Source organism: Podarcis bocagei (assembly GCF_964188305.1).
Source record: "Podarcis bocagei genome assembly, chromosome: 9".
Taxonomy (NCBI): domain Eukaryota; kingdom Metazoa; phylum Chordata; class Lepidosauria; order Squamata; family Lacertidae; genus Podarcis; species Podarcis bocagei.
This window is the reverse complement of record NC_138134.1, coordinates 56,827,213-56,899,301: the sequence shown is the minus strand read 5'-3', so window position 1 is coordinate 56,899,301 and position 72,089 is coordinate 56,827,213. Positions and strand designations below refer to the sequence as shown.

The following is a 72,089-nucleotide window of genomic DNA, read 5'->3' as shown; positions in this document are numbered from 1 at the left end:
GTAGGGGTCCCCCATCACACAATGAGCTGGCCCTCTCTGCAGCCCACCCAGATGGCGGTCACTGTTGTTCCTTTTAACAGATAGGAAGTGAGAGATATGAACTTGTCCAAGGCGATGTAGTGATTCCATGAGACTGACATTTCTACTCACTGGAACAAATTTCTATAAATGGTTTGCTCAAACTATGAGGTTTCCATTGCTCCCATTGGGAGAATATGGATCTCATTCATATGTGTGTGTGTGTGTGTGTGTGTGTGTGTGTGTGTGTGTGTGTGTGTAGGGTTGTATATATTTCATGGCAGTCAGCCTAAATTCTTTGCTCAGTTCCATCCCTATCTGTTCTAATTACATCCTTTGGACCACCAGAAACTATTCTTCTTCCTCTTTGTTTCTTAAAACAGTTCAAATACTCCCCCCAAATTTGTCATTATTTAGCCTTGCTATGCACATTTCCTCCCTTTCATCTTTCTGCATAAGTCAGGGGAGCCCATGGAGCCACCATAGAGATGCAAGCATTGATGAATAAATCCCATAGTGAGTGTGATTGATATGGCGAGATTGTGGTGGCTCAGAAGAAGCTGCCAAAACGAGACGAGAAATATTAAAGGGGTATTTGCTTACATTTTGCTCCCCTCTCTACCATCCAATTACGCTTCCCAGTTGTAGTTGTTTACGTTTTGGAAATGTTGACTGGAGCTGCTCACAGACTGAAAGGGAAAGCCAGCTTCAATATTGCAAGCATTTAGATGCTTTTGCAACACATGTGAGACAAATAATAAAAAAGCAAGTTAAAATACAGCTATTCCACAGGAAATGCTTTTTGCTAGTGAATGTGCTGGCCATGGTTTTCTTAGGGATAAGCAACTTTCTCCCATTCTATTGCATGATTGTTCCATTTTTCTGCCCTGCAGCCTGCTAGAGTTGGTGCCTTTGCTGGAAGAGTCATGTCCAGGGTATTGACATACATTTCATTGCGCACATATATAAGACATTAGTGATAATAGAGGAGTTTAATTACAGGAAGGAATAATGATTGTTAATTGTGGGTTGATTCAACAAATCTCTGATGCTGACAGACATCTCTGTCCATCTGATTGGGGTGAGGGACATTTGTGCCTCATCTAGAGTGCCCTCCTTGTATCTCCCGAAAGCCAAATACCCAAAACTAATTACTAAGAGTGCAATGACAACATCCAGCATACACATCTCTGTGCTTAAACCTTCCTTTGTTTGGTGTTATGGAAAAAATTGCAGCAACACTGAGAGAGGGAGGGAAGATGAACAAATTGCGATCAGCATTCTCAATGTTTCCAGAAAATTCAAAACATCAGCTCCTTAGCCTAGAGGCTGAAAATAAACGTTCCCTGTCAGCACAATCTTCCAGTTGGCATAATCTCCATTGACTTTAATGGGTCTTGTGCTAGCTAATGGAACCGCATGATGAACCATTGCCAGCTTATTTAATTGATCTGATCCTCTTTAATCTGGGTGAGCATTAAATTTACATTTTTCACAGAGCCGTTTGAAGTGTATGTGGGCATGCTTGCATTTGATCCTTCACAGGAGAGAAGAAGCCCGTTGCTTTTTTAAAATTGCAGCTCATTAGAGCTGCCTCTCTTCCTCCTCCTTTTTGCTGGAAAAACAAAGGGCTCTACACTTGTACAATGCGCACATTGTAGAAGGAGTCAGGATGCATGTGGAAGACGTTTGTGTGAATGGCTGTACAAGTGGTGACTATAAAAGTCAACAATGGACTGAGCTAAAATAAAATATGGGGTCCAAACTGTGAGTACTGCTGGCATGGGCTGAATGTTCCTATGTGTGATCCTGTGTGGTGTTCTCAAGACATGGACATCTGTTTAACATCTCACTGTCAACATCAAGCTACATGTTATGTGGAAGCTCTGTGATTGGAACTGTCCATATTTTCTTTCTTTCTTAAAATCAATTGGAGGGGGTTTGGTGCAGTGAGGAAGTGGTTCTAATCCTTCCCTCTCATACCAGTTTTGCCATGCAACTCATGCCTGCCCCCCTTGTTATTATGTGTAGAGAGGAAAACACCTGGATCCCAGGCAGGTCTGGGATTGGCTGGGGACCAGGAAGCTGATATAGTAGTACTATGCTGCACAGCAGGTGTGTGTATTGCATACCTGGCCAATTTTCCATTGCTTTCTTTCCTTTTGGCTTGATAGAAAGCTACAACCCCCTCTGTTAATTTGAAGAATTTCGTCCCTTGCTTAGTCAACAAAAAATGATTTGCCTTCAATCTTAGTTTGCCTGCACAAATGTTACTAGCTCACAAAAAGCTTGTAATTCATGGCACATCAGCAGCTTGAAGGGCCAGACTGGGACTACCTGATATTTCAGCATTGTTGAAACTCAGTTTTGGGCAGCAGGTGTCTACTTTTGATTGATTGATTGATTGATTGATTGATTGATATTTATTACGGCCATTGGCCCGTCACATGACAGTTTCCCACCAACATATATATACTTAAACCTCCAAATTTAAAACAGCCAAAAACTTACAGAAAACAGACAAGAACCAAAGCAAAATAAGCAAAAGACCAACAACATACATTACAATAAATTTGCAACATAAACATCGCCCTCTGCTCATAAGTTAATAAAAGACATCAGTGGTGGTATCACCTAGTTACATCCTAAAACATAGATCATGGTTTAAAAGGGCCGCACAGGAGTCCGTTTTTCTTCTTTAGGGATAGGACGCTGATCAAGAATCTGGCAACCGTGAGTGATCTTAGGGGGTCTTCATCATTTAGTAGATATCTCAGTTTGGCTTCATTCGAATCATCGGCGATTCCCTTTAGATATGGATCAAGAAACTTGCTCCTGGCCGATGAGTGAGAAGCACAATCAAAGATTATGTGATGCAACGATTCCGGTGCCCCACAATTACAATCACATAAGAGCGATATCTGTCCATTGGAAAATCTATTTTTCAGCACGTTCGATGGGAAGGTGTTGAATCTTGCCTTTATAAAGGCATATCTATGAGCCGAAGAAGTTAAGGAATTCAAATAATTTGGGAGCCTTAAGAGGGGTAATAAACCAAGGTTTTGAGGTGAGCAGGTACCATTGCCCAACACCATTTTCTGCTGCAAGTCCATCTCCTCTAGTTTACAGGTTACTGTTCTTTTAGCTGGAACTATGTCCTGCTCTAGTAATTTAGATGGGGAGATTCCCATTGCCGTAATTTTCAGTTGTAAATTTTTTACCCATGGGCTCTGGAAATCATCTCTCCACATACATTGTATCAAATACAAGTTTGGGAGATTGTGCCATAGAGATAACCAGTGACAGAGTATGTGCTTCCACAGGGCGTTTTCCAGGGATACAATATTAAGTTCCTTGCGTAACGCTGTATTACTTACACGGTTGGGCAGTTTCAATATCCCTCTTAAAAACTGATTTTGAATAAGCTCTAGGTGAGATAGGTTGACAAAAGTCCCCCAAGTTGAGATGGCATAGGCAATTGTCGGGATCACCTTGGCCTTGAACACTTTCAACGCCGATGGGATGTGGAGGGCTCCATCGGTGAAGAAGAATCGCAAGATCGCCAAGGAGATAGCTTTGGCTCTGTTTGTAACATAAGCTACATGGGCCTTCCATCTAAGGTTATGTTGTAACCAAACTCCCAAGTATTGGAATCTATAAACTTGTTCGATGACTCTCCCATCAATTCTCCAATTGTGGAGTTTTCGGCTCTTTGAGAAAACTAGAATCTTAGATTTTCCATAATTAATTGTAAGGGAATTTGTATTACAATATGATCCAAAAAAATTTAAGGCCCTCCTGAGACCTACTCTAGAAAAGGAAAGGATGACTGCGTCATCCGCATATAGTAACAAAGGGCAACGATAAAGTGCTAGGCGGGGTGCATGAATCCTTTCTTGAGCCTCTATTAGGGGAGTCCTCATGTCGCTTATGAACAAATTGAACAGGAATGGAGCCACTATACAACCCTGTCGGACACCTCTGTTAATGGGAATTGAATTGGTGAGATCGCCCTCCGGGGTGAGTCTCACTCTGGCCACTGAGTTCTCATGGAGTTTGATTATTAGCCAGAGAAGCCTTCTGTCGATGCCCCAGCGGGTGAGTTTTTCCCAGAGGATGCTCCTGGGGATACTATCGAATGCTGCCTTTAGGTCAATGAATGCCACACAGAGTTGGCCACCCTTTGGGGTGGAATATTTCCAGGCAAGATGCTGTAAAATTAGAATATGATTAATTGTTGACTGTTTTGGGCGAAATCCAGCTTGTTCGGGCCCAATTAATTTTTTCTCTTCGGCCCATTGGATAAGTCTGTTCAACAGGAAGCGGGCATACAGTTTCCCCACTATTGAGAGCAGACTGATATTTCTATAATTTCCTGGGTCGTCTGGTGAGCCCTTTTTGTGGATTGGAACGATAATAGCGTCCTTCCATACTTCCGGGATCATTCCAGAGTTGTTAACAGCATCGAAAATGGTCGCCAGGACTTTAGCCCACCAGTCCGCATGGTATTTTATAGCTTCTGCCTGGATCAGGTCTGGCCTAGGCGCTTTCCCTGTTTTGAGTTTAACGATCAAATCATGGATGTCCTCCGGATCGGTGGGGGGCCAGAGGGGAAGCTGTTCTTGAAATTCATCTCTTGTGTTAGCAATACAGTCAGTTGTGGCAAAATAATTTTTTAAGTAAGATTCCCAAACCGGGAATCTACTTTACAGAAGACAGTCCTCTATCCAAAGGACTCTTGTCTTTGAAGGGCTGGCTGGTCCACAGCCAGCTAAAGAGGCTGAAGAAGGGAGAGCAGGAGCCAGGTGTCACTAACAGGCTGCCCTCCAGATTTTATTGGACTCCAACTCCCATCAACCTCAGCTAGCATGGCCAATGATAGGGGATTATGGGATTTGTAGTCCTATGTCATCTGGAGGTCACCATAATGATTAGCTCAGTATTAAGCAGCTTGGTTAGGATTGTGACGTCCTGAAGTACAAGGCATAACTACAGTGGTTTTGGGGAGGAACACACAAAATGGCCTGTGGTAGCCTTTTAAAAACTTTTACAGTTACCACTTCCCCCATAGCTTATCCTTATTTTCATTCTTTGTCATTTTCTTCCTCATATATTTTCCATGTCTGTCCCTCAGCCTTTCCTTCTTAACCACCCTTTATTTTGTCTTTTACGTCTCAGTTAAAAGAAAAGAACACTCTGTTAACTCACCCTGTCTTCAAATGATAGACCGACAATAGGTGTGTGGAAGTGGTTGATTTCTATGTTTCAACAGCAACACTGTCTGCCTTTTGCTTCGACAGCCTTGTGGAGCCTTGTCTCATTTTTAGGCTGCAATCCTATGTGCTAGGGAGTAAACATGCTTAGATGCACATCTGCTGAAACTCTCTGATCCCCTTCGGTGATCCTGCTGCACAATTTGTTGCCATCATTATACATGTGTGTACTCAGATTTTCCATTTGACTTAACAAAACGTTAATCCTGTTTGTTGATACTGGTGAATTAAATTTCATGGTGTTGTCTTAAGCCCAGTTTGTTCATCTTTTTTGAATTGTTCTCTTAGTTTATGACATCTTTGCAGCCATAACCTGGCTGTTTTTGATTTTGGTCTTCTTATACCCAATGCCTGATTTCAATTGCGTAGTATAGGGGAAAGGTGTACGAGTAATAAAGTGGTGCTGTTAAAAGTTTTAGGGGTGCTGGAATGCACTTCCTTTAGAAAGCATGTGACAACTTTGTTATATCCAGACACAGTGAATTAGCTATACACTGCCCCCTTAGACATTCAATTCCAGCTTCTAAGTGCCCTTCTTTTTCTTACCCCTTGAACTAACCCTCCCAAAGCATACAGTTTAGTCCTATAGATTCCCAGCTGTATATGGAGGTGGCTCAAAACAGATTAGGATTATAACCCAGCTGTTGTGATGCCACCAACATCAACTGAAGAGTTACATCTCCATCACAGAAACTGATTCCAACAAATTCAGAACAAGAGGTGTGCACTGCGCCAACATCTTAGTCACCAAGAAATAGGGACAGGGGCTTCTGTCAATTTTGGGTTCACTCAGTTTTTCATGTTTCCAATCTTAAATTTGGTTCTCCACATTTCCACATGAGTTTGCATATATTTTTTAAAACGAAAACATGTCCTCATGAAAACCACCAGCATTTTAGTTCAAATTTCTCCTCGTATATCCATTTTTGATGCAACTTCCCCTGATATTTGGATCAATAATGCATTTTTGTATGTTCTTTCCACCTAAACAGAAGTTTTGTGCATATTTTACCCAATGCGTGTTCTCTCTCTCTCTCTCTGGTAAACATTGCTTTGCTGGGAAACTGCATTGCAAAATTTGGGAAAGTGCGAATTTTGAAAGACAGCTGCATTTCAGTTCCCATATTGTTTCAGGAGTGTGAATTAAGCATGTGTGCCTTTAAATGTGAACTAAACCAAATCCCCCCCATCCCCATTGTGAATAAAATTAAAGGGTTTTGTAGCATTAATTCATAACAAGGATAATTTTTCTACAATTACCTGTTTATATCCTTTTGCTGACTTGGCAAGAATGACATTTTGGGGAAAAGTTATTGAAATTATAAATTACACATTAGCATATAAAAACCTTTTCATTAGGGAATTTGATGTGGGTCACAATGCATGATCAGAAATAAATTCCAGCCATTTCTCGCTTGTAATGCAGAACTCATTATTTGTCTTTGGCTATGATAGGGTTTCCACATCTGCAGTGCTCAAATACACGGTGCCAAAACTTGCTGCAATGCCTCATTTGAGTAGCCTTACTAACTTTAGTGAAATGATTCTTATGTGTACAGTGGATATGTTTTGGCTTAAAGGCAGTGTGAAAACCAATATCTAGGCCCATATCTGGGCTTTGGACCATTCGTATGTTACTGGTTAAAGGTGTTCAGTTTTCATTTCCAAACAGAGTTGTCCATCTAACTTGGAATAACGTTAGCTGAAATAATTTTACCTTGAGTATGGAAAGACAACCAGTAGATCTAAAAAATTAAAACAAGCTTTCTTATACTATGAATGCTTTAGAATTTTAAAGAACACATTATAGCACAGTGATGGATGACTTCCAAACATGCTATGCCCCTTATCAAATTGGATTCTGGGTAGCTAAAACAAATTATTAACCCACTAAATCTCAAGAAGTAGGGCTGCCATATTTTCCCAGACATTACCAGGATTTCAAAGGTGGAATTGACATCTGGGGGGGAATTTCCAAAAGGTGGCACTTTGTCCTGGATCTTAGGCAGGTCAAAAAATTGCGTTCCTGAGGAAAGATCAATAATTTTGGCGGTTTCCTAAAAAAAAACCTCAACAGCCACTTTTGGTGTCCTGGTTTTTACTTTTTGAAATACAAGAAACCCACTAAAGTTCAAGATGGAACATGGCAACCTTAGCATACCCTCCAACATATTGGAAGGTAAAATTGGGATACACACTCCACACTATCTCCCTCCACCACCTGCCACCTTACATTCGCTGGCTGTCTCTCTGACTCCTCCTCTGCTGATGCTGCCACCACTGTGAAACCTCACCTGCAAGGCCTCCTTCTCCACCGCCGCAGCAAGGCCTCAGGGTCCTCCTCCATCACTGCAGTGCGCTAAAGCCTCCTCTGCCGCAAGACGTCCGCAGGGTCAGAAAAAGGTGCTACATTCAAGAAGCACTGAATCACAGCTGGAAAAGAAGAATTGGAGAACACTTAGAGTACACTCAGGATTCTTCCTCTGCAAGTTACAGGCTCAAAGTTGAGTCACCTGGTGTCACCTGACACCAGGTGATTGACAGGTGGATGGTTCCACCCACCTGTTAAAGTGGTCCACAGAGTAGTGGGGTGATTTCTGGAGCTTGCTGACAGATCCAGCCTCCACTTCTGCAGTAAGGTCTTGCTAGGCAGTGTGAAAACTAAAAGTGAAAGAGGTCTTTCCACCACCCGCCCCCAAAGGGACTGACAGACATAGTGAAATTCAATTTAGGATGTTGGCTTTGATTTTCAAACCTCAATTAAACATAATCCTCCAAAAACCCAAATAAATAATGCCATTTGATTGTACCACTAACATTCTCTGGACTGGCTGGGTTGTACAATTGCTTTCTTCTTACTGAAGAGAAAATTGACCAAAGATGTAAATGTGGTTGCTTGTGCTTAACTAGCTATTTCCAGTCCTATACATGGCTTTTTTTCTTCCAGAAACCAAACTAACATATGAATGAAGCCACTTGGATAGTTGCCTAGCTTTCGTCTGAAGTACCAATTAAGAATTGGCTCAGGCAGGAAGTGTAGGGCCTAGCCATGTCCATATTAAGTTGGTCTGCCATCTTAGAGCAACTTACAAGTCTTTCCGCACAGTCAAAGGACGTCTGGAGGGAAGAAATGAATTTAGGGCTGTGGTTTTGGTTATTGGAGGAGCGCAATTATAAACAATCTTAAGCAATTGATTGAGGTCTGCATCTGATGTAACATTTTCCACACTTAAAAAACGCAGCGGAGACTTAGCTTTGTACATCCAGTTCGCATCCCCATTGCCACAAGTACACAGAAACAAATGGCAGGCGATCAAAAGTGTTAGAGGGAAAATCACACACAAACAAGACATCTAAAGAGGGACAGCTTGTTGTACGCTCGTGCAAAAACAAAAGTGTCTGACAGATTGTTGAGCAAGTTGACGGAGGACATATTAGAGAGAAGGCGGGTTGCAATCATAGCTGGAAGCAAGAGCTACAGCAGGGGTGGCTAAGCCGTGGAACACAGCTCCCATCATTCCTGGCTATTGTCCAGGCAGGCAGGGACTGTTGGGAGTTAAGAGTCCAAAAATATCTGGGGGGCACAGCTGACATGGACTGGTTGGGCACAGAGGAATGGTGGGAGGAACCAGCTGGGGAACCACCAAGGAAGAAGGCTCAAAGTGGAGTGGGAGTGGCAGTGAAGAAGAAGAAGAAGAAGAAGAGTTTGGATTTGATATCCCTAAGGCGTCTCAAAGCGGCTAACAATCTCCTTTCCCTTCCTCCCCTACAACAAACACTCTGTGAGGTGAGTGAGGCTGAGAGAATTCAGAGAGAAGTGTGACTAGCCCAAGGTCACCCAGCAACTGCATGTGGAAGAGCAGGGACGCGAACCTGGTTCACCAGATTACAAGTCTACCGCTCTTAACCACTATACCACACTGGCTCTGTGGGACAATGATGAGAAGAGGAGAAGGGAGAAGAGGGAGAAGACTGGAAAGAGGAGGTATCGGGAGATGAAGGGGTAACAGGGCTTCGTGAGCTGGGAGAGTTTGTGCCAGAGAGAAGTTCGGAATCAGAGGCAGAAGCAAAAGCAGAGGTGGAAGGAGGTCAAGAGTCAGAGATGAGAAGAGTCTGGTGATGTGTCTCTCTCTCCTTGCTGTGACAAGCTCCACTCCCTGCTTGTCTACCAGAACCAGATGAGGCATGAAGTGGGAGGTGCAAATGCAGACACATAGGCACAGTCTCCAATTTCTTGGGGGGGGGGACGCTGGAGAGGAGGGGACTTAGGCAGCTGTGTGGAGGCGGGGACCTTCAGTCTCAGCAACTGATCCATGGAAGCAAGACCTACAAGGAAAGAATTCCTGTGTTCATCAGGCCTGAAGCTCCATCGATCTGGGCAGATCCTGTTCTAGCTAATAAAGAGTTAACTCCAATGTGCATGGTGTGAGTTACTGCTGGCTTGCTCCTGTCAACACCTTAGCCACCCCTGATTTACAGGACACATCACACTGGAGATGGAGGTACCATTTGTTTCAAAAAGAGCCAATAAACTAAAATCTTAAAAGAAGCCAGTGTACCTGCAGACTCACTGTGGCTAGGAATTCAATGCCCCAGACCTTCTTCGTACTAAAGATTAATGAGTGTACTTCTAAACCGAACACTGATGATGTTTCTGAGTTGCCGAACAATATCACAGAAATAACTGAGGTGGCTGGAGTTGCAAAGGACATTTCATTTCATCCTAAATGATGCCCAGCATGAAATGTAAGCGTTGTTGAACTGTTTAGAAATAGTAACTGTCTGCTCACAACATCCAGGATAGCCATATTTTATTTCAAGAAGGGCGACATTGTGTAAAAATAATAATAATTAGAATGTTAGTTTAAGGTAAGGCTGAGTGAAAATGGCATTCTAAAACTGGTCTCAACACTGGGTTAAGACTTTCTTGCTTGCCTGGGGATTTTGAAGATCTTACATTTGTATTTAGTCTGCTTTTTGGGCTTTGAAGCTGTTGTCTCTTGTTTTAATGTTTTTATGATGGATTCTGTTTTACATCTATCATATGTTGTTGATATTGTTGTTATTTGTTGTTGAATGTCATCCTATCCATTTGGATGAAAAGCAATTTTGGATTTTTTAAAGAAAATAAATAGAATGTCTTTGGCAAAAAAACTATTAGAATTATTTGCCATTAAAAAACAACAACACACATTCTTTCAAGAAGGACCAAATTCTCAAAAATGAATCAGTTGAAAGGAAGTGGAAAGGCATAGTTGGTGGAATTCTTAGTCCCTGGAGATTAAAACCAACACCACAAATAAAAATAAAATGTCCATTACACCTATGCAGGTTATTGCTGGGGCTGGGTGGTGATTACTTGAAAACTCATAGTGTTGAAAAGACATCTAGGGTTGAACAGACCTGTTGAAATATTAGCCATAAATATTAGGTCCATTGTTTTTAATGGGTCTACTCTGCATTGGACTAACGTTGGACAGAAGCCCTACTAAAATTCAAATGACTACCCTTCCCCTACACCCCAAAGGCCAGAGAATATGCTTTAATGTAATAATAATAAGGGCTGGACTACTTAAGGTTATTTCATAGGATAGAAAACAGACAGAAGAAAAGCATTAGGAGCTCACCCTGCTCCCTTTTTGATATGGCTCCCCTCAGCATGAGGCTACTGCTCTCTTGCCGTCATGTTCATAAAAGCTCTCCCCTTTGCTTGCTAGCACGTCCTTGGCTACGAAACACAGAAAATGTTTGGCTCCCCTGCTTCTTAATGGAGAACAAGGAACTAGAACAGGCTTTCTGTGTTTGCTTATAATACATTTCCAGTGCTCTGCCCTGTGGCTGACCTTTAAGCCTGCAGTCTTCATATGCATCACTCTCCTTCTGGCAAATGTCTTGGTAAGAAAGGATGGTCAGGTGGTTTGCTGGCTGAAGCCGACATTATTAATTGAACGCATAGAGAGAAGTGAAATGAGTTTTCATGGTGATGTCATTACACCTTTGCCCTGTAATCAATCTGTGCAGCTTCTTCCCCTCCCCTGGGCATGCTGAGCTCCACACACTGTTCTTCTTCCATGAGCAAAAGATCTGACTAGACTACTGAAAGGTTATCAGCAGCTAGTGGAGATGCAATCCTTAACTGATTTGGAAGCAGTTGTGATGACTGGCTCTAAGGATGGGATTAAGTTGCATCCTAAGAAATGCGGTGCACTCTTCCTCAAGCGAGGGAGCCCCACGTCTAACATGTAGAGTTTATTTTCAGCTATCAAAGGAAATATTCCTTATTCCTTCTGGTTAGTTTTCAGGATTCTCAGTCATTCAAACTTGAACCATTTTGAATGCTCTCATTTCATTTTACAATTTGGCCACTGTTCTTCCTCTCTAAACTATTAGATATAGTGAGTTGCTGTGAAAGTAGCTGAAGATGACAAGGTCTCTTGACTAGATTAGATTGGTGATTACACTTTATGACTTCACTTAGCTGAGTTGAGGCCTCACAGCAGCTCAGCCACGTCTGCATTGGGGCCCCATCCGCACACACAATCTAATATAAATATTGGTGTATATATAAGTGCTACCCAGCAATATTATATGCCCCTTTCAAACATAGCAGTTGTCATGCTATAACTGCTATTTCTTTACAGTCCCCCCCCTGCATGCTTCCATATGATGTCATTGTCAATCTGTCACTATCCTGGAATATTGTACTCATGAAGCCACGTGAACGCATTTCTATAGTTTTCACAATTGCAAGCATTTCCTCCTAATATAATGCATTTAGTATGTTATTTTCATTAATACATTAGTTTTTAAGTACACCTCTACCTAGTGTACGCATTTTTGTAAATTTTGGTTTCTTGGAGAATTGCATTGCAAAACTTGGAGAAGTGCATTTTCAAAGGATGTTGGTGCTTCAGTTCTCATATTGTTTCAGAAAGCGAATTTGATAAATTCAGCTTTAAATGTGAACTGAATTGAATCTCTTCCCATCCCTATGTAACAGCGAACTCAAGAGACTCCTACCAACTAACCTCCCTCACAGACAGAATACCCGGTATTAAATACCAACACACACAGACCTGTGTGAAATGGCTACCTTGCTCACAAACTCACGTTGTTTTCTGCCTTGCTTTTTTATATTAAATATATATATATATGAACCAAAAGTGTGGATTATAAATGTGTAAGTAAATAAAACAATGTTCATAACACCAACATTTGATTGGAGGAACAAGGGAATGGAAGGCTATCTACAGAACTTTTTTTAGTCCAACCACATCCTATCTTTGGCGTGAATGGGAAAAAGCTCACCCACCCTCCAAAGTAATGCACAAAAGGCCAGTGACATGCAACTGAGTGCTATGGACATTTCACTACAATATCTCCTCCCAAAGCATGAGAACAAACAGCAGTTATGTGCTATAAACAGTGTGCCTGTAAAGGCCTTCAGTCAAGAAGGTTTTATGGGATTTTTAGCTCTCATAATTGACCAAGGAAATATATTCACATGTCTTGTCCTGAAACACCTCCAAGATCAGATTGGCATGTGACTGGGCCTGATTCTATTTCAAAAGGCAATATATTAGTCCCCAGATAATTCCGCAGACACTCTGCAGGCTCCAATAGTATTAAATAAAGACACAAAAACACAAAACAGAAATCGGACCTAGGAAGCGGTTCTAGGAACTGGCATGACAGAAGAGTTGGCCGTGTGCCCATAACGGAAGCGGTTCCATAATGAGTGGCCACTTCTACATTATTATAAGAAGGATCTGAGAAAAGCCAAGAGATGGGCTGGATAAGACATCCATGCAATTATCATCTCTGGTACTTGGAGTTTACCCCAGAATAATCAGGCCTGTCTAGTAGAGATGGGTGCCTACAACCAAATCCTTGACTGTGGAACGTTGGCTCAGTACTGCAGCTTAATGAGCAACTGAACACTCCAACATGCTGCCAGAAACCAGAAAAAATGACTAATTCCAGCAGTGTGAATGATTTTCCATTTGAGCCTTGGCTCAGTGCACATACCCCTCCCCTCTGAGACAGACCCTCTGCATTCTGCAGAACCATTCCCACCCTCAAGTCCTCATTCTGTTGTGCATGACCTTCCAGGGGCTGCATCCCAGTGACAGGTGGTGCCAGAGAGAAAAGTGGGTGAGTCAATGGATGTATCTCACTATTTATGGGGTCCCTTTAAGGCTTATTTTCCAAGTTTCGGGTGTGTGTGTTCAGAAGGGATGGAACTGCCTTCAATATGAACCAATGTTCAGTTTCAGTAAGCCATGATTATCAATATAGGCCTATGCCTAGGCTGAAGGCTAGATGAGCAGAAAGGATCTTGGCTTGAAGGCACAGATAATTCTTCCTATCATACCGGCTTTGAGATAAACAGAGAAATAAACGCAGCAATGTCTTCCTTTGAAGCTGGGTGTCTGGGTGGTTGATAGTTCTCTGACAGCAACAGCAAAGGGGGGCCTGGACAAGTAAATTTTGTTTCTTCCTATTCTAATTAACAACAAATAAAAAGGAAAAGAGAATTTAATTATAAGATATATTTGAGCCTGTCCTGGAAAAATTTTTTTTGTTTAGTTGGGAATGAAATACCTTCTGATTTATACTTTTGAGTGCCCTTAGATATTAAATGTTTCTTGTTCAGATGTTTTTAGGCTACAATACCTTCCCTGAGGTCTCCCACCTCACTTGGCATTTTTGGCATCAAATGACACTTTTCAGCACCACTAAAAGGGCTTTAATTAACACCTGGCCTTTGGGAATTAATAAATCTATAAACCACCTGAGCCAATTCAATCTTCAAAGCCCTAAAAAGCTTGGAAGCCAAATACCTGTAAGAGTACCTTGTTCCATATATCTCTGAGATCATTTGGTAAGGTTCTCCTAGTGATGCTGTCAATGGACTCTACTTAGTTGATGGTGACATAAGAAATGGTCTTCCCTACAGTGGCACCCCAATTATAGAACTCCCTCCCTTTGGATATACAGTGGTACCTCGGGTTAAGAACTTAATTCGTTCTGGAGGTCTGTTCTTAACCTGAAACTGTTCTTAACCTGAGGTACCACTTTAGCTAATGGGGCCTCCCACTGCCGCCGCGTGATTTCTGTTCACATCCTGAAGCAAAGTTCTTAACCTGAGGTACTTTTTCTGGGTTAGCGGAGTCTGTAACCTGAAGCGTCTGTAACTCAAGGTACCACCGTACAATTGAAAACCTCAGTATTGTGTTTTGGCATCTTTTAAATACACGTTTATTCATTCAAGCCTTTAGTTGGGACATCAGGGTGTATCTGTTTTTATGTTTTTGAGATTGGCCACAGCTGATTACTTTATTGAAATTAATATGAATCTAATTTTATAATGTTTTATGGCATGGATGGTGCTTTCAGTCTGAGGACCGGATTCAAACCTGTCTGAACTTCTCGGGTCTGCTTTCAAATGAGGAGCACCGCTAGAGGCAAAAAGCAAAAGAGGGCGTGGCTAATTTTCAACTATGTTATATATTTTACATACATTTAGCTATTTCACATTTCATTTTGGAGAATTAGATGTAAATTCTGCAAAATGTACTTAAGATGCATAACATTCACATAAAATCTGCAAAAATCTAGGAAAGCCACAGTTAGTGCAGAAAGTGACTAGGTTGATAGATGACATCAAAGATTGACAGATGACATCAAATAATGTTGGAGGTTCCTTACAACTGCTTTAATATTTTAAAAAAATGTTTTATTGCTGGTTTCATGTTTCACATGAATGAAGGGCAGTTTAGAAGCATAACAGTAACAACCCATGAAATAAATGACTGCAAAATGGGCTAACACGTTACACATCCCATTCCTTGTATCACACCTATAGAATCAGTGGGGCCTGGGAAAAGAAATTTCAACCCAAACTAGACAACTGATCACTTCTCCTAGCTTTGGAAGTACACTGAGGCTAAAGGCAGGTGGTGGTGGAGAGAGAGCAAGTAACTCATTTATTTCCTCTTTTCCCCCCAGAAGTGCTAAGAGATGGGCATCTCATAACTAATTCCAGTTATAAAATTTCAATGTTCCAGATGAACGAGTTTAACCATTTCCTTCCGTCCTGTAATGGGAATTGGGGTTGCTTGTGCGTAAACTGCAAACTGCTCCAAGCTAGCCGTGTAGCTAAAACTTTCCCCGGTTGACAGCCCTTGAAACGCGACTGTCTTAGTCACTGGCAGAATCCGTCAGTGGGCGGGACCTAAATTTGCGCCAACATAGGAGTTGTTTGACTCCAAGTCTCCTCCTAGATTCCCTGCGTGGAAGCCTTCTGCGCAGCGTGGGCGTGCCAAGCGGAGGTCCTGTGCTCTCTCCGCTGATTTCACTGGAAGAATCTCTGAGCCTCCCCTCCGCCTTGCTCTCGGCTTCCCCTTTCTCCCTGGTGTCCCCTGGATTTCTTTCCCCCGTGGGAACCCTCTCTCTCTCCTTGCTAGTTCCCTCCCCTGCATCACTGGAGCGACTTTCCTCTCCTCTTCCCTCTGATGGCAGTTCCCTGACAGGTCCAAAGACTGTAAAGGAGAAACTCCGAATGTCTGAAATGTGCCCTTCCCTCCTATGAAGCACTGGTTACATAAGCTGTCGTGAGCAGAAAATACTTCAAAGCCAGAATAAAAGCTGAAAGCGGGAAAACATTTTGCAGCGAAGAATATACATTTATTTATTTTCAATCGGTGGTTTTAGGCCCATCTGTGGGCTTGACGCAAATTAATCTCAGTGGTCTACGTTTGGTCCCATTAGGGAGACTTTTACATCCCCAAACTCGAATACCCGATTTTGCAGAATTTGACACTTATCTGCTGCCTTGATGCCAAAGGAAAACAAACCTCTTAGGTGCATGGAAATTAAATCATCTCCTACCCCAGAGATGGTCATCTTCCCAGGTCAGGGTTATGTTAAGAACAAATGAGCAGGCTTGTGTTTCATTGCTTGGACCATAACTCTTACTACCCACACAACATACTGTACAGTATTTAATTATTATTATTATTTTAAAGAATGACAAAGGGTTATATATGTTACGCACAACTTTCCTTTAAAGTAATAATGCCACACACAGTGCTCCGTTTAGCAAACCATTAGCTAGAGAAATGTGTTGGATCTGAACATGGGTTGGTTTTGTTGTTGTCATTGTTTAAGATGCGCATCCCTTCAGAGGCCTTCGCCAAAACATACGGTTTGCATTCATTGTCATGAACGAACATTAGGAAAATGGTTTTGAACTTTCCAAACATAGCCAGTGAGGACAGTGAAACAGAGAGACACTGTGAATGAAAAGAAAAGGCTATCTGTCAGAGACTGGACTAAGGGAGAATGGAGGACGGATGGTTTTGATAGCAAGCTGATGTTTTGCAAAAGTTCACAATGTTTAAGAAGCCTGAAGGCACCAGAGGAAGAAAAAAATAGATTAAAAATAAAAAAGCAGGAAGGAAGCCACAGCTACATCACCAGGGCCACCATGAACATTTCCGGGCCTGTAAGAATTTGCAAGTTTTGCACAGCTCCCCTTAATTGGTTTAATCAGAATTTGTGTTTGATATTTTTGTATATTAATACCATACATATGAGAGTTCTGTGTTCAATGTTTGTTTTGCTCTTGGATAGCCCAATACAATCCAGTTGTAGAAACAGTGTCACAGTTAGACACACACACTTATTGGGATTCATAAGAGCTGAAACACTGGAGCAAGTAATCTCTCTATTGTGCTATGCTCAGATAGCTGCTACATCCAATCAGAATTAGTGGTGGCAGGCTGACGCCATGTCTGGGCATTTATCCTACCCTGCCTCTTCCAAATGGGTAAAGAGTGTCTGCCTTCCCAAATCTAAATCCACGAGTAATGAAATACTTGTGCACACACACACAAATATACGCATATACACCAAACTGGAAATCTGATGGAAGGGTTTGTGAGAGGTCATTGAAGATCCAGTCATCTGTTGTTGTTTTTAGCACCCCAGATGACTGTTGTTCCTGGTACTGAAAAGAGCAAGAAAAGTCTTCACATTTCTGTTGCAGGTGGGAATCAGTAGAAGTGTGGAGTTGGGGTACATAACATCTGAAGGGCACCAGCTTATGGAAGCCTGATGTACATCACCTCATAAAGAGGAGGCAAGGATTTCTATAATGAGCTAGCAGCTCCTGGTCTACTCTCTATAAGCCCAAATCTGATAGCATCAATTTCATTTTGCAAAAATAGTCCAACTCAGCTTTGTATTAGTACTTGCTTTTCAACACATTTTGGTTGTTAGAGTATGATATCTTTCAAGCCAAAAGGGACATAAATACTCCATTTCATTTCTGAGTTTCAAATGTATTTATACAAACAGATACATTTGTCTCTGTGCATGTGGTATATAAATTTTATGAAATAAATAATAAATAAAATGGGCAACATCACAATGTAACCCCACGGAATAGAGTTCAGGTTACTGTGTCTTAATGTGGATATTGTAGAGCTGGGAAAGTTTCTGAAAAAGGTAACTGGGTGATCAGAGGAATGCCATGAGGAATGATTGCAAAGGTCCATGACTCAACTCAGTGGCAAGGCACCCAGCATCTCCAAGTACGCCTGAGAGGGTACCTTGTTTGAAATCCTGGAGAGCCCCTCAATGTAGACAAACCTGAGCCAGGTGGACCAATGGTCTGACTTGGAATAAAGCAGCTTCCTATATTCCTAAGGTTGCCACATAACATGTTGTGGAGGAAGTGGACACAAAGAGAAGTTTTTCTACCTCTAATTCTATGAGGTCACGCAATGAAGAGTGCAGTTGTGCTCAGTTCCAACCTGTAGGCTTCTTTTAGGCATCTTGTTGGCCACTGTAAGAACAGAATGTTGGACTAGAAGGGTCTTTAGTTTGAATCATTAGGGTTCTCCTTATGTTCTTAAAATCCAGAAAGCCCTAGAGCAAACTCTCCTTTACATCAAAGGCAACCAGGATGACTGTACTGCTGTCATTGGAATTAAGGTTTACACTAGGATAGCTAAGAAAAATATCAAGCTTGATTTTATTATTTAGTTATGTCTTTCTTCCTGCCTGTTTGCTTCTTGATTAGACTGAAGACCTAGTAAAAATTCTTACTAATCAAGCTTTGTCTATTTTTCTACAAGGACCTGAATCTAAATACAAAGTTCTCTTTAGTTACCTCTGAGATTTACAGTTGAAAAGTTTGATGGACATTTACTGCCTAAGAAAATGCCCAACTAAATGCCAAAAAATACTTCCGCTCGTTCAGCACAATCATATTATAATTCACTACATGTCACACTGTAATTCACTAGCAGAGCATTGTCACAGGAACACAGGAAGTTCATTATACCAAGTATACCACTGGTCCATCTACACCAGTGGTGCATTAGCTACACTAAATGGCAGTGGCATCCCAGGATTTCAGGAGTTTTTCCAAGTCATAATAGGAAATTGGATTGTGAGTGAAGGATTGAAAGGATGCAAGCAAAACATGTCAGTCACTGAGCTATGATCCATTCTAACTGAGGCAGGGCTGGCTCAAGACATTTTGTTGCCTGAAGCAGAAAAATTGCCTCCTCCCAGTTCCATTCCCAGTATGAAAGCTCAGCAGACCATTGAATCTTCATCCTCCGCTGCACCCTGAGGACAGTGGCTTACACACACACAGCATTCCCTTCAATAGTTGCTGCCTGAGGCACCTGCCTCACTCTGCCTCATGGTAAAGCCAGTTCTGAAATGAGGGCTTATTCACATTACCTCTTAAGCAAGGACTGGGGAACCTTCTTCATCTTGATGTCCACATTACCTCCTTGCATAGGTTTCCCCAGTGGGGCTCATTAGTTGAATCCCTCCCAACAGACCTAACTTGACAGGTTAATTAATTTCAGTGAGTATCCTCTAAAATTGAATGCCACCCATTTTGGCAGTTCAAGGGCACATTCCAGCCAGGCAAAAGTAGTCAAGGAGAGAGTGGCTAGTGGGAGGGAACATAGCCTGGAGACAGTCCCAAGGGCCAAATAGATAGGAGTGGAGGGCTGCATCATCCCCTTGGGCCTGAGGTTCCCTGCCTCCTTCCTAAACCATGGTTTGTTTTCATCTCAAGTCAGCTGCTCAAAAGAATGAACATGTTAGATTAAAAAAGAGAGAGCTTAGCTTAGCCTAGCATTATTTCTCCCTCTAACACTAGCCAGCTGTGTGGCTCACAAAAGGAGCAAGATGCTGGCAGGATTTCTCCTAAAAAATAGAGGTATAATAAAAGTTTAGGAAACCTATAATTCACTTCTAGGTAGGTACTCATGATTGCTATAAAAACGGCTACATCAGCCCAATAGGTACATCCCTTTTCAGCCTCACCCAATTTCATCTTCAAAAATACTTTATTGGCCATAATTAATTGATAGCTTTGAATGGATGAGCCGGTCTTGGATTCACCCTCCCCAACCCCCTCTACTCACTATGATTCAAAGACAGTTATAAACACTTGCAATCACCACAGATCATGTTTTACCAGGAATGTCAACTTCTACATCATTCATATTTACTAACCAAATTCTTGTTTGAAAGACACGGGACTCTTCCAGATGACCCATTTATTGAGCATTCAGCTTGATTTGTTTGCAGGGAGGTAATAAAGCAATGAACATTCATCCTAATTTTCTTGATGGGTGATTACGCATCTTTGTGTTAAACATTCATTCATTCCATGCTTTTCAATGCAAAAGGTCAGTTTCTTTTTTAAAAGGAGGATTTGTTCCACTAGGCTGACAGAGCGCTTTAATCCATTTTAATTGCGCAAACTGAAATCTCCCTGCATGCTTGAATTCGTCCTGCAAAAGACTGGCAGTCTAGAGGTGCTCATGGATGTACTCTGTCTAATCAACACTGTATACGCCTATGAATACCTGAGTAAAAAAACAAAACAACCTCAACTAACTCATGAGAAGCGGCTGTAAGTGATGCTAGGTTGGTTCCAACGGCTGAAGAAGCAAGCCAACGTTCATTTTTTTAATTAAAAAGCATGTACATCTCAAATCTGACACATTAAAACATCTTGAAAACATTACGTTCATATATTATACCATGTCTTTGTTATTCCAGAACTCAATAAAGAGCATCCACTTTGCCTCAAAGACTGTCATCCTTCCTTTACCCACACATAATTAGTCAGTTTATCCATTGCAGTATATTCATATTTTCCCACCAATTTCCAGCATGATGCATGAAGAACTTTGCATAGTGCTATGGGAAGGGTCTTGCATGTGGAAGGTCCCAGGTTCACCCTCCGGTGTCTTCAGGTAGGGCTGGGATAGAACACTGCCTGAAGCCCCAGGGAGCCACTAGCCAGTCAGTGTAGACAATGCTCAGTTCAACAACAACAACAACCATTTTTTGCTGCTGCTGTCTTCTTCTTCTTCTTCTTCTTCTTCTTCTTCTTCTTCTTCTTCTTCTTCTTCTTCTTCTTTTTCCTCCTCCTCCTCCTCCTCTTCATCTTCATCTTCCTCCCCCTCTTCCTCTTCTTCCTCTTCTCCTTCTCTCCCAGAACTTAGGGGCCATAGAGGGAGAGAAGAGGGTGAAGAAGTTGTACTGCTCAATTAAAAGACTTTGTGCTTGTAGAAGGATACTGTCCAATAGGACCCATTTTAGATTCAAACCAATGGTATAGTTCCTTTTTGAGAGAATAACAGCCCAAACCTTTGTTGCTATTGGAGATGACTGCTTCCGAATACCAGAGGGGCTGTCACATACAGTAGAAGAAGGCGGAGGCCCAGAGGCAAAGACTGGATCCAATGGGCTTATGTTATACTAGGGTAGATGTTGGTGGAACTTCAGGAGAAACTTACTAGCAGTTAGAGCAACCCGATGATTGAAGCAATTACTAACTAAGAGAGTGGTGGATTCTTCATTTCTGGCTGCAGGGACCAGATAGCCAGATTCCCTAGCACCACATTTCCTGCACTGAGTGGCAAATTGGACTAGATAGCCTAGAATGCTCAACAATTTTATAAGCAGTGCATGTGATTCCTGTATAAGACTCACTTTTCCGAAGTAGAGGGTTCTGCAGTCACCTGTTGTATTCTGCAATTGCAGCATTCAGTTTGAAATGCCATACACCTCTTCTCTCCGTGTGCTGCTTTGGAACACTTGCCCTTGGCAAAGGATACTTAACAGAACACAAATTGGAAAAAATAGAAATTAACATTTCCCTCTTCTGAGGCTGAGGTAATGAGGGGAAATGTGAAATTCACGAAAATTCAATTTCCTGGGGGAAGCAAGCGACATCTGCATTAGCAAGAAATATAGCTTCATTAATTACTTTGGCTAGCTGTGGTCTTTTCAAGCAGGGTGCTTCCAAATGGGGGTTTATTGTGGGATTGGTGCTCCTCGTGCCTGCAAGCTTTTTGCAGCATCCGCAGGATGCTATTGACATCAAAATGCCAGCATGTGTCCCCTCCCCTGAATTTAATCAGGATTTATCCTTCATGCAGGAAAGCTGTGCTGTTCAATGAGGGCAGTATCATACCACTTTCAACAGTCATGGCTCCCCCCCCCCATTTAATCATGGGAACTGTAGTATGCTAAGGCTTCTGAGAGTTGTTAGGAAAGTACTATCTCCCTTACCTCTTGAGAGTCCCATGGACTGCAAGAAGATCAAACCTATCCATTCTTAAGGAAATCAGTCCTGAGTGCTCACTGGAAGGACAGATCCTGAAGCTGAGACTCCAATACTTTGGCCACCCCATGAGAAGAGAAGACTCCCTGGAAAAGACCCTGATGTTGAGAAAGATTGAGGGCACAAGGAGAAGGGGACGACAGAGGACGAGATGGTTGGACAGTGTTCTTGAAGCTACCAGCATGAGTTTGACCAAACTACGGGAGGCAGTGGAAGACAGGAGTGCCTGGCGTGCTCTGGTCCATGGGGTCACGAAGAGTCGGACACTACTAAATGACTAAACAACAACATCTCCCTTACAAAGCTGCAATTCTCATATTGGTTTCATAATCAATCTCTCTTCCCCTGGAACTCTAGCACTTTTGGGGAAACACTTTTGGGGAAAGAACTCTCAGCATCCTTAACAAATTTCCAGGAGTTGGCTGTTGAAAATGGTATGATATGGTTTAAATGTATAGTTCAGATGGGCCCTCTGATAAGGTGTGGGGTGGAGTGTGGGAACCTTATTGCCGATGTTCCATTTGTGGTATCTGAATTACCTGTTTGTGATACCAAGCCCCCACACGTCTTAGTTTGACATGGCTGTGCTTCCCTGTGCCTCTTTCAGAGCATTCTCTGAGGGAGCAGTACCCTGAGATTTTGGATGTGACTTATCTCTGGCTGCAGCCAATTGCAACAGCGCACTTGAAAAGCTGTGCGAATACTCACAAGATGATGGGTCAAGTGCCATACATTGTGGACTTTTGATCCGAGTGTCAACTTTGGGTTTGACAGCTAATATGCTGCATTCCACGAGGATTCTTTGCAGATGTTGCTGTGGTGTTTATGACATAATATCTCTTCCCACCGCAGTCAGATAACTGAAAGTGACCATCAATAAAGAAGGAAAGGAAAGCACTCGCATGTGTTATTTCATGGGGGAAGTAAGTCAAGCATCACATGTGCGAGAAACTTGGCCAAATAACACACATTAAACCTGACTGTGTCTCGGTGTTTCCCCAGGAGGCTTCGTGTACAGATGTTACTAGGGCATTTACAATATGCGCGCACACACAAAAATTATCCCTTCTCTGTGAACTAAATCGAAGTTGGGCCATGGAGACCCCAACTCAAGATCTCTGTGGCACAGGTTCCTCGAGCAATTTTTATAGACACTTCCTAAACGCTTTATGAGCTATGAAAACAGTTGGGAGAAACTGTGCAGCCACATAAAGGTCACATGCTAAGTATGTTGCTGGAAAACAACCGGGAAGGATTGGGGAACTGGAGTTCACAATGACAAATGTTGCGGGCCTAAGGCAACATTTCCTGCTGTAGTTCTTAACATCTGTGTTATACTCTGCAATACTCCTACACACACACACACACACACACACACACACACTCATGCAGAGCTGTGGAGTACGCATTTCAGTCACCAAACACGTGTCTTAATTCACATTCTTTAAATTCAGGGCTATAAATCATAAAGCTTGGGAAGAAAAAGAACCTGGATCACTGGGGTCTGAATTTCCACCCCCACCCCTTCTGTTTCTGGTCTAGATTACAGACATGTTGTTGCTAAAAACAATTCTTCTTTTCTTTTCTTCTTTTCTTTCTCCCCCCCCCCTTTCCTTTTTTTTTTTAAAGCCATTTGCTGAATTAGCTGATTTATGTCTTGCAATTTCCGTAAATGCCATCAGATATAATTCTCTCAAATGGCTGGGGTTTTGCTGCCTTGTTTTGCATTGCACACAAGGACTCCTTGAAGCAGACATCAGAGAGCGAAGACGTGGCCTAACAGCCTGTAGCGCCTCCCATGCAAAATGTGCTGCCTGAGATCAAATGTTAACTGAAGTGATAGAGTTAATTACAGTGCCGAAAGAACCCAATCCTGCAAGGTGTTGAGCTTTGCCAGTGAGGTGCTGAGTGTTTGGGTTCTCATTGAGGTTTGTGGGAGATGAAAGTGCTTAGCACCTTGATGTGGAATTGTATTGAATCTAGATTTGCAACCCACTCCCAGAAAGCTGTGTTACCATGTCATTGCAAAACAGATTCTTAGTTTCGGCATCATCCTGATGAAAGCATATGGGGTAAACCTCATGGGGGAAACCCTTTACCTCTGCTGTTGTTTAAAACCACAGTTTTCCTCTCAGTGATTCTTCACCCCCACTTTACTCAAACTTCTGCCATTGTTTAAAACAGTCACTCATTTTCCTTTCAGTGTTCCTCCCTTCTCACTATACTCAAACGTCTCGCTCTTCCATTGCTCAGCTGCCTTATGTGAGAGCAATAATGGATGTTGAGCCCTCAAATATTCCATAGTATTTTCCTCAAAGCTCTGCTGTTGGTTAAAACCACCATCTTCCTCTCAGTTCCCTTTATCCCTGATTTACTCAAATTTCCACCATTGTTTTAAACCACTGCTTTCCCCCTCTTAGTGCTTTTCCCATCTTGCTCCTATGCCATGGCTACTGCTGTTTTCACATTTGCTCCCCTCCCACACAATGAAAATCAAGGATTGTGATATGGCACTACAAATACTTCAATGGTGGCTGTGTGATGACATTCTTACATTTTTATTATATATAGAGAAAATATAAAATTGACTCGTGGGGATCTGTTAACATAGATGGCTCTGTGGGAGCCAGAATGGTGAACCTAAAGATGTCATTGTCACATTCCACAGCACTTCTGTAGATAACCTGCCTGAGCCAGACCCCCTTGAAAGATTTGCCTATGCTTATTAAGTTGTTTTAACACCTCTCAAAATCCCCCCCCCAAAAAGAAGCACCCTCACATTGATTGTAAGCTCCTTGGGTCAGAGACCTGCCATTTTCTTTTAACTTTTTGCTAGCTATAGCAGCAAAAGGAGAGAAAGAAAAGGAGGCGCAAGAGCACAGTAGACAACTACATGGGTCCCCGGTTTGCAAATAATTCCAATTTGACTTGCATTGTATTGTCTGTTGATTCCGAGAATGGTGCAACTCACCCTGAATGATCTTTCTCTGAAAATGCAGTTGTGATGCTCCCTCCCCAAAGTACCCATCTGGATAAAGTCTAACATACTGAAGCATCTATCAGCTTTCTTCAGACATCAATAATGATGCAAAGGGAGCAGGAGAGAGTTATACATATAGATGTATTGTTTGGAAGCTATTACACAGGAAGTGTCAAATCCAGGCAAGACTGGTTTCCTCCAAGCGTTCAATATTCAAGCCATGCCAAGAAATGTGGTTATATGATACACCTGTCCAAAAAAGCAGCCCTCTCTGCACAGCTGCAGCATCACTAGCCACCAAGACGGCTTTTGATGGTATCAAGTGGGAATAGGCTTCATGTGCGCAAATGGATTCAATTGGACTTGCTTTTCATTGATTCAGCTACGATTCCGCACACAAATCCATCTGTCAGCAAACAATGAGAGATAGTTGATAAATGCTGCTTGGAGGGGCAGCGGTTGCCTGCTGTATCGTGATGCTGTATTTATCTTGGCCTTTGTGAACATAACTCAGGCGATTTGAAAAGCAGCAAATGTAACAGAGATGGAGACAAATGCAATGGGATTTCAGAGATCTGAGTGAGCTCTTTTCGAAAAGCCACAGGCTTCGTCCCAGTACTCTCAATGTTGTCTGGAATATTTCTTTGTCATCTTAATGGGAGGGAACACACTTAGCCAAGGGGATTTGGTCACTAACCTATCTTCCATAGGCACTTGAGGGTTGCCAGGTTCAAATCCACTTGGTAGCTCTGGTCTCTAGCCTGGAAGCACAATCCCATCAGCAGGTTTGGGGGGAGAATTGAGGTTTCGTTTGCATTTTCATTCATGCTTCTTGAAACAACATGCATGCCAAAAGGCAGCTATACTTCAACACAGATACTTCTCTGATTTTTGTGATACCATTCTCCAGCCAAAAATAAAATAAAATGTGTGTTTAGTGGCATAGAGACAGGGGTGTAAAAAGGCATCATTTCCCATTTACACTTGTATTCCTCACATGCAGCGCTGTTTCTCTTCCTCTGAAGTTTGCCTTCTGTCAAAAACCATATTGTTTCTCTCACTGTCTGCTGTATTGAAATTACATAAATTATGTTGTCCACCCCATTTGCATTTCATTGCAAAGGAAACACAATGCAAATAGGGGAAACCATGCAAATTAGCTGATTATCACTTAGGTAATGATTGCCCATGTTTATTAATCCTTTTACGAGGTTCCCTTTGCCCAGAATGCTCCCCCACCCCATACAAATATATCCATGGGCCTCCTTTTTAGCATGTGTCCCAGGCTTGGTTTATTTTGTGGGTTGCACAGTTAGCAATATCTCTAATAAATTTTGACGGAGAGTTTCCGTTGTTGTTTTTCACATGGTGCCATTGCCTTTGGAAGTCCTTTTGGAGAAGAGGAGCAAGGAAACATGTTTGGGTGAGATCCTACTGCATAGCAAACCACCTTCTGGCAAGTGTTAAAATTAATTTCTCTAGAGTTAGATGAAATTAATAACATTTGTTTGCCTTTGCCTCTATCTATAAACATTTCTGCTGCTTGAATACCCTTTCTGCTGGAAAGTGACATGCATATGGATGATTTATGAGGAATCAAATTGTTTCGTAAGGGTAAAAGGAAAAACAAAGTAGATTGTTTCACAGTTCAGCATTCCTTGAAACTTAAATTTCAGGCTTGGTGTTACTTCCATTAAAGTTGGCAGGAGTTTTGCCATCGACTTCAGTGGAGTGGAGCAAATGTTCTTGAAGTCCTGGCCAGATGGTGAAAATAGTTGTGGGCCTGGATTCAAAGGACTGTGTGGGGAGTCCCATATATGCAATAGGGATGCTGAGGCCCCCTGACCACAACGCTCCCAAACCTGAAAAGCTTGTCTTGAAACACAAGGGATTTTCAAGAACAGCGTCCAACATGGTGCAAAGAGCTGCGGTTGGACAACAGCCTCCAGGGAAGCTTTTGTACACATGTGGAAGCATTTGTGCATGGCTATGGGGCTGTTTGGATCCTGGCCTGATGCTCTTCATTTATACCTTGGAGTCAAGAGGCTTTCTGTTTGTGTTAGTTTCTTTTCCATCAAGAGGTGCAAAGTGTGGAGAGAAAGGGGGAGAAGATCGCAGCTCCAATTCCCATCCATATGCAAAAAGTTACTTGTTCTTCTAACTCCTCATCCTGATGGCAACTGAAAATCTATACCTGATCCCCATCCCTGATCCACAGTCCAGAGCTTTTGTTCACAGCTAAATCATTCAGATAAATGGAGAAAGTATCTTGCCCATCTGGATATTCAAAGGAATGCTTGCATAGATTTGACTTCACTGTAATGAATAAGGTGTTATTTGCATGCAGGGAAACTTTTGCTGCATCCAGACAGAATGCTAAACCATGATTTAGTGCAAGAAGAATAAGTCATAGTGAATCCTGGGCTGGCACAGCTGTGAAAAAGGAATTTAAAGCTTTCCATTCTGATATATATTAACTGAAGTTTAGTGTGTCATCTGAACCCATAACTGCAGTTAATCTTAATTATGGTGAGTAGAAACAAGGCAACTCAATAAATTGTCATTTGCATATTGTAATGAATATAGGGGTTGCTCGTGCGTAAGTTGCCGCCACTCCTGGCTATATTGCCTTGTTAAACCTTTTCTGTCTGGACAGCCCTTCATTTCGTGGCTGCCTCAGTCGCTAGCAGAATCCGTCAGTGGGAGTTTCTTAAACCTTTTCCAGCATAAAAGCTGTTTGATGCCAAGTCTCCTCCTACTCTCCCTGCGCGGAAGTCTTCTGCGCAGGGAGGGTGTGGGTAGCGGAGGACCCGTGCTCTCCCCGCTGGTGTCTGGCGAGGAGTCCTGGAGCCCTCTCGCCAATTCCCCCATCTGCCCCCCTTTGTCCCTGGTGTTGTGCTGATTACCTTCCCCAGCTGATGAGCTGCCTCTCTCCCTGCTGGGTCCCTCTCCAGCATCACTTGGGAGCCTTCCCTCCGCCTCTGGCTCCGATGTCAGTTCCCTGACACATATCTTCACTAATCAAAGCTACAGTATAGTTTGATAGGCTTGTCATATGTCCAGATTTTCCAATGACAGAATTAGCACCTGGGGGGAATTTTGGGAATTCAGCAAAATGTCCAGATTTTTACTTGAAATATGGCAACCCTAAGTTTGGAAGCATTCTGAAATGTCCCATGTCCACTCAGTGCCATTCCAATTTTATTTGGGTTCAAGTCTTATTTGTTAAATCTGAAGTTCTGTTTCACCCACATTGACTCTAATGCTGGAACTAAAAACAGGGATGTCTTTCCCTTGCTTTTCATGTAAGTGAATGAAATGTGCAGGCAGAAGTGCCCCTCCAGAGTGAATTCAACCTTCTTATTACATTTTATCAAGATTCACATGGGACGCAGGTAGCGCTGTGGTCTAAACCACAGAGCCTAGGGCTTGCTGATCAGAAGGTTGGCTGTTCGAATTCCCGCGACGGGGTGAGCTCCCATTGCTCGGTCCCTGCTCCTGCCAACCTAGCAGTTCGAAAGCACTTCAAAGTGCAAGTAGATAAATATGTACTGCTCCAGCGGGAAGGTAAACGGCGTTTCCATGCGCTGCTCTGGTTTCGCCAGAAGCGGCTTAGTCATGCTGGCCACATGACCCATAAGCTGTCTGCGGACAAACGCTGGCTCCCTCGGCCAGTAAAGTGAGATGAGCAGCGCAACCCCAGAGTCATCCACGACTGGACCCAACTGTCAGGGGTCAAGATTCACATTGTTTGGGTGGGTTTTTGTTTCGTTTTTAGAAGCATAACAATAACATATAACTCAGTATGACTTCCTAGCATCAGTTTGTGTTTGAGAAGTTGATACCTCCCATGGCTGGGAAAAAACACAACATGGTTGCAGTTATAATGTTTGCTAGCTCTCCTAGCCCAGTATTCTGTTCTCACAGTGGCCAGCCAGATGCCTAGAAGAAGTCTACAAGCCCAGAAGGGCATTCTCCATGTCCCTGCACTTTCTTGCAACTGGCATTCTGAAGCACACTATCTCCAGCACCCAAAACATTAATTTGCACAGCCATGGATTTTAGGAGGATCAAAAATGCAATAAAGTCCCAGTTTGATCATGAAGTCATCTCTGAAGGAGGAAGAAAACCACACATCTGGTGACAACAATGACTTCAGAGTCATGTGAGAGACTCCAAATATGGGGGGGGGGGGGAGGGAAATGGCATTCTGCATAGAGTAATAACTGGAATTGGCTCACACATTTTTCATTTCCATGCATTTGTTATTTGTTGTTGATGCATGCAATGAGGGAAAGTTCCTTTGGAGCTCTCTGCAGTAGTGAGCTGTCTTTCTGGGTGACACAATTTTCCTTTTACACAGAGCAGAAGGACAGACCCACACCTTTCAAAATGAGGCATCCCTCCCAGTTTTTTCCCCGGCCCTGGAATAACAAGGGATCTGTTCTTCACCCCATATGTTGTGTCAGCCTGGAGTTTATTCAAAGGCCACCAAGCCTGTGGGAGGATCTAATATCTTGAATGAATTTGGACCATCTCCTAAGTGCGTTTCATTCTCTGAATGAACAGGGCTGGTTATATAATCCTCAAATACTCTTCTAAAGCAATAGAGTTAGGGTTGGGTTTTTTTCGTAAGCTGGGGTGCAGATGCAATTTTTTAAAAATCAGGAAATTCAGGGATTAGTTATCATAACTTGAAAACAGAGGAATTTACCCCAGTTGCTGGAAACCACAGGAGGGGAGAAAGCTGTTCCTTATGAACTTTTGGGCACTGTGAGACCAGAATGCTGGACTGTGTGGGCTATGTGCCTTGTCAGGGGACTGCCATCGAAAAAGGGGGGGCCACAAGAATACAGGGAGCCTCCAACGTTGCTGAGAAGTTGCTCTTCGTCAGGCGGTGGAGAGAGCCACGCCTCCAGTGAAGCAGAGGGGGAAAGGAGGGGTGAGGCGAGGGAAAGGCTCACAGATGCTACTGTGATCCCAGGCGCCTCACTTAGCCAGGCTGGTCAGGAAACAGACATGCCACTTCCGTCGCCCAGTTTTCGCAGAGGGGTGAAATGGAAGGAGAGGAGGCGGAGATTTGGGGTGGCCAAGTTCTTATGCTGGGGGAAAAACCGGGAGGGGGCACTCCCGGAATCTGCAAGTGACTGAGACAGACATGAACTTTGGGTTTCTGCACTGTACATAGTTTGCACTAAAGAAAACCTGTAAAAGACAGGTCAGAGTCCTGGGAACCACCTGCAAACCTGACAGTTCTGATCCAATAAGCTCTTTTTATGTAGTTCTGAACAGTTAGCAGTCCTTCTCCCCCTCCTCCACTTTGCTTGTAGAGCCCTGCTCAGCTATTAGTTTTAGATCAGCAGAACTGGCCCTGCTAAAGGGGCCACATAATCAGTGGCGTAGCGTGGGGGGTGCAGGGGGCCCGGCCGCACCGGGCGCAACATCTGGGGGTTAGGGTTAGGGGGCGCAAATCCACGGGTTACGGGGCGCAAATTACTTGCCTTGCCCCGGGTGCTGACAACCCACGCTATGCCACTGCACATAATACCTGTTCCACATTTGTAAGAACTTAATTGCATTGTATGGCAGCACCAGCATTTGGAAACTCTCTGCCTATTGAGATCAAGCAGGTGCCTTCACTGTACTTTTTGTTGTTGTTGTTGTTGTTGTTTTGGTGCGTGAGAAAAACATTCTTGTTTAGACAAGACAACCTGATGATTAAATAGTCAAGGTAAGTTGTAAGTTTTGTACTGCTGTGAATTTCTCTCTCTTTTTTGGTTTTATCTTTTAGTAAACCGCTTTGAGGGTTCCCCCCCTTTATACATCCAAGCAGCGTATAAATTTTATGAAATAAATAAAATTAACTATGCATATAGGAACGCTTCCTTAAAGAAACATGAGCTTTGAGAGAAGTTATAATGGTTTCATTCTCACTGTGCAGCTGGAGGACTCCCACAGAAATCATTGGATCAGAATATAATTATATATATTTTGTGCTACTCTGAATTTTGTGGTATAGTTTTGAGTTCAAAAAATGTCCTAAAATGTGTTAATATGTATTTTTAGGATCAAATGTGATTGGAAATGTGTATATTAAAATAAAATACATGTATATTAAGATGAAATACTTGTTCAACTATGCAATATGTGATAAAATAAATACATTTCAATCAATTTTTAAAATCTCAGATTAATCTGGAAACAGTATGATGATGATGAGGATGGATGAAGTGGTCTTGATTTGTGAGTAGGCGTATGTGAAATAAACTGATCCATACATCCCTAGTTGAAAGATCCCAGTGGAGTAAATCTAATACGGTTCCAGCCTCATCCTCTGTATGGCAATGCTAATTGAAGTTAAACAGGTAATGCTTTAGAAAGAACTGAGATTCAAATGTATTAGATAATTTTTTTATTTTTAAAAATAAAGAACCTTAATAGTATCTCATGAGCGTAAATGTAGTTTAAAGCACACTTGCTGAGGCGATTCCCAAAATAAACACCCGAAAACGATGAAAGATGTCCTGAATCTGGTAAAATATTGTGCAATCTCTATAAGAATCCCCAATGAGTGGAAATTCTGTCATCCCAGCTGCTGCTAAAGTCTTTTAAAATAATGGAAAAGAAGGATTTATCGGTGGGTGACTGCTTTGTGGATTTGGTTCTGGAATATAAGCAGTTGGCTGAGATCAATGATGGAAATCTATGAGCATTCATGGTACAGATGTTCCAGGTACAGACTGATCGCATTGTGATTTTTCGCTGCCTACCTTTGAGACTGTCCATAGTCGGAGTGAGTCCATTAAAAGCTATATCCATCACTGCAAACACTCAAGGGTAAGTCTGAATAAAACGGCAGGAAGGAAATGCTTCAGATTAACATTTTGGCGGAATGCCTCACGAAGAAGGCATTAGCTGAAATATTAGTCTATAGGATTTCCTTCCTCTAGTTGTTCTCAATACGCCAAGGACCCATTGCTAAAAGAGTTGGGATATGTTGGTTTAGGATCACTGGGTTTTGGGGCAGAAGAGTGTGATAGCCTGGGCATTTGTTGCTGCATACCAAAATACAACGAAGCCAGTTCTGATAAATTGTTCTTGAACATTAATGTGATAAATGGCACAGTGTTTTAACATGCATCACTGTCTACAAGATATAACAACAGCAACAACAACCCAACATCACACATACACAATGCATGCCGGGCCCTCTCAAACTTGGGGGCATCTAGGTGCCTCTGCATCCCATTATAGTAAGGGATACTGTTTTCAGGTGACCAGTGTGCCTGCTCAGTCTGTTGTTGAGGTAATGTCAGCTGATGAGTAGCTTCAAGGCCCCTAGTCTTCCTTCTTACGGTTTCTTTGTCTAAGCTGGACTTGGACCAGGCAGTCCTTCAAAGAGAGGAAGGCCCCATGTAAAGTCTATGTGCTCTGTGTGTGCATTAGATGATGTCTGCAGATTTAAATCAGGATGAATGAGATTAATTCTAATTCAGGAGTTCCAGCTGAACTAGGCTGGGGACTGGACATGAGAAGCTGGTATTTATGTAATGAACTTATGAAATTATTTCACACAAGAAGTCTGAAAACATTGACCCTGGAGTAAGCACACCAGCTTCAGAGGTCTACTCTGGACAAAATGGTTTCAGGAATGCTTCTGATGCGTGTGATTTCTATAATAAGAAAAATACTTTCAGAATTCCAGTTTGTATTATATGAAGCACTCATAGCATTTGTGCGCCATAAAATGTAAGCTATATCATGTGAAGGATGACATCCAACAATAACAAACAAAAGATCCTCATTCCAGGATTGTGGTTCCATGAATGCCTAAATATATCTGCTGACATTAAGGATTTTCTACACTTCTACCCCACATACAGCACACGTTATCTGAGGAAAACCATATTTAAGAACTCTTTAATCCTACAAGCTAGGGGTTGTGTCCAATATCAGTAGACACATTGAAATTAATGGACATGACCAATTTAGGTCCATTCATTTCAAAGGGTCTGCACTGAGTAAAACTTAGTTGAATTTATTGGTATCCGTCTGTCTTGAGAGAAAATGGAGTGCACCTCTCGGGATGAAGTCAAAGTGCTGCATTAGCATCACCAAAGTGACTTCCCTGGGGTGCAAGCCTGGTTGGTGTGTATGGAAGTCCTGGGCTGCCCAGACGACAAGACCCTCCTCTCAGCCTCACTGATGCGGTCCAAAGAAAAGCAGAGCAATATGATTGACACCAGGTTGGCTGCAGGAATTGCCTAAGGAGGCATACAAGGCACCATCCAACAATCTTAGGGATTCCACTCCCGATTTGTGTAGGATTTACTTCTTTTTCTTCTCTTGAAGATATCCCACAAAGCAGTAGAAGTTTAGGATCAGTGTTTTCCTTCTCCTAGATGGGCTACCTTCCCAGGTTGATGAGCCCCATCTGCCCATCACTTCCCTCTACATGACATGCAGAAACTGCCTTCTTGACTGTTGGACCTGCTGCTGGTCTTGGCCACTCAATGTACCAGAGCTTGCAGAAGTTGTTGGGCTCCATCAGTCCTATACAGCATGGCCAATGGTCAGGGGTGGAGGGCCAGCAATATCTAGAGCAACCTTTCTCAACCTGGGATCCCCAGATGTTGTTTAATTACAACTCCCATCACCCCTAGCTAGCAAGGCCAGAGCTCAGGGATGATGGGAGTTGTAGTCCAACAACATCTGGGGACCCACAGGTTGAGAACCACTGATCTAGAGGTCATAGGTTCCCATCTCTGTTGTGGTATTCAGCAAAATCTGCATGCTGTGAAAGCAATTTTTAACAGACTTCATCAGGCAAACAGCATACAGTAGTAAATTGTATTTGACAACCTATGAACTTTCATATTTGAAACACACATATTTGAAATTTGCCACAAGAAATGTCAACTATAGGCACTTCAAACATTTTAATTCTCCAACCTTAACTGAAATAACTCATATTTTTCAGGTACACATTTCACATTCAAATTGTAAATTTGAATTCAAAATTCCTCATCCAAAGTTTAGATTTTGAAATTGGGGGCAGGGGTTCACTGAAATGTCACATATTTGTGATTATTTATGTTGTCTCTGTCAACACCATTGTGTGATCAGTTGATTACTACCAACAGATTCAGCAAAACCATGTTTTGCTTGGGGAAGAAAATGAGGTCAGAAGCGTATATAACTTATGAAATCAGTGCAAATGCTATTTTTAGGTTTTTTACCATTTAAATAATCAGCTTAAATAAATGGGAACAAGTACCCTATTGCTTTTGAAACATTGTCTGCTTGTTCTGAAGATGTCGGAAAACAAGCACAGGGCGCCTGTATGTTTAAAGTTAGCCAGCATTGTGGATTGACAGATGTGATGCCTGCATCCGCTTGCAGCTGGGATGGATTCCTCACAAGTGTAGAAATATCAGATGAGGATAATCTTTCAGTGAACTATTAATTATTTGGTTAGTTTCCAGTATCTTGAACTGCAACAGCTCATTCTGTTCTGAACTCACTTAATTTATTCTTGCCAGGATGCACTTAGGTGATGTATTTGCTAGTTTGATACATTCTGGGTAACATTAGCACTTCCTTAAAATGTGTTAACAGGTGCACAGGTGAAAAGTTGAACAGCTTAAAGGGCTCAAGTGGTGCAAGGAAAGGTGACGGATATTTTAGGTGTGCTCCAGGAAAATGTTTACATGCTCCTTCTGAGCTGTACAAATCTCTGAGTGCTGCAGATGCTTGCTCTTTGGACAAAGAAGGGCAGCAAAAGGTCAATTTGCTGCTGCCATTGGGTGTTTCTCTCCATCTTTCCTCTCCTTCAGAGCTAGCCAACTTTATGGAGCTGTCTTCTGAACTCTGCACTGAATTTTTCCACATGGTTTGCTCCTGAATCCCACTTCGTATTGCAAGGTTATGCAATGGGAACGAAAATTCACATGGAGGCTTATTGCTTTGTTGTTGTTGTTGTTTAGTCGTTTAGTTGTGTCCAACTCTTCATGACCCCATGGACCAGAGCACGCCAGGCACATCTGTCTTCCACTGCCTCCCGCAGTTTGGTCAAACTCATGCTGGTAGCTTCGAGAACACTATCCAACCATTTTGTCCTCTGTAGTTTCTTTCTTTGTGCCCTCAATCTTTCCCAACATCAGGGTCTTTTCCAGGGAGTCTTCTCTTCTCATGAGGTGGCCAAAGTATTGGAGCCTCAGCTTCACGATCTGTCCTTCCAGTGAGCACTCAGGGCTGATTTCCTTAAGAATGGATAGGTTTGATCTTCTTGCAGTCCAGGGAACTCTCAAGAGTCTCCTCCAGCACCATAATTCAAAAGCATCAATTCTTCGGCGATCAGTCTTCTTTATGGTCCAGCTTTCACTTCCATACATCACTACTGGGAAAACCATAGCTTTTACTATACGGACCTTTGTTGGCAAGGTGATGTCTCTATTTTTTAAGATGCTGTCTAGGTTTGTCCTTATTGCTTTAGTATACATTTAATGAAAGTTAGTGGTGCTGTCTTTGCTTGATGTTTCACCTGCAAAGAGGCCTTCTCTTTCCTTTAGCATTATGGACACATTTCTTTTTCGATAGGGAGATTTCCTCAAGATCTTATGCTGCTGTTGTTTGACACATTCAGTAAAGCGATTTTTTTGACTAAGCGGCACTAGCAGATGCTTCTCATTTGCTCCCGCTGTAGAGAGGCATGCAGATCGCCCCAACGCAAATGCCAGAACAGTTCAAATCTGGAAAGTTACTACTTTTCTGTCAGAGGCAGACTGACCAAGAGAAGACTTCCTGAACCTCAAGAAAAGTTTGTCAGGAACAGGCTGTCTGACCCATGAAAGCCTGAGGCAAATGCCATCTTTGATTTCATATCCGAAACAACTTTACAACCTCGTAGCAGAGTCCAAGAACAATATATTTTCTCAAGCCTCCTTCTGTCACTTCTCTGATCCTTCTGCAACAAGTGTAATAGGAAATACGCCTCCCCCCCCCCCAGCCCTACCACCCCAATATCAGCAACGCACGCACTTGCCTAGCCAGGCAAATTCAAAGTGACATCTTATTTTTCATTTTTATTGTTTGCATGTGGTAGTCTCATTCTGAAGCTTAGAATGCATCCTTTCTGAAGTCGCAGAGGTATCCCATCTCAGGCGATCTTTTATTACCATTAATACTTCTCTGCCCACAATACTTGAGTCTCGGGACAGTTCCGTAATATATTAATTAATGGTGCGCTAGGATGTGACATTTCTGGCGTACATCACCGGTTCACTACACTCCCTAATTTTGTGTAAATCTTGGTGTTTTATAACTGCAGAGAATTAAATCTGCTATCAAAACAGACTTCCCTTTATCCTGGGAGTGTCATAAAATTTTAAGGCCTTTATTATTTAGTGCGCTATATATGTCAGGAACAATTTTCTGGGTTTTTTTCTTTCATTACCCTTGAGCAACCCCGCCCCCACCTCAAACTTTGCAGGATGCATGTAGCCCCCTGAGAGATCTCTACATTGCCCAAATTAACTTATGTGGTGTCACAAATTGTTCTAGAAAGCCCCCCCCCCCTTTGGCATGCTACATATAATATATTTTTGCATGCGATTCTGGTGGGTGATTGGCTATTTAATAGTCGGAGTTCTTTATTTCTCCTATAATATTCTATTAACGTACACATCTAATTTCACCACAGTAATTTTCACAGACGTTATCCAGTTTCTCTTTTCTGCTAGTCTGGCCAGCTGGGAATGCCTTTCTGTTTCGTTACATTAATTTACTCAGCTTACTGTAATAATGTATGAAGGCAAAATATGCAGAGAAGACAAGCTTCTGCTGTGGTTTGAGTGGACAAAATGTCTACTCAGATGAATAATCCATTACCATAGCTGCTGTTTTCCTAGTTTCAAGCATAGCTACAGTTCAGAAAAGATCATTTGGGACGAAAGAAGAGAATCCTGTTGCATTGGACCACAAACATATCCCCACAGTGACCAATCAAGGTGCCCATGGGAATCCAACTGGCAGGACATGAGTGTACTAGCTCTCTTTCACTGTTGTTCCCTGGAAGCTGGTGTTTGGAGACATGCCTCCTATGATATTGGAGGCACTATGCAGCTATCTGGATGTATAGGGTGTTAGGGAAGGGGTAGTACCTATCAGGTGCAAGTTGGCACGAAGAGGCAGAGGCAGTTGTCAGTGAAGTTAACTCTTTATTCAAGCAAGGAAATGGCATACAAATCAGCAACACTTCCCAGTCGGTCTTGACCCTATAGAGCTGTTGCCAGGACTGAAGGTCCCTGCCTTCCATCCTTTCCCAGGCTCCTGGATGTTTCCCAAGCAGTCTCAAACTACGTCTGCACAACTCTGGTCTCTGGCCACTGTGGTGTAGTGGTTAAGAGCGGTAGACTCGTAATCTGGGGAACCGGGTTCGCGTCTCTGCTCCTCTGCATGCAGCTGCTGGGTGACCTTGGGCCAGTCACACTTCTTTGAAGTCTCTCAGCCCCACTCACCTCACAGAGTGTTTGTTGTGGGGGAGGAAGGGAAAGGAGAATGTTAGCCGCTTTGAGACTCCTTCGGGTAGTGATAAAGCGGGATATCAAATTCAAACTCTTCTTCTTCTTCTTCTTCTTCTTCTTCTTCTTCTTCTTCTTCTCCTCCTCCTTCTCCTCCTCCTCCTCCTCCTCCTCCTCCTCCTCCTCCTCCTCTCGTCATTATCCTGCACATTCTTGGAGACCAGGGGGGACAGCAGGAGAGGGAGACTTCCAGGATTCTTCAGCATCCTCTTGACCTGACCCCCCCCTCCTCTGCTTCAGCCTCAGGGTCTGAACGGCTCCCTATCACTGGCTCTCCCTCCTCACTAAACCCTGTTGCCCTTTCAGCATCCAGCCACTCCTCCCAATCTGCTTCCTCCCAATCTGCTCGACCTCTCCTCAGTCAGAACCAATTCCCTGGCTCTGAGCCTTCCTTCCCTGGGGTTTGTGGGTTCCCTGGATAGCGCTTCCCACCATTCCTCGTCGTCCAGCCAGTCCCTGACAGTACCTCTCATGGGGAACGTGTTGCGCTCCTTCTGGGGTAGTTTGTCCACCTCTGGTCCCCACCCTGCACTCACTCTCACCTGTGGCTTCCAGAAGCCATCAGGATGTGACAGCAGACACACCCTGGGAAAGGATCTCAACTGGTCTGCTAAACCAGGTGAGGGCATCTGATGGGTCTTAGACCCTCAGTGAGTTAGGGACTTCCCCTGTATGTGAAGACAGACTCTGGCACACTGAGCAGACAAGATGGGGCTTGTCAACCTGGGAAGGTCGTACATCTTAGAGAAGGAAAACTGTGGTCCTAAAATTCTGCTGCCTTGTGGGATATCTTCAGGAGAAAAACAAGCTAAGGATTAAACCCTAGACAAAACCAGAGTGGAATCCCTAAGATTGTTGGATGGAAATCCCTGCAGCCAAGCTGGTGTCAATCATATTGCACTGATTTCCTTTGGACCATATTAGCGAGGCCAAGAGGGGGCTTTTGTTGTCTTGCCAGCCCAGGACCTCCATACACATTGCCTAGGCATGCACCCTGAGGAAATCACTTCACTAACACAGTGATTTGACTCCATTGTCTCTCTGGGCAGAAAGGTGCCAAGAACAATGCAGCTGTCATAGCTAGTAGCCATTGATAATCTTATCTTCTGTGAATTTAACTGATCCCCTTTCAAAGCTAATCAAGTTGGTGACCATGTCTTCATCTTGTGGCAGCAAATGCCATATCAGCTGTGTGACTCTCACACCAGTCAACCTTTTCCAGCTGTACAATATCATTTTTTGAGATAGATTCAGGCAGTGCTTTTCCATATTGAGTTTTCTTGAAATAGGGTGGGAGATAACAGGACCAATTCTTATTTTCTTATATTTTCTTGGTAAATCCACAGTCCCCGTCAAGTCCCTATTCTGCTTTTAAAAAGAGGAAGAAGCAGTGTGTGCACTCATCTTCAGAGTTACCATTAATCAGATTACTGATCTGATTACCTTCATATCTAAAGGTTATGCCTCTGAGAGTGGGTGGGCAGATGAGTCTATTGAATATGTCTGTGGACTGAATTTAAACACAACTAATATATCCAAAATCACAAAATATCATTGAAGTGTCCTGGTCCAGTGGAACATATTCCATGCATTGAAAACAACTTTTCAAAAAGTATTGTTGAATGTGAGAAATGCATAGATGTTAAGATAAATATAACTTCATTTCATAGTTATTGGCCAGCTATCAAGACTGCGTCATTATCTGCTTTCAGCACTTTAACTTTATGAAGGCAGGAATCCAATGTTTACAGGGGAGGAGCTGTCTCTTGGGAATGAAGCGGCTAATATTCTTGGCCATTTAATACATTTCAATGCTTATGGTCACATGCAAAGCACTTACCCTGAGCGATTTATGGTATGTAAAGCCAAAATAAGGGTTATCAGCTTCCTTTTAACTAACCAATTGATTGAGCAAAGCAGAAAATCACCAAAGCTTCATTGTTAGTGCTTATAGAAGGGAAATAAATTGTAAGTTTCTTTGGCTACCTCTACTAACCCCTTTCGGACTTTAACTACCCAAACCAGTCCTTACACTGTATGTGAATAACAAGACTTCTGACAATTTCTCTCCCCCACCTCCAAACAAAGTATGTTTTTACATAAGGTTTTTGTAGGACAAGAAGTTAAATAGTTTGTGAGAAAATAATTTTAGGAATAAACCCCAATTTCACTGCTTGAGTAGCTACCCGCAAATAAAAAAAAAGTGTACAGAGCTAAATGCATCCAGATATACCTATCCTACGATTCCCCCTAACTAAGCCTGAACTTATCAATTTGCATCTGTCAGCTCATCTTCTGGGTCCCTTTCTGGCCTTCTCTCAGCTCCTTCCTTGGTTCATCTTTGCTCTTTAACAGTTTACAGTGTTCCAACTCTCTTAAAGATTTCAGTTCTTTCTTGCTTTTGCAGCTCTTCAACTCTTCATATCTCTGCCTCCATAGTTTCTCTTCTCTTCAACTAGCTACCCTATTTTCCAACTCAACTATGGGCTGTGTTCAGTGCTGTGCCAGCACGGTTCCTCTGATATAGCTGGACTTCTTCCCCACCTCCCTCTATGCACCCCAAAATCTGCTTTGCAGGATCCCCCAAACAGAAGGTTATCCAGCTTATCTACAGAAATCTGGCCGCACATTTTTAAAAAATCTACTAATTAGTAGTCATAATTAGTGTTGGGTGTTGGGTCTCCATGCCAGAATACCTGCGTTGTTTCAGAACACACTATAGCATGTTTAGAATATTTCCTGGTACTCTCTAGCCCCATCTATTGGGAATATTTCATAGCTTTGATCTAACTTGGACGCATTCCAGGTTCCGGCTTTTAATACGTGAAAGGAAGGCTCTAGGATACATAATGTTTTTTTAAAAGCCCTGCAGTGGGACTGACACTATGGTACTTTTAAAAGGTGGAATTAAAATTATGTGGACATATGACAGGTTCTCTTGAAATATTAATCATGTAGCATTACCCTCCAAATTCTGAAATCTACAATCAGTTTCGGCTAACAATATTACATGAATTCAAGAAATCTGTGTCCTCCCCCTTAATGCTTCATTAGATTTTAGGTCTTATATTTTTCCTTTTGGATGGCATGAGAAAACTGCTAACCTCACTGTGGAAATAAACCAATGCTTATTTCCACAGTTCATGGTTTTCTCTTCTATAGAACGCTGCTCTCTATTTCAGTAGATAAGCATAAATCTGTGTGGGCAGATTTGGAGGGCTGGATCCAAAGAATATGAGTAGAAGGAAACTAGCCATGGGCACTATTCTGCAAATGCTTGAACTAGGGTTTACACATTCATTCATATCGTTACAGGTCACCTCAATCTCAGCTCAGAAGTAGCAGCAAGAGATTCCGGGGGTCTTGGCACCTAACCAGACTTGTGTTTCCATTGGAAAATCAAGGCACAGTGGAGACTGGTGTCTTTAAGAAATACAGTTTATTTTACACCTTCCATGAAGCCTTTCATGGAGAGAGTGCAGAACATCACACCCCAGGTGTCTCTCTCATGGTTCCTCTCATAGCTTCAGCAATCTTGGGTCAAAAACAACAGCCAGTCATGACCTCTGGTCTCTTGGTGCAACCTCACCCAGCCAACATGCATAGAATTCTGCCTACTTCCTGCACCAGAAATCCCTGCTCCCAAAATCTGTTGTAAAATGACACTCTCTTTCCCTGAGGTGACACCATGCCCCCCTGTTACCCTGACAACGTCCCTCTGTGCCTGACAGAGCCTTCTGCCTGGTAGATGACTTCCACTGAGGGGCTAATGGGTGGCCATCAGCACCATTGTTTCTTCAATGTCTCACCATCACCATGAGGAAGTCAGCCGATGTATTCCCAGCTCTTCCTAAACTCAGGAATTTATGATTTTGCTCAAATTCTGACCCTTCACTGAATGTAGAGATTATGGAAAGACCTGGCACCCAGGAACTGATCACTGCAAATCCATAACAACACAATTGTGGTGCCCTCTTGGCCTTTTTGTATGGCCCTTGAAACTTTCCTCAAACCTTACCTCTCAATGGCCCTGCTCCACGCCCTGAGTGTTTTTGCCTGGTTGGGATTTCTCTTTGTACTCTGATAATGCCTCTTGCTTGCTTGGCGTAGGATAGAGAGGGTTGTGTAAGTACGTGTAGAAAATGTTTTTCTTATGCAGTGCTGCAGTGCTAAGTGTAAAATAGCCCTTCTGCAGACGGAAGACACATTTTTGTGTGTGAAAAGTACATCTTTAGATCCAACCCAAAATACTTAATCAATCTTGGTGTGCAGTGAATGAACACAGAACTAGTTGTAATTATCATCATCATTATTCTACAATGAGCACACGGCAGTTGATTATTGCTGGTGTCTGCTGGAGAAGAAATTAAAACATTACTGAGAAAAGCCCATGTATATAAATGCTCTTTCATGCTCTTGCAAGCATCTTTGTTGAGCCTATTATCTATTCTGGGCAGCATTTCAGAAGATCTGATGTAAACCTTCTAAAGGTATAGGCAGCCATTTATTTTAAAAATAATAATTAAGCACAGATATTTCAACAAATTTTAGGCCAGTTTTGGGGGGAAGTGATTGGGAAGGTATCTGTTTTGCTTCCCTTCAGAGTTCTTGGACCATTCCTAAATACGGCAGAGTTGGCGTGCCTCTTTGCTTAAGAACTTCTAGCCAACCCTACACAAAACAAAATAATTGCTGCATCCAAAGAGTTCAAAGGGATGTAGTTCAGCCAAGTTGTAAGCTGCATAAAGGGCTAAAGCCCTCTTACCTACCAACAGGGTACCAATCTGGACAGGGGGCCTCCCATGGCAGCTGTTTCCTTTTGAAAGGCATTCACACAGTTACCTAATTATGACAATCACTACATTGTGTGAATTGTGTCTTGGCTAGATTTCTTTGGGTTCAGTCATTCTTTCTGAGGGTGCAGAGCTACACAGGCTTCGTGAATGGAAGGGGAGGATTTGCTGAAGGAATAAGAGATAGGTGGTCTCAGTTAGTTCCTTATCAAATCTAGTGGAACCCTAAATTTTGCACACATGCAGAAATGCATGCAGAAATTGCACCCATGCATCTAAGCTCTGTAACCAGAGCTCAGTGTGCAATGCTCAACAGGCAACAAGGAAAAACATGTTGAGAAGAAACATTATAAACAGCATGGAAGAGTTCTGGAGAAGGCATAGCCTTTGGTATGTATCACCAGTAGGGATATGGCTTGTTCTGGCACCACAATTGTAGCAGCACATTGACAAAAATTGGGAACCAGTGGAGTGCTGGAAGACATCCACTTGGATGGAGCAGAATAGAGTTTTAAATTACTTCAGTTGATGTGGACATTCCCAGTCTTCCTATAAGGCTATTTTATTTTTTTAAGGTGCCTGTCTTCTTCATTTAATATCCAAGTGAAGAGAAAATCACATGATCCCTCTAAACACAACACACCATTGTTTTTCTAGTGATGCTTAAGAAGTTTGAACAGGCAGGCGCAGCTTGATGAGCAAAGGTCCCACACACTCTTACCCACAAACATTCTTGCTTTGAAGTCAATGGCATTACTCATGGGCAAACCATTCGCTGAAGAATGTGAACTCTTCTCGTGGCAATCAGCAAGGGGGCCTTTGCTTTATCCTAAGTGAAAGGTAGGAGAGAGCAGCAATAATTATGGATCTGACAGATCACAAACATATATATATGTTTTCATTATTTGCAGATGGTGAAAGTTTTTTGAGTTGGGCACAAGTTGGTAACAAATAATGGGATCTTGGTAACTGAACAGTCCTGTGTCTATCTATTGCTTACTAACAGAGAGCATCCTCTGAACCAACCTTTAAGATCCAGTGGGCACATTTGGAATTTTGAGACAGTGCTGTGCATAGGGATGTGGGAAGAATTTGACTGAGCTCACATTGAAAGGTAAAATTATGCAATTCACAGTTCCTAAAACAACACACAAACCGGAACACATCCATACTTCAAAATTCACAGATCTCCAGATTTTGCAATGCCGGTCAATAAGCATGTGCAAAAATGCATTTGCTTGGGTAAAAATGAAAAGAACATTCAAAAACGCATTGTATCAGGGAAAGTTGCTATGCAAAAATGTATACCTCGGGGAAAATTGCATACAAACATGGATATATTAGAAGAAATTTGAACTAAAATGCTGATGAATTTTCACCAGGACTTCTTTTTTTAAAAAAACAAACTAACTAATGCGGAAATATGGAAAACTGAAATGAATAGTCCCCCCCCCCCAATTGAGAGAAACAAACATTGGAAGACTCATCCAAACCTAGCTGTGGGTGACCTTCATAAAATAGCTGCTGTGGGAGGTGTGGCAAGTAAGGATGGGTGTCCAATCCTGGAATCCACTGAAAGGTGGACCTGTCTGAGGAAGCATATTCAATGTAGGAGATGCTCAGCCAGTGCAGACAAGACCAGAAGAGACACCACAGGAGGTACTTGCAGGCCCACCATGTTGGCCGGCACCCTGTGATACCATCTCTGTTTCATACTCAGTGAAGTCTAGCCATCCTACTCTTCCTCTATAGGACTCAAGAGGAAGGCTTTTAAAACATTTCTGTTCACCCAGGGATTTGATGTCTGAAATATATTGTTCCCAGCAACCCTGAATTTATTTTAGTTGTGAGGGTATGTGGCTGTTTTTAACTATTATTGCTGTTTTTAATGGGTTGTTTTTTTAAAATAAAAATGTTCTCATTGGCTTAACAATCAATCCAACTTTCTAAGGAACTCTTGGGAATTGTGGTTCCGTGAGGGGAAGAGGGATCTGCTAACAACTCTTAAGGAAGCACAGTTCCCAGGATGCATTGGGGGAAGCCATGACAGTAAAGTGCATGGTGCATCTGGTGCAGTTGTGACGACATATAAGGATGGTCCAGACAACCTCATTGTCACCCCAAACATTCTACCTCATTCAGTTCACCTTGAATCTGCACCATCTAAAAGAACAAAAGAACTAATTATATATAAGCTGGCCTTTCTTTTTTTCTTTCTTCCTTCCTTCTTTTCTTTTCTTTTCTTTTCTCTTTTCTTTTCTTTACAAGAAAAGCCATTAGGAGTCAAAGCTTCAAACTTTATCCAATTTACCATGTATCTGGAGGCTTAACCAAACCTATTATTGCATGAAAGAATGGAGAAAATTGAGAACAGGGGGCTTTGTAGATTGTTAACAAAACATGACCCATGTACACACAATTTACAGATTGCCAAATGCCAGTAAGAATTCTTTTTGTGTTTTTTAGTGTCTAATTAACTGTGTCAGGAGTTCAAAAACAATTAGGAATTCAAAAGGACAAGGGGAGAAAGGAAAAAGAGGGCATTGCCTAATTCCTCAGTACATAAATATTTCCATGTTATGCTGCAGGACTTCATCAAACTTAAAAGAGAACCATCAAGGTAGTTTTCACAATGTTTTAAAATCTTTCCCATTCCAAAGCTCTCTTGCTGTGTCTAATCAGCCTCCGCAAGCTTGATGTCGAAACCTGTTTCCTTCTGACATTTTAAATGGTATGCTTGATTTTCCATGCCATTACAATGCATTTGGTGTGAAACCCCTGTAGACTCATAGCAGTGAAGCCTCTGGCATCAATTGGCTGAGCTGCCATGAGGCCACAGAATGTTCACAAGCAGTACAAGTGCTCAAAGAACAAAGCAGTCAACAATGAAATGTTGACAATTCAGCTTCCGGTAGAAAGGGAGACTTTCTGTTTGTCTCCTTCACATGGACCCTATGGACGCACGAGCTGTGTGGGAAAGGCTAAGGACTGGAAAACTGGCTAAGAGGTGATGCCAGCAATAGAAGATCTAAATGGCAGAAGTCCTAGAGAAGAAGGCGCCTGAAAGAAATGGTCATAGTAAGCAGAGGGGTGAGTTAATGAGTGACAGGTTACAGAAATAGGAATGACATGATCCAGCACATTCACACTAAATAGCCAGCATTCTAAAGACTTTGCTGCATATTACATTAAGCTGAAATATCTTAACCTAAGTGAATTTTCTGAAAATCCAAACACTTTGTAAGGAGAACCTGGTGTCTAGAGCTTTAGCAAGTAAAATTAAATCTAAAATGGGCCTCATACCTAGAATTCACTTGCTGGGTTATGAGTTTCCAGCCACAATTCTAAACATACATTTACTAGAGATACATTCAAGCAAACATGCATATCCCTGCACTGTTAAAAAGTCCTCACTCAATTGCCTTGGAAGGAAAACAGCACTGGCAAACTCTTTTGCCTAGCATTGGATAATGTGATATTGGGAGACAGTGAGTTGTCTGCTGCCTGTATCCCCTACTAGTCTCTGTGCCTGTCCGATGCATATGTGATAGCTCATGGATCACCCAGCACCATAAAGCTGCAGAAGATGTACCAACGGTCTGACTCACTATAAGGCAGCAGCCTATGTCCCTCAGAGGAAGGCCTCTGCTGTGAAAACTCTGTGCCATGTTCCAGACTGTCACATCCCAGACATTGCAGGATATAGGATGTTTCACGGGGCAATGTCCAACAGTCTTTTCTGCATATAGTCCATCACATTTGTTCTAGCTCTAATTCATAGCTGCATGGGATTATTTGCCAAGTGGGATTGTAGTGCAGCATTATGAAGAATTAAGATTGCAGCAGGCCTAAAAATCCAGTAAGAAAAATATATATCGGAAGCAGCAAGGGTTTCATTTTTTGCTGCATTTGTTTTTCCAAATGAAGAAGACAGAGCAGTTCAAACAGCTGCTGTTAAGCTATTCCATTTCCTTTCCGTATACATTTCTGCAAAATCACAAATCATCTCTGCTGGGAGGATTTAAATTGCCACTTAATGTCTTTATTGAAGCTGGATAATATGGTATCTTGCCTTTCTTTGCCTTTCTTTGGCAGCCGTGCAGTACCCAACATGACATCAGATTAAAGAACTGGAAGTGGCTCACAGAGCATTGCTTCCGCTCTGGATAAAATCACTCTTTCTGCAATATTCATCAAGGACTCCATCTACTTCCCATTTTGGATTACAAAAGGGTCCTGCTTTTACTAATGACTAAGCCCAAATACCCAGTGGCCACGATAGGATCGCACCTGGGCCAAAGGTTCAACATTTACATTTTGTTAGGAAGTATAGATCATTTTTCATGAAATGATTTTTTTTAGACCCTGTTTGCATCAACATATGAAAAATTTGAACCCTGTGATCAGGATGCCATGCAGTGGATGTGCAGCTTCAGTTATTGAATAGATTTGATGTAAAATGTCTGATGTGTTAATTCCAGATTTGGCTCATGGGCTGCAGGATACAATCTAAATTGATGGCTTATGCACAGGATTATTAATGGGGGGAAATCATCTGTGAGGTTTTGGGGGAATTTCATCCTAGACTGCTGAGACCAGCTAAAGTTAGTTGTGTGACTAATTGGAAATTAGACAAGTGAAATGTGTGGGGGAAATCAACAAAAGTGCCTCCCCAGTGCCACAAAATATTACAGTGTTTTACAATATTCCTATCTAGGATGCTCAGAGAACTTGTTCTTTTCTGATTTCAATACTAAATTACCTTATCTGCACCTCCCTTGTGAACAGATGAGAATGTAGTTCGGATTTTGCACATCTACCAAATATCTGCCATGTTTATCATTTTTGGGAGGGAAGAAAGAAGGGGGAAATGGATTTGTGATTGATAGGCCCTTCTTGAAGAGGCTTTTCAAGGAAGAGGAAGTGGAGGATGAATCCAGCTTTCAAGGGTTGGTTATACAAGTTTCTCTGAGACATGTAGTTAGATTCTAAGAACCTGGTTAGAAGAACATGATTCTGAAATCCCATAAGACCCAAGATACACAATTCTTCTATATTCCTCTATTTAGTTTTCCGCAAAAATGTGGTGGCTGATTAGGCCTACAACTCAATGAAGTAAATCAAAGACAATGAGTTCTATACAATATTATTAAGCCTCATGCCAGGACGTATTAGAGTCAATTAAATTTGCCTCCTTTAATGTATTCTGACTACCTTTGGACAAGCCAGAGCATTTGATGAAAGTATAATTACAGCCTTTGATAACTGTAGTTGATGTTTCAATACTTTCTGGAAGTTGTCCAATTCCTTGCTCAGCCAAATAGAGAACTCTTGCCACTGAGAACTTTCCAACAAATGAGAAAAGGATAGGCTTGACTTCATTATAAGTTGCTTGAGAAGTTTCTCTCATGAAACAGGATGTTATGTTTTCTTTCAAGAAAACAGGTATGGGTCATATGACCCATATGACTAAAGGACCAAACATCTTAGGCTTAATCCACTCCAGTCAAGTCACATTCTATAGACCGATACAAAGCAGTGACTCTGCCTAACACTGGCAGTTTGTTTGTTGACTAAGCATATGTTAGACCAGTGAACTATCTAAACAACTAGCAACTACCTAAATAAAAACTTTGGCCATTTAAAAAAATAAATAAAGCTAGACTATGCATGTTCCTCTGATAACAAGCAAGAAATATCAGTTAAAGGCCTGTGCATATGCAATGTAGAAGGATGTGAGAAAAATTGCCATCTCTGTCCATTATTCAGTGCACACTCAAACACATAGCATGCAACACCATTAAGTTGGACAATGTCACTGATACAATACAGGCAAGCCACTGGAATTTGATGACACTTGGTCTTCTATCCAAGTATGCTGAAAGCACTGATTGAAACCTTAGCCCTGTAAAAACCAACCTGAGTTGAAAGAACATACATTCCTGCAGATATTGAGAACTATTTTGATCTTGTTTCAATAAAGCATACCAAAAACAACCCAATAATCCCTCCCTCACCAACACATTTTAAAAGGGCATTGGATGTCAATCTGCCCAAGGCCTGATTGAAGAGGAACGTATTTGCCTGGTGCCTATAGGTGTATCATGAAGATGCCAGGTGAACCTCCCTGGGGAGAACATTCCAGACAGGGAGTCACTGGAGAGAAGGCCTGTTCTCATGTTGACATCCTCCGGACCTCTTGTGGAGGAGGCACATGAAGAAGGGCCTCAGAAGCTGATCTCAGGGTCCAGGGAGGTTCATATGGAGAGAGGTGGCCCTTGAGGTCTGCCTTATACCTTTGGTACTCTTAGCTTAATCTTCTCAATGCTTACAGACAGTGGCTTAAGCAGAGAGTCTTTCCCTGTCATATCTGGAGATGCTGGGATCGGACCTGTCTTGGATCCTTTTCATGTTAAGTATGTGCACTACCAGGGATGCGGGTGGCGCTGTGGGTTGAACCACAGAGCCTAGGGCTTGCCGATCAGAAGGTGGGCGGTTCGAATCCCCATGACGGGGTGAGCTCCCGTTGCTCGGTCCCTGCTCCTGCCAACCTAGCAGTTCGAAAGCACGTCAAAGTGCAAGTAGATAAATATGTACTGCTCCGGCGGGAAGGTAAACAACATTTCCGTGCACTGCTCTGGTTCGCCAGAAATGGCTTAGTCATGCTGGCCACATGACCCAGAAGCTGTCTGCAGACAAACGCCGGCTCCCTCGGCCAATAAAGCGAGATGAGCGCCGCAACCCCAGAGTCGGTCACAACTGGACCTAATGGTCAGGGGTCCCTTTACCTATGTGCACTACCATATTGCTACAGAGCTTCCCAGTGAACCGCTCCTTCTTCGGGTGGGTGGGTGGAAAGGGAATAATGATTGTGCCTTGTTTGCATGCTTGGGACCTGAGCATTGAATGTGCACATCTGGCTTAGTGTACTTCCCTCTGTCCTCCCTATTTGTGGCATACTATAAATCAAGTTAATGTGGGTTCACTCTTCTTCGGTACAGGAGTTTAGGTCAGATTATCCTCAGGTCCTTTTTCAGACCCAGAATGCTATGATTTAAATGGTCCTTTCCCCCCATCCCACACCTTTTGATGGACACAGATATTAAGAGTTTGACAAAGCACTTTGAAATGAAATGAAAATCTCCTGTGGCACATATGCAATCCCCTTCAGCAGACCTTCCTTGGCTGCAGCTGCAATCATATGCTTAACCTCAGGGGTTGAAAGGTTCGGCAGCACTGGAGAAAGTTCACCTCTATCCACACAGGGGATTTCAAAGACATTTCTTGGCAGCCTGCCACCCCCAGGTGACCAACACTGAAACGTAGCAGATCTGTGTGCTTATGCAAATATTCCCAGCTTCGCTATTGGTATATATTTCTGGACTGAACTTAACTTACTCTATTTAAGCCTTTTCTGATTTCACATAACTCACAGAAAGTGGAACTTTTCTTCATTCAAATAAGAATACAGAAACACAGAAGATGTTTTCTCATTTGCTGCTGCTAGAAATTGGACTGCTCCTATGTACTCATTCATCTTCTTGAGAAATACTTCAAAACATACAACTCCCTGTCTGAAACTATTTCATTTATCTGTTATTAAGTAAATTTATATCCCATTGTTCCTCTTGAAGGAGCCCACGGAACCAAACAAATCCACTTTTTTCTAAAATAGTTAAAAATTACTGCTGCAGTTAAAAAGAGCTTCAGTTAAAAACTTTGTTTTGTCCGGAGATCTCCGGGTTGCTAAAAGCCCTTGAACTGTCATAAAGCATCTTGCTTGCTTGAATAAAGGATAAAGAAGAGCGTGCAAATCTGCAGTGACCAGCCTACTGTGCAAAGGTAAAAAATCATATATGTTGTTTGCCTCTGGCCTTGCCCACCTCTAGCATGTGTCCCCCAAAAAGGTTACACAGAAGGAAATGTGTTTCTCTTTTTTAAAATAAATAAATAAATAAATAATTTTTATTAACAGCCAATCACATCACATTATTCATATCACATTAATTCCAAATTATACAGCCAAATTTTAAATTTTGTTGAGGGTACCCATACATCAAGCTCCGCACGAGTCCAAAACAGGCATCACTTATCTTCCTGCTTTAATTAGTCAGTTCTATCCAGTTTGATCCGGATAGTCCTTTGTTACTTCCTTTCTCTTCTTGTTGTTATCGTGTATTCCTTTCTTTGCGATCTCTGATGATTTTCACAAGCAGACTGAAAACTGGTATCTCTGTGTGGGTTTTGTACTCTTCCAAAAATCATATCGATCAGGGACAGCCTCTGTTCAACGCTTCCATAAACAAAATTAATCTCCGGTCTGTCCTTTATTTTTCTCAGGCTTACCAAATAAATCAAATGAATCAGGGGGCTCTGTCAGGTCAAACTTACATTCCAACATTCCTTCTCATTCTAACGATCCTGATTCTCCTCCCCCTGTCCTTCTTTCTCCGGCAAGCCTGTCTTGGCGAGAAGCCATTTTTAAACTGCGTCATAAAAAATGTCCTCTTTCTCACCGTTCACCAGTCTTCTCTCCTGTTGTAATCCATCCCACACAGTCTTAGAATCCTGCTTATGATTAATAAAAACGCGACAATCTTGTTTCTATCTGGGGTGAAGGATTATTAATATTAATATCACATCGTGCAAAGAAAAAAAGAGTTTTTTCCTCCACCCCCCCCCTTCGTTCCAAACATACAGTCTCCTTGTGGTGATTCATCAGAAGATTTACTTATCCATCCGTCACTCCTGGTCACAGAGATCCATTAATCAGCGGTCTTATCTGTCGAGCGTTACTTGATGTATGTGCTTCAGCTTTGTTTCCAATCATATATTTCCAATTATAATTCCGAGCTGAAGCAACCAGCACGCGCTAATTGGAATCGGCGTCAGGAAGATCTGACTTCATCGAGGGCTTGTGCCAAGTGTTCGGCACCCCCATCTCTCGGATCAGGGGGTGCATTGTGAACACCGCTGGCAGGGCAGTGCTCCCCCATATCCAGGGGGAGTAGGAAGGCTGCATACTTCCCATAGCAGCCCCTTAATTACCTCGTATGGGTCAGAGAGATGTTATTGTCGGCCATCTTCCAATGCGCCACCTGGTGGCCCCCCGAAGGAAATGTGTCTCTCAAGGCTAAGAAAGGGACTGCAGTTTGTTAAGTGTGCTGAGAGTTGTTATGAGAACCTTATTGCTTTCCCAGAGCTAAAATCCTCAGAATTATTTAACAACCAGTCCCTCTTCCCAGAGAACTCTGGGAATTGTCGCTCTGTAATGGGGACGGGGGTCTCCTAACAATTCTCAGCACCCTTCACAAATGTGGGTGGTGCTGTGGTCTAAACCACAGAGCCTAGGGCTTGCTGATCAGAAGGTCAGCGGTTTGAATCCCCACAACGGGGTGAGCTCCCGTTGCTCGGTCCCTGCTCCTGCCGACCTAGCAGTTCGAAAGCACATCAAAGTGCAAGTAGATAAATAGGTACCGCTCCGGCGGGAAGGTAAATGGCGTTTCCATGCGCTGCTCTGGTTCACCAGAAGCGGCTTAGTCATGCTGGTCACATGACCAGGAAGCTGTACATCGGCTCCCTCGGCCAATAAAGTGAGATGAGCGCTGGAACCCCAGAGTTGTCTGCGACTGGACCTAATGGTCAGGGGTCCCTTTACCTTTACCTAATGGGGACAGGGGTCTCCTAACAACTTTCAGCACCCTTCACAAACAAGATACTTTAGTGGAAGCCATGACTGCACAAAGTAGTACGATACTGCTTTAATGTATAGTGCAGGTGGGACCAGAGCTTACACTGGTTACTGATCATTTTCTTTGGACTCAGTCTGTCTTTGTCAGGCTAAGCAAAACAAAAAGAGAGAGGCTGGGATGACCTCACAGAAATTGGAGTTGTTAACCTTAAATTAAGTGCTAATGTACAGGGATCCCTTATTGTATTTCTTGATTGCTGACATGAGCGAGCTGCAGAGAGCGACAGCAGACCCCGTCCCCTGAGCAAGGACAATGCCCATCTTACTCACAACTTGGCAAGGAAAAGGGATGTTTAAATGGTTGAAAGGAGTGCAATATGTTTCCTTTGGTTTCATTTACAGTTGGCTGCGTGCGGTCGTAGGACTGCATGCCGCAGTTATGTGGTCAGTGATACTCTGCGTTTCCACCGCAACAGACCCCATGAATCTATCCAGGTACTCTGTCTCTGACGTGGAGGGTAAGTCTGCTCAGCCTCGCTCTGTTCACTTTCTGCAGCATTTCAGACATGAAATGCCCTTGCTGTCAGTAAGAGATCAAGCTCGTTACACACAGTCCTTGCAGTGATTCTCCCTCTTTGTTGCTGGAGAATTATTTACATAAAAAATTATGTTTCACATGGGCTATAGCTTTGGGACATTGGAAAAATCTTTCAGTATCACTCGGAACATGAAACCAAACCATCTGTTAGGAAGCTTCAGATCATTCAGCCTAATGAATTATCTATGGAGTCTAACCATCCCCAGTTAATTAAAATGATCACTTTTAACTAAAAATCCATTCTCCCCTTCGTAGCCATGAATGAATGAATGAATGAATCTTTATTTGCATCAGCCACCAGCCATAACAATAAAACAAAATGCAGTATACAGGAGGATAAAGGTAAAAAGTTAATTATATAAAATGCATTTTGGGGGTTTGGATCAATAGTCAAATAATGGATCTAATTCTATATGCCCCGGTTAAAAACCTTGCAACTTTTGCTGTCACCTGTTCATCTTGATCTGCCAAGAAAAAGGACACTGTTAGCAGTGGTTGGGAGACCCAGAATGGACAATAAATGATAAATGGTTAAATGATAACCATTTAAATTAGTCTATTTGCAACCATTTGTTTGGAATAAACTGTTGGCTACATTAGACACCCAGCACTGTTAATCAATAGATGTTTCCGTTGCTTCTGTGAATTTATACGTAGGAATAAAATTGCATATGCCTCTGGTTCCCAAACTTCGCCTCCCCCCCCAAAAAAAAATGACTTGAAAGTTGTTCTGGGTATTAGTGGACCATTTAAAGTTTTATTTTAAAAAAAATCTGCCTCTTGTAGCAATTGTAATGCCCTGTGCTAGATGCTATATGATTTTCAGTCGAAGTTTTTATTGCTTCTGTTATTGCTTCTGTTTTATTGTATTACGATTTGAATTCCATAAAATTCAGATTGAAAGTGTTCTTCACAAACACACTGCTTATGGACCACGGGTGGTCTGCAGACCACAGTGCTGGAGACACACACACACACACACACACACACACACACACACACACACACCAGCATATGTTATATTATTTATATGTTTGTGCTCTTTCTGTGAATTTACACAGAGGGATAAAATAAATAGCATAGCAGAAAATATAATTAGCCAAGCAATCAATCATTCTTAAGCTTCATTATGAATTTTCCACTTCATATATTTATGGAAACCATCATCTGTTTCTTTGAATGTGTTCATCATTCATGTTTATTAGCCAAATAGCCAGTGAAGCTGAGTTTCGGAATGTTTTTGTGTGTGCGAAATGTTTACTTCAAACCATTTGCTCCTTGTTACTTGTGTTTTGTCCAACACTATTGTTCCTGGTCCTTTGGAGGGTGATTGGCATATTTTAAACAGAAGACTAATGAATAGGAAATACTTCTTGCATTAATGTTTAGGCAAATAGTTTCGATAATATTCCTGAACCATAAGGAGTGGATGTTTCATGCATAGCTAGAAAGTTTTCTAAATACTTACCAAGGCCACAGCCCTGTGTCTAATTACACATTGTTATTTCAGTGGACTGAATAATGGACAACAGAACTGAGATGCCACCAGAGTCCAAAATGAAGAAGAATGCAACAAAATGTTTGTGGTTCTCTTCATGGTGACCGTCTCCAGAAAAGACCCAGGGCATTTCCAGAAACCAGTATGTTTCACCTTGATACTGGAGATCCAGGCCCTGCGGACTTCAGTATTATTAATTAATTAAATTTGTATATATACTGCCCTGCATCCCAGGATGGTTCACAGTAGGGCTGGGAGATATATTGATATATCGTCCAAAACCGTTTCGTGATAGCAGTTTCATCATTTTTGACTTGGCAATATATCATGAATCATGATGTGTTTTTTGTGTGCTATGCAAAAAAATCAAGATGTGGGGAAAACGGTGAAACCAGCCAATGCCTCTACACAGCTCCATCCTTATTTCAGACACCGTGCTATACCAGCATGTAACAATGTTTAGTTGGTTATGTATCACAATGTTGAAAACCAGGTGCTGCCCAGCCCTAGTTCACAACAGACCAAAAAAGACACACACATCGTGCCCTGGTGTTGGCTAGAGTCAGTCTTGCTTGTATACTCAGGACTAAGTTGATTTGCATAGCTATAATCCATGAAGGAATTTTACAAGCTTGCATTAGCTAGCAGCTTTGGGATGTTTCCAGCTTTATCTGTAGAATGATATAGGCTGCTTTTGTGTGTGCGGTTCATACATCCATGCATTTATTTTGTTTAATTATTTCATTAAATTTACATACCATGTGATTGGAAAAAAACAAAAAACCCCAGGGTGGTCTACAAAAAGGTAAAAACAAGAAAATCAAGGGGGGGGAATACAATACTTTAAAATATACATTTGCAGCACCTAGATAGCTTAAGCACCTGAGGTATTTCCATCAAGTTCCTCCAGCCCACAAATTCCACAGAAATGGTTGAGCTAAATTCTTCCTGGGCTGACGACCGTACTTGTCTTGACTTCTAGGAACATGTGCTGGCCCCCATACTGGGCAGCATATATGGAAGTGTTTGTGTATGGTCATGAGGGGACCCCCAGCAACTCACTGTGAATGTGCATATACATTTTACTTTTTCGAATAGCTCAGTTGGTAGCACACAAGACTCTTCATCTTAAGATTGTGGGTTTGAGCCCCATGTTGGGCAAAAAGATCCCATCCAACTCACTGATTCTATGATTCTGCGAAATGTGTACAGTCTAAAATAGTCTCTGGAAAGAAACTGAACATTGGGCGGAAGCGAGATGTCAAGTAGAGACCTAGAAAATCCTGTTGGCCCTAAAAAATGTGGAAAACTCAAGCCTTTTTAGTTATTATTTTAAAGTTCCATATGGTGAATGCACACAATCCCTATTATCAGTTCTTAAATGAATCTTGTCCATAGGGATTAAGTATAACTGGTATAATTTTGCTTATTTTGCTGTATAATTTCAGATATCATAGGCTTTACTGTGTGAGTAATTGCCTAGGAAGAATTACTGATAGAGTTTGGCCAGAGAAGTATGAAGGTGGGCACATCTCCTTGAATTAGCTATTCCGAAGTGAACTGGTGTGGTGTGTTAGATTTTTGCCAGGGAGACTTGGGTTCATATCCACACTGAGCCATGAAGCCCACTGGGTGACCATGGGGAAAATAGCCTACGCTATCCCACAAGGTTGCTGAAAACAAAATAAGCTCCACATAAGCCACCCTGAGCTCCTTCAAGAAAGGGTAGGTTAGCAATGGGATAAATAAAGGAGAAGATGTCCTTGTCCCTCAACTTCTCTTTAAACTCTTGTGAATTTAACAATTTTGTACACTCCAAATACTGCAAGCTTTCTCTCTCTCTCATAATCCAGAATAATTACTGGTTTTAGTAAGAGGATGGCTTGATTAAGTGCATTTTGAGACATGTTTATTCCTTCTGCTCCTTTTCATGTTTTATACATTATGGATGCTTGTGGTATTGTTTCCCTGTGATGTTCTGTTGAAAGAATACTGTGGAATCTAGCTGTGTGCCATCAATTTCATTTTCTCCCCAGACAGGCATGGTGTCTGACAAACAATTCTGGTTTGGGTGAGATGAATCTTAGTGGGTCTTGGATTTCTCCTGCTGCATGCACAGGTGGCCGACACATTTGATGAAAAGTGTCCAGCCACAAGGCTGGGTTCAATTAAGAACCTCAGAAAGCCATGGGGTCTCACACTGTAGATCAAGTCACCTACCAGAGTGCTCGCCAAGCTGAGTGCTGATATGTGCTAACCACAATACCAAAGGTAATCCTTGACAACCACAGTGGTTATTATACCTTGTTCACGTCTGTGGGCATGGAGCAGAGTTAGACTCCCTCTATGCGGCCTGTTGAAATCAAGGCCCTCTGTGGAGTCCTTTGTGTTTTCTTAGGGTTGCGAGAATTTACCACCCAAAGAGATGAAGGAAGATATGCCTGGACTCTTCAGTTTGAGGAACAATGCAGAGATGTGTGGCTTCATGGCAAAACAAAACAAAACCCAATTAAAAGGTGTGGCTTAGGAAACTATGGCTGCAACCCTAAATACACTTATCTGGGAGTAAGGTAGGGTAAAGGACCCCTGGACGGTTAAGTCCAATCAAAGGCGACTATGGGGTTGTGGCACTCATCTCGCTTTCAGGCCAAGGGAGCTGGCGTTTGTCCACAGACAGCTTTCCAGGTCATGTGGCCAGCATGACTAAACCGCTTCTGGCACAACAGAACACCATGACGGAAGCCAGAGCACACGGAAACACCGTTTACCTTCCCACCACAGTGGGAATAAGTAAGACCCTTTGAACACAGTGGGATTTACTTCTGAGCAGGCGTTCACCGTATTGCACTGTCATATGGCTATTTAATATTTTCCAGTAGAGCAAACCACAGAAACAAAGGCAAAAAAAAATGACCCCTGTTTCCTCCAATGCAATTTCCAAAACCAGGGTAATTATATTTTCTGAGTCATTTGCCTTTATTGTTCCTTAAAAACTCATCACCTCATCCGGCCTAGAACCACCACTTTTCTGCCGCCCAGAAAAGAACAAGGAATTAAGTTATGTCTGTGGATTTGCAGCCATGTTGGAGGGCCTCTTATTACAGCTGGAAGCCTATTGTCATTGTGTGGATTCATCACAGCTGTTTGTGGTGCAGAACAAGCCTCCATTCAAATTTCATCCTTGAATGCTTGCCCCTTGCAAATCCAACGTACTATGATGTGTAGCGACATGCTCCCTAAACCTTTTTTCCATGCTTTATTTGACTATGAGCCTGCGGGCAGGGCCCTGTCTGGTTTATTCATCTATACTATTTAATTAGTAGATGCTTGAGGTGCTATTAATATATGGTATCCTGGATACCCCTTTGTGAATGTTACAATGAATACATTTTTCCTAGGTTCACCTATGGATGAGGGTGAAATTTTGTTTGGTCCACATTTTTATGTGAATCTGCCTATTTCACACCTCCCAAAATGATATGTTAATGAAAACACTGTTTCTTTTGAAATCCGCCCTTCTCTGAATTTTGTGATGCAGTTCACCAACCATATAATGTATACAAAATGCATGTGTTATGAGAAAAGGAACACAAAAATGCATTTGATATTAGTGAAAATAACATCAGAATTGCTTTACATTTGGAGAAATTGCTTGCAGAATTGTGCACATTAGGCAAAATCCCACACAAAATGTGTACGAGGAGAAAACATTTCATTTCATTTCACTTTTGATTTGTATACCTTCTTCCTATTTTACAATACCCAAGGCGGTTTACAAGCTGAAGAAACAATCCATTAGAATAGTATAGAATAATATTAAATACCAGCTTATAAAAATTAAACAGAAATCTGCTCTTAACAATTATAATAAATAATTTCTAAACTATAATCAATAAAAACAACGGGAAGTCGCAGTGCATAAAATAATGCAATACAAATTGAGCAGCAGAGACTGGAGGGTGGGGCAAGGCAGGTGGAAGGAGGCCTTGCCTGATGAAGTCTCTCCCCTCACAGCTCTTCCTCCAGGCACTGCTCCCTTATGAGGACTCCCAGGGCTGGAGGGTGGGGCAAGGCAGGCATTAAAAAGCATCCATTAAAACATCCATTAAAATGTTGATAAACTCCCATGAGAGCTTTAAAACAAACAGCAACCTCAGTGTTCCTAATTCCTGATGTGGTAACATGCCGAATGGTAATTAAGATTGGAAAAATGAGAAACCGATAAAAACCAAAACTGAACACCCTCATCTTACCTAGTTTTTATTATACACTTGTACCTTGGTTGTCGAATGCCTTGGTACAGTAGTACCTCGCAAGACGAATGCCTCGCAAGACAAAAAACTCGCTACACAAAAGGGTTTTTGGTTTTTTGAGTTGCTTCGCAAGACGATTTTCCCTATGGGCTTGCTTCGCAAGATGGAAACGTCTTGCAAGTTTGTTTCCTTTTTCTTAACACCGTTAATACAGTTGCGACTTGACTTCGAGGAGCAACTCATAGAACGCAGTGTGGTAGCCTTTTTTGAGGTTTTTAAAGACTTTGGTGATTTTTGAAGCTTTTCCAAAACTTTCCCGACACCATGCTTCGCAAGACGAAAAAAATCACAAGACGACAAAACTCGCAGAACGAATTAATTTCGTCTTGCGAGGCACCACTGTACTTGTACGTTTTGGCTCCCAAACGATCGAAACCCAGAATTGAGTGTTCCAGTTTTTGAACATTTTTTTTTTAAGCCGAACATCCGATGAGGTTTCCACTATTGTTTCCAGCACGCCTGCGCAATTGGAAGCCACGGCTTGGTTTCTGAATGTTTCGGAAGTCGAAAGGACTTCCGGAACGCATTCTGTTCGAAAACCAAGGTATGACTGTATTGGCTTCTTACTTTTTATCCTTTTTGGTTTATTATTTTCTTAGTATTTAAGGTTTTCAAAGTCCTACTCAAAAAAGAGCTACTGAAATTATTATACACAGTAACTTATGTTCGTTAATGTCAGTGTGTCTGAGTAGAATTTAATTGACCATAACTTCATTTTTAGTGGAGTTGGGTTGACAGAAACAATATGACTTTGTGCGCGCGCGCGCACACACACACACACACACACACACACACATATATCATTAGCAGTACAGCCCTATGAGTGTTTCCTCATATCATTCCTGACCATTGACCATGCTAGTTGGGGCTAATGGAAGCTGGAGTCATCTGGAGGACCACTGGTTAGCCACTCTGATCTTGAGTTTCTACATAAAAAGATGTCTAGAATTAAAAACAAGATGAATAACCTATTTTAATTTATTTATTATATTTATACCTCCACTCCACACCATAGAACTCACAGGCTCCCAAAGCCATGAACAGCATATTAACAGAAAAGAAACAATATAAGTACAATAAATAAATCAAAACAATATAAAACAATGCAATCATCAGATATCCACAAATAATATTTGTGAGCTGTATTCATGCAATTACCACCCACCCACATCTCCCCAGCATTTCACCTGCCTCTTGGAGGCCATATTAACTCAAAACTCCCTCACCTCTGGCTGCTCCAAACTCTCACCTAGGAGCAAGCCCATCTACAACCACATGGGGCTTTGCCCTCGCCCTCATCACATTCTGAAGAGGCAACTCGAAGGTCAGACACTCCTTTAGTGTCGCCACACTGAGGCTAGATGTTGCACTTCTTCCTCAACTTGTATCACCTCAAGCCCAATACTTTTCAGATGATGTATGTCAACAGATGTGAATCAGCCTTATAGCCCAGTCCTTGATCCAGAATTATGTTTGCAGACCTATGCTATTCTGCCACGTGTACTAGAATCTTTGGAAGTGGTTGAGTGCTATCATTTGACAAGTGGAGAGGGAGAGGGGACAGGGAGGTTGACGCAATGCAAACACTCTAGCAGGAGCTCCAGATTGACTTCACCAGTGCATTTGCACTGCACAACCTCTCTGCCACCTCTCTCTTCTCCCTCCTGATAAGCAACAGTGACCCACCTGCTGGGAAGCTAGCCCCACTCAGCGAGCCACTTCTGATGCTGCACATGCTAAAGACCCAGAAATGCTTTTCCTCAGCAAAGCTCATGCATTGTGTGTTTTCAGGTCATAGCCCTTGGACCAGCAATCAAGCTGGAACTATCTTGAGATACTTTATAAACACTTTTAAAGCCTTTGTTATACCATTTTAGTGACCCAACCAACTCTATGATACAGATATTTTGGACAAATATTTGTTCAGTTTAGTCTGAGGACAATGCAGCAGCAAAAGTACCCCCACTCCCCAAAAGAAACACCTATCCTCATAGGGGAAAAGCCCCACACCCTTGGCATTCCTTTAAATGCATTTAGAAAAAGAGAAAAGAAAATGAACTCACACTTTGACTAGGTTTAGGCAAACTTTCTGTTTAAAGGCCCCAGACTGCATGTCCATTATATGCATCCAAGTCTTTATTATGTTCTGCTGCTGTAACAGGAAAAACACAACACAACATGTCAAGAGAAGCTAAGCCTTTCTCCCTCCGTGTAAACACTTTCACACTATCCTGTTACATTTCTACGAGAATGTTATTACACGAATGTCAATGATTTCCTTTTTGTTTCCTAAGGTAAACACACAGCTGCCTTAGCAATTTTAAGTGCTCTTGGGAGTTATTGTGATGAGTCCTCCTGGAAAAAAGAAAAGCAGAAGACCAGCATCTCAGCTGTTGGAAATTTGCATCCTTAATACTGATGTCAACAGAACAAACCTGATATACACCAGCTAAGGTCCTGGACCAAGTTTCTTAACATGTAATGAACTTGTTTAATTTGTAGAGCCATTTTTAGAAAACTATCTCAGATGGCCTTACGACTTGCCTTTCTACAATTTTCAAACAAAGCACTATTGTAGAACGCCTTCCCAAGTGAATATTCTTGCATCAGTTTTTCAAAAGGTAGGCAGGCAAAAAAAAAAAAACACCTGAGGATGTGCATCTTTGTAATGCTGGTTCAGTATAAAGCTTGCTCATTAGGAGTCCACATGAAGCATTCATGTAGTGAAAAGCTTCTAGTGACTGTATGAACTAATATGGCCTGCACTCCCTGGGGGGAAAAAGCCCATTCCAGTCTGCTTCCTTGTTCTGGGCTGCTACTTCTTGAAGCCAGACATTTCTAAAGAGTGCAGAGCTTATGGGCCAACAAACAGACAGTACTGAAAAAGAGCTAGAAGGGTGCCGCTTGTGTGTGACTATAGCCACTAAGAGCTATTACAGTCACTCAGAGGCTTCTAGCCACATGGAGGATGTAACTATTTAGGGCTCCTGTGTCAATTGGGTTTTAGAGTTATGCCTGAAACTCGTGTTTCAGAAAGCTTCTAAGACTTTCTTTTTGAATCCATATATCTCAAATTTGTCATTGACTTTTATGGCATATGCATCCTGAGCTACTTCCCCACAAGTATTTGTAAAACGCAGTCAGGGAAATATAATGGCAGATGCAGCCCTGAATAGCTCCATTGATTCCAACGGGATTTCTCCAGAAAAAGTGATTTGAAGACAGTGGTCCAAGATCCATCATTTGTAATGCAACTTCCCTGCTACCAAGTACAGACAAAAATGTTAATGATTTGTGCAGAAAATGTCAAACTGGTGTGATAGATAGCTGGGACTCCTAGAGTTCTATCTGCAGCACCTTGGACAATGGAGGAAAAGAAAGTTACTGTGTATAGTTGTCAGGTGTGAAATTTTATTTAGCTATTTTACAAAGTTCTCTGACACCTCCTGAGATTCAGAAGCTTGACATCTGTTTTGGTTCCTCGATGGAGTGTTGATTTAGCAGACTAACAAAAGATTAAAAAGGGGAGGGCGAACACATTCTGAAGAATACGTTGGTTACTGGAATTGTAGACACACTTGCTTATGGGAGCAGGAAATATGATGATATGATTTCCAGACAAATAGGGTCATCAACCACAGGTGAGGGTTGGGCTTTGGGAAACGAGGCTGGACTTTTGAGACTGTGCAGAATCTTCTGCTTGCATGTGCACTACAGGGGGAAAATTGCTCTTCTCTGGACAGGTTCCTTAACAGATGTGCCTTAGTACATCATCTGCACTACTGAGAAACCAAAATACATCTGGCGATTTAAACATCTTTATATAGTTGCATGATTTATTCAGAAAGTATGGCTGAAGCTGTAGAAAGCTGAAGAATTCCATGTAAATAACTCGACAAGAATCTCAACAGAGATAATAACCCATGAAACTGAAAATTAGACAAAAGTGCTGTTGTTTGCTACAGAAATATTTTAAGGTCATTACATATAACGCAGCCTCCTATTTACATTCTGCTATTTTGGTATTTCCCTTACAGTCAAGGGATTTGAATAAACCTGCAGTCTCTGTGGGTTATAGTTATGTACTGTTTTATACATACTAGAGAACTATAAGCCTGCAGGCTGAGATAACTGCACAATAAACATATATTTTATGAAATAATACCTTTAACATATGTTAGTTGAGAGAGAGAGAGAGAAATCTATTCTTCCATGTAGATTTTAACCTAAGCCACTACCCATATAAATGTTGTAGAAAATGGCTTTTCACAGGGGTGAGATGGAGGGTTCAGGTTGCCCGCACTTTTGTACCAACTGTGCATTGTTGTTGTTGTCTAGTTGTTTAGTTGTTTAGTCATGTCCAACTCTTTGGGACCCCATGGACCAGAGCACGCCAGGCACTCTCGTCTTCCACTGCCTCCCACAGTTTGGTCAAGCTCATGTTGGTAGCTTCGAGAACACTGTCCAGCCATCTCATCGTCTGTCGGCCCCTTCTCCTTGTGCCCTCAATCTTTTCCAACATCAGGGTCTTTTCCAGGGTCTTTTCTCTTCTCATGAGGTGGCCAAAGTATTGGAGCCTCAGCTTCAGGATCTGTCCTTCCAGTGAGCACTCAGGACTAATTTCCTTCAGAATGGATAGGTTTGATCTTCTTGCAGTCCAAGGGACTCTCAAGAGTCTCCTCCAGCACCATCATTCAAAAGCATCAATTCTTCAGCAATCAGCCTTCTTTATGGTCCAGCTCTCACTTCCATACATCACTGCTGGGAAAACCATAGCTTTAACTATATGGACCTTTGTCAGCAAGGTGATGTCTCTGCTTTTTAAGATGCTTTCTAGGTTTGTCATTGCTTTTCTCCCAAGAAGCATTCGTCTTTTAATTTTGTGATTGCTGCCACCATCTGCAGTGATCATGGTAGCCAAGAAAGTAAAATCTCTCACTGCCTCCATTTCTTCCCCTTCTATTTGCCAGGAGGTGATGGGACCAGTGGCCATGAACTTAGTTTTTTTGATGTTGAGCTTCAGACCATATTTTGCACTTTCCTCTTCACCTTCATTTAAAAGTTATTTAATTCCTCCTCACTTTCTGCCATCAAGGTTGTGTCATCTGCATATCTGAGGTTGTTGATATTTCTTCCGGCAATCTTAATTCCAGTTTGGAATTCATCCAGTCCAGTCTTTTGCATGGTGAATTCTGCATATAAGTTAAATAAGCAGGGAGACAATAGACAGCCTTGTTGTACGCCTTTCCCAATTTTGAACCAATCAGTTGTTCCATATCCAGTTCTAACTGTAACTTCTTGTCCCACATAGAGATTTCTCAGGAGACAGATGAGGTGATCAGGCACTCCCATTTCTTTAAGATCTTTCCATAGTTTGCTGTGGTCGATACAGTCAAAGGCTTTTGCATAGTGTGCATTGGCTACCTATTTATTTTTGAGCACAATTCAAAGTGCAGCTTTTGACCTACAATGACTTACCTGAAGGGTCACTTTATCTGCCTTTAAAAAATTAAAATAAAACATATATATCTATAAGCTGCCCTAGAAGCCTTTTTGGCTGAAAAGTGAAGTAAAAATGCTTTAAAAATAAAATAGATCAGTAAAGCAAGAAAAAAAATTGTGGCCTTGCTGAACTTATCTGAGGATGATAAATAGTATCTTAAGGCAAAGGAAACTGATTATTCATCTTCTTTTTGTAGCAAGAATGACAATAACTAAGTAAACGGTGGGGGGGGATTCATGAATCTGGAAAATTGGTGGATTAAATAAAGCGAATAGCTCTTGTGGAATGACTATTTCACAGATTTCAAGTTCAAACAAAAATGGACAAGCTTTTGGCAGGCTGGCGTTCGTCTATTGATTTTATAAAGAGGCAGGAATCTGGTAGATTGGTTCCAACTACATTAAAAGTCGTTTGGCCTTTTTAAAGGGAAAATTGGATCAACTAGAGGAGGGTTAGATGAATGAGGAAACTTGAAATGTGGCTCTAATTAAGGGAGTCATTTGTTTTGATTATAGGTTATCAAAAACAATGAACACTGTAAATGAAAAAATGAATTATATATCACAGTAGATCGAATACTATGTTAAATAGAAGATTATTGGTCCTACTTGTAGAATATATTGTGTTTTAATGTAACCTGAATGCTGAAATACTGTTCATGGGGGGAACAGAAAGCAATTTATGTTTAGATTTAGATTTACTTTTGTAATATTTTTCAGATAATACAATACAGCAGAATCCTACCCAATAATTGGGATCTTTTACAGAGGCCCCCTGTATGGCAGCAGCAAGTGGGTAAGAAGATGCCAATCTGCTGGCTAGTGAGTTGAAGCATGTGAGCCTGCAGGTGGTGTATTTGAGAGAGGTACACAATCCACCCCCATCCTCATCTATCTGATGTGAGCCCTGGCAGTGGCGTAGCGTGGGTTGTCAGCACCCGGGGCAAGGCAAGTAATTTGCGCCCCCTAACCCTGAGTGAGCCAGGTAGGGGCAGAGAGCTGCGAGTGCGAGCGCCCCCCCCCAAATGTTGCGTCCGGTGCGGCCGGCCCCCCCTGCACCCCCCCACGCTACGCCACTGAGCCCTGGTTGTAACCTAACAGATACTTGAAGGGACATATTAAGCAGAAGGATATTGATAAGCTAGAATGGGTGCAGAAACGGGTGACCAAGATGATCAAGGGTCTGGAAACCAAGCCTTGGTTGGCTGGGTATGTTTAGCCTGGGAAAGCGAAGACGGAGAGGATATATGACAGCCATCTTCAAATATCTAAAAGGCATGGAAGATGGAGCAAGCTTGTTTTCTTCTGCTCTAGCGGGTAGGACCGCTACCAATGGATTCAAGTTACAAGAAAGGAGATTTCAATGAAACATCAGAAAGAACTTTCTGACAGTAAGATCTGTTTGACGGTGGAACGGTCTCCCTCAGGAGGTTGTGGACTCTCCTTCCTTGGAGCAGAGGTCGGATGGCCATCTGTCATGGATGCTTTAGTTCAGGCTTTCTCAAACTCGGCTGTAATGGGGTTGAGTTACTTGTGCGTAAACTGTCCCCGTTAGGGAGCTTAATTGCCTGGGTTAAACCGTCCTGACTGCACAGCCCATCTCAGCGTGGCTGCCTCAGTCGCTAGCAGAATCTGTCTGTGGGCGTTTCTTAAACCTTTTCCAGCATAAAAGCTGTTTGACTCCCAGTCGTCTCCGCCTCTCACTGCACGGGAGTCTTCTGCGCAGGGAGGGCGTGGGCAGTGGAGGACCAGTGCTCTCCTCACTGATGTCCAGGGAAGAATCCCGGAGCTCTGCCTCCGCTTCCCCCATCTGCCCTCCTGGATCCCTGGTGTTACGCCGATTTCCTTCCCCCTCTACTAAGCTGCGTCTCCCCCTGAGGCTGGTACCTTCTCCTGCAGAATCAGGGAGCCTCTCCTTCTCCTTTCGTTCTGATGTCAGTTCCCTGACATCAGCCCTCCAGGTGTTTTGAGACTACAATTCCTATCATCCCTGACCAGTGGTCCTGCTAGCTAGGGATCATGGGAGTTGTAGGCCAAAAACATCTGGAGAGCCGAGTTTGAGGAAGCCTGCTTTAGCTGATATTCCTACATTGCAAGGGGTTGAACTAGATGACCCTCAAGGTCCTTTTGAACTCTACAGTTCTTTGCATTCATAATCAGTATCACACCACTTTAAACAGCAACGGCTCCCCTCAGAGAATACTGTAGTCTGTTAATTGTTGGGATACCTTAGGTCCCCTCACAAAGCTGCAATTCCCAGAATTCATTGGGAAGAGGGATTGACTGTTAAGCCAGTTTCAGAACTGCAGGTCTATGAGGGGAATGGGGGTCTCCTAACAACTCTCAGAACCCTTAACAAACTATAATTCCCAATATGGTTTAACAGCCGACCTCTCTTTCCAGGGAAGTCTGGGAATTGCTGCTCTGTGAGGGAAATAGGGGTTTTGAAATATACTTAGAGTCCTGTAGTGATTTCATGCTCTTTATTGCAGCTTGTAAAACTGTGATTGAATCACAGTCAGACCTCAGGCTTTTATATACATTATTTACACAATGAGTCCTGTCTGATTGGCTGACTCTGCTTCCCTCCTGGAGCCTGATTGGTCTTTTCCTGCAGGCCAATCAGTTCAGTTGTTGCATTCTACAATCCTACCAGCCTAATAGGCTGATTACGGTAACTTCTTCCTGGAGCCTGATTGGTCTTCTCGTGCAAGCCATTCAGTTGCTGCATTCTAGCATCCTACTTGCCTATTGTTCTAGGGTCCAAGGTTAGTATATAACAGGTATCCTAATAACTCTCAGCATCAAAGTTCAGTTTCTAGCATTCTTCAGGGGGAGCCAGGATCATTTAAAGTCGAATGGTACCGCCTTAAATGTATAACACAGGTGGGGCCCATAGTTCAGAGGGTTTTACTCTGGATACAACACAGAGAATAGGATTGGATTGACAGTCAAAACGTCTTTCAGTCCTGTTGATGGGACAACATTCTCCACCTGAGGAAATGCAGTCTAGTGCAGGAGATACAGAGCTGAGATTCGGGAGGAATGAGTGAACGAGTGCTGTTGCACCCTGGCATGTGCTGCCTGAGCAGTTGTCTCACTCTGCCGATTGGTAGGGCTGGCCTCAGCCACACAGTAGGGCTACTCAACCAAGGCATGTTTAGCTTTGGTTTTAATAAGCCTGATATCTTCCTGTAGAAATGCAGGGCCGTTACTTTACTTTTAATTTTGATGCCTTTCAAAAAGGAGTGATGAACAGCGTATCTGTTGATCTTAACTCACTTTAGGCAGTTCATTTATTTAATTTTGTAATAACCTGCTCGTGCCCTTGACGTTTCCAACTGTGGGGACATTATCAATGACTAGTTAGGATGAAAGGAAATACTTCACCTCAGCTGTGGAGGATCCAGCATCTGTTACAGTTTAGCTGTTATCTTTGGCCAGAGACCTATAACTGATCTCACAACGGAGACAGGAACCATATGCATTAGAAACATATTAACCCTCACCTAGCCATCCTGGTGAACATACTATAAAGGTGACCCACACATAATGGATCCCCAACCACCATCCCCTGCATCACAACTGTATATTCCTGGTGTGTGTGTGTATGTGTGTGTGAGAGAGACATAGTTCAGCTTGTCCATCCTGAGTCTTTTTTATTTAAAAAGTAACACTCAGAGCAGCTGTTGTTTTGTATTTTAAATTTGAATAAAATCGTAGCACCATTACAGCTGCAAGAATAAAATGGGGCTTGGTTAGACCTGACAGTGAATGCGTCTACTTGCGGGAAAGTGCCATTTTGTTGTAGAAGGTGATAATATGCATTAAAGTAAAAATAATAAAACGAACATCTGTAACCATGGACATGCCAACCCACCAGCCCTGACAATAAAATGTAATAACAATAAAAAGATAAGGAAGAAAGGATGGGACAATATTATTAAATTCTCAGTCTTTGAGTATAGCTTTTTAATACATACCTTAGTCTGTCTCAAGTGATTTTTATGAATTTTACTGCCAAGCCTTATTTAGTAGTAGTAGTAACAGTAGTTAAATTCCTCTTCCTTTCTGCTTGTGGCTTTGGCATGCAGACACCTTAGTCTGTCCCAGGTAATTTTATTTACTTTATTGCCAAACCATAGGCTGTCTTATTGTGTTGCTGTTAATATCATCATCACCATGCACTTTGTGTGTGTGTTTGACTTTTTCACATGGATGCCTTAGTCCAGTGTTTCCCAAACTTGGGTCTTCAGCTGTTTTTGGACCACATTTCCCATCATTCCTGACTGGTCCTGCTAGTTAAGGATGGTGGGAGTTGTAGCCCCAAAACAGCTGGAGACCCAAGTTTGGAAAACCCTGCCTTACTCTGTCCCAGGTGATTTTTATTTATTTTGTTGACTGGTCATGGTCTGCCTTATCGAGTCATTATTGTTGTCTGATTGTGAGCCACATATGCACTGCTGGCAAAAAAACAACAACACATGGCGCTCCCAAGACCAGAGTGCCCAAGTGTGTGCAGAAAATACAGATGTGGCAGCAGCACTGGCTTTCTGAGTTCACCTCGCCCCAAGCTCAAGAAACACATTTACTGTTGCAGGCAGTGATTATATGCAGCAGCAGCAGGTTGGATCCTGCACCAGAATTGGGACTAAATGGCTGAGCATAGCCTAGGATCCATTTGAGCTGAGAGTGGATCCTTGCCTGTATTCCTGGAAGAAGTCGATAAGGGGAAAGCTTTCAGAGTGCTACACCAGCAGCCTATGTCTGCGCTGGTGGCACCAGTACTTTTGCTTGGGGAAGAAAAGAGCCAGGGAAGTCAAGCAGAAATGATGAGAGGTGTGCAAGGCAGAGCAAGACTAAGAAGTCTCTGCACACTCTCAAACTCTGCCCCACCACCACCACCTAAAAGCCGAAGCAGATTCAAATTAGGAAAATGGCTATGGAGAATTTGGAATGAAGGACGTTTGGCTCCAAGAGATGAACATTTCCAGTGATGAATTTCCAGTCTACTTCCTGAATCAAAAGATATTGCTAGCGTACCATCTAGGGATACCTGCCTAATGCGATTGAATTGGTCTCCAGAACCAAAATAGCAGCTTTTAATCCTCCCCCAAATCAATTTTAAAGGTTTCTAGCACACACACAAATCCTGAACCTATTTGTCTGAAATTTGGCAGGTTTCTTACCCAGTGGCATCTGTCTCATGCCTGTTATTTTCAGACCAATTGTTTACAAAACACTAGGGGAGATTAAGTGATTCACTTTTGTCTCCTCTCCAGTACTGGAAAGATTGAAATTCTGGGGAAATCACTGCATCCCTCCTCCTGGAATTTGTCAGAATTCACCTTCAGATTTAATCCAAACCTGCCCTCAAAATGAAAAAGTTTCTTTAAAATTTTATATCAAAATGTAAAGTTATCTAGCAGGAAAAACCCCGCAACAATCTGCCTGTAATTTGGCAGGTTTCATACACTCTGTAAGGGCCACACACTTCATTCACTTATGTCAAAAGAAAAGAGGGAGTGGGAGGAGGGGAAACGAACCCTCTTTCTTCCTGAAATTGACTTGGACACAGATCCTGAGTCTAACCAAGAAGCCTCTGAACGTCTTCAGATGAAGTTGAGCTGTTTCCCAAGCACCAATGCAGTCCAAACCAAATATTGTGATTGGTACACATCCCTAGACTGGAGGTCACTTCATAAAAGCTTGATTTGGCTTGTCAGGGAAACAAACAAAAATTAAATATACCCCAAACGAAATGTTATTATTTTTAAAAATGCAAATCAAAGGAGCAATCCAAAAATCGCTGTACTAACAGTAAATTGTAGGAGAATGTGTTTGTATGCATGCGTGTATTTTAATAAAAAGATGAGAAACCTCAACCTAGAAAGTGTTTTATGTGCAGTGAAAACTGAAATTAAAACTTGCTACATTTTCTGTTATGTGATATTATATTGAATTATATGACACTTCCCCTTATCCCACTGCACATGTTGGCTTAGTTCTAAAACTCTTTACTCACACAACTATGATTTGCAAGGTGGATGACATTGTCTTGGCAGTACAGAGTCCTTCTTAGATAGGAGAGCCCATGAGAAAAAGAACCAAAAGCAAGGATTAGTGAGGAGTGATCTTGCCTGCCTTTAGCCATCAATACTCGCCATTCCAAAACTAGTTCTACACCATTAACAATCCTTTTGGCACTGAAATTTAAGGCTCAGAGACTCCTTTTGCATTGACTCTTTGTGGACTCACATATGTTTAAATGGTTGTTATCAGAAAACAAATACGCTGCACATTGAAACTGCTAAATTATTTCTGTTGGATGAGTTAATTGTCAAAATGTTAATTTGTCAGATGGATATGGTGAAGACTTCTGCAGCTTGGGAGTCCCAGTTGCTATGCATATCACCTCTTTGCCTGTTGACCAGCACAAACATTAAAGCCCTTCAGGTAATTATCTGGAATTTCATCATCAGGGGGTTGAAAGGCATTTGTTATGAAGAGAGAAAGTGGTACAGTGGTACCTCGGGTTACATACGCTTCAGGTTACATATGCTTCAGGTTACACACTCCGCTAACCCAGAAATAGTGCTTCAGGTTAAGAACTTTGCTTCAGGATAAGAACAGAAATCGGGCTCCAGCGGTGCAGCAGCAGCAGGAGGCTCCATTAGCTAAAGTGGTGCTTCAGGTTAAGGACAGTTTCAGGTTAAGGACAGACCTCTGGAACAAATTAAGTACTTAACCCGAGGTACCACTGTATTTAAATATCTACTTCCTCTAACCCATCAGACTCCAGATATCCTTCTATTAAAACCCTGAATTCCTAAATTAGAATTAAATGTAAAACAATGAGAAGCGAAAGCCTCCATGTTCAAGTTCTGAACCAAAGAGCTGCTATGGAGTTGCTACAGCATGGAATGTCAACAATTATCTGATCAGCAATAAGTTTCTTTAAAGGAACCCACAACAATGATGATGGGAAAAGACCCTCCAGCACACCTCAGGAAAGCAAGCTAATTTAGGCTGCACAGTGCAGGCCGCATAGCGAGCAGAGCTTTGCACCCCATTGCCTTAGTGCTACCACCCTTAGCAGAATCTGCCACGCAAGGCAGCCACCTCACTCTGCCCAATGGTAGGGCCAGCCTTGGTCCATAGAGTTCAGTATTGTCTACTGTCAGGGAATGGTCCGAACAGGAGGATTGGGAAGGGTACCCGCAATCACATTGGCTTCTCTCCGAAGGCGGGGGGGGGGAGAGACTCACCCCCCTTCTCCCCAGCAGTTTCAGTAGGGGAGAGAGAGGAGAATACTGCATAGCCTCCACAGGAGTTACCGAGCTATGAGATAGTGGAGGGAGAGAGGGGAGGGAGAGAACAGCCAGCAGAGACATCCCTAGAGAGCCTGGGTGACCCCCTCTTCCCCTCAGGCTCGTAGGTCTCTCCATATTAGGGAACAGAGAGCGCAGAGAGGCAGAACTTCCTGTTGGTGCCCAGGATGTTGCTGGGGGCAGAAGGGGAAGGGCTCAGAGTAGCCAAGACCTCTCTTTGTGGAAAGATATGGATTCTTGCTTTGCAACCAGATGACTGAATAAAAACGACTATAACATACAAACTGCTTGTGATTCTCACCTATGAAGTTACCGGGGGAGGACAGGACTCTCCACACATGACACCTACACTGACAGGCAGCAGCTGTCCAGGGTTTCAGACAAGGGACACTTGCAGCTTTACCTGGACATTCCAGGGACTGAACCGAGGACCCTTTGCAAGGAAAGCAGTTGCTCTGCCACTGACCACAGCCCTTTCTTTACATGTGGCACCTATTCAATGAGGCTTTCGACCTCTGAAAGCACTAAATATAATAAGAGAGAAAGCAAATGTACTAATCGCTCCAAAACCACCTAGCGTGGGTTTTCTATGCATAAGTAATCATGTCACAACTTTTTTCAAAGTTAGGTATTTTTCAATTTTACAGAGCTAAAACACCTGTGTGTTCATGTGGGATTTTTTAAAAAAAATCTAGTTGCTTAACTTTACTATTCCTAAATCACCATGCGGGGGGGGGGGAGTCACAGCTGCTATTCAAGGTGCAAGACAGTAATATTGTTTAGTTTTGGCTTCAGAGCAATGAAAACTTGGCAGCTTCAGAGGTAGGAATGGGAGG

General features: G+C 42.3%; 2 long non-coding RNA genes across 2 annotated transcripts; one reads left to right on the top strand and one right to left on the bottom strand.

Annotated features, from left to right (window-relative positions):
• Positions 1-13,326: 13,326 nt before the first annotated feature.
• On the top strand, positions 13,327-44,941 carry LOC308594794. The gene is made up of 3 exons (XR_014011619.1): positions 13,327-13,445; positions 26,334-26,402; positions 44,787-44,941. It is a non-coding gene; the product is annotated as an uncharacterized lncRNA (long non-coding RNA).
• Positions 40,902-60,648, bottom strand: LOC308594793. Its single transcript, XR_014011618.1, has 3 exons — positions 60,484-60,648; positions 43,042-43,149; positions 40,902-41,061 (listed from the first exon to the last, which is right to left on the bottom strand). It is a non-coding gene; the product is annotated as an uncharacterized lncRNA (long non-coding RNA).
• Positions 60,649-72,089: the final 11,441 nt, after the last annotated feature.